Below are 70,303 nucleotides of genomic sequence, written 5' to 3'. Positions count from 1 at the left end.
TCAGCCTGCTGAAGCCAGGTCTCCAAGGGGCCAGTGGCTACAATGGACTGGAAACAGTGGCTGGCAGGAGGAGGAGAGCCCCGCTGGCTGCCAGGCAGGACAAAGCAGGTGACGAGCTGTATTAAAAGCTGGCTAATTCATCCCATTTAACACACTCCTTCTAATGGAGCAGTTCAGACTCCCACACAAAGCAGCTGAGACCACAAATTAATGGGATTAAAGGAAACAGGTCCAACATGTATCCAATCGATAATATACCCACAAAACAAAAGTAACTGGCTAATAAGACAATTCACATTTGCTGTTTGTGCCCAGTTTTTCCAATCTCCTGCAGTGCATCTTGCACAATTAATGGGAATTAACATGTGGATGTGGTGCTTAGGGACATGGGTTAGTGGTGGGCTTTACAGTGCTGGGTTAATGGTTGGACTTGGTGATTGCAGAGGTCTTTTCCAAGCTTAATGATTCTGTAATTCTATGAAAAAGACCGTGGCAAAAGCCATCTGCATTACCAGGTAAGTCCCAGGCATCTGCTGGAGCAGTGTGGTTGTCACTTACATTTTCAAAGTGCTGGGACAGAGGCTGTGTGTAATTCTTAAGACAGTAAGGGAAAATCCAGCTCTGTCCTGAACCAGCCAGAGCACTGCAGGGTTCCTGCCGCTGGTGTGATCCCCAAAGACTGCAAGGCTTTCACTCAGCCAGGGAAGATGCCAGACAGGATCAGTAGAGCTTCCAGCATCAATGAATCAGGATGTGCCCCATACATCCCCAAGAGCACCCCCCTATGGATTGGCTTTCTTGCCTCTGCAAGGAGGTTCCTAAGCCCTGCAATGGAGGAAAAAATTCCAGCAGGAGAAAGAAGGGAGAAGGAGCAAAGTCATCTAATCTCTTCCCTTTTTTGCCCATCACATTCCCAAAGAAAAGCAGGGCAAGGAGACAAAAACACATCCCTTGCCTCTGGCATAGATTTAGCACTGAAAATAAAAGGTTATTGGTAACAACCCCAGAGCCAGATCTGCTCTCTCAGACTGGGTTACGCTGGGGGGAGTTGACAAGCTTCACGCATGGCAAACACTTCTCTTTGAACAGGTTCTAGAGGTACCTGGCATCCAAAAACCAGGAGCTCCCAACTCTTCAAGTAACACCAAGCCACACACAACCATTTTTGTCTTGGACCCAATCCCAAACCCTGTCAAATTAGCACTAACCTTTGCCTCAGCTGTTTAAAAAAAGGCACGGTGCCAAGCAGAGCAGGCTCATGCCATCCAAGTGAAACAGACAAATGCCAAACCCACAGATTATAAACTGTTTGGAAAAGTCACTCAGTATTTTCTAAGGAGCACAGAAATGCCCTGGGGAGCACTGGCATCCCCAAGTCCACATCTGTAGGAATATAGAAAGGTAAAAGACACTTTCTAAAGCTTAGAAAGGCTGGGAAATTTATAAACCTTCTCATGAGAAAGCTAGGAAGTTAAGAACCAAGTGAATACATTGATATTTATCATGAGGAACAAGAAAGAACAAGAACTAATTGATAGCTCAAGATGTGAGAAGTCCTAGATATATGCCTTGCAAAGATAGAAAAAGTTTCCATCTTAAAGAGTGAATAATTGTGTATTGTTTGTGGTTCATAGAAGTCCTTTTGTTAATGTTAAACCCACGTGGGTCCTTTTGTAATTGGTTAGAGTATAATGCCTTTACACCTTTTCTTTTATGCTATTGGTTCAAAGAATATGTAGAAAAAGGCTTTGCATGGGCTGCCATCTTGCCTCTGATCTGTGTTTGCATGGAGGTTGTTATTTTCCTGTGTCTCTTACTTTTTGCTTGTATGATACAGACAGATAATAAATCCTAAGTCTGCAAGCAGCCAGGGTCCCATTCCGTTTGTGAGACACGGACTGATCCGGCACAAAGAGGCAGTGAGCAGCTTCTATTGGTAGAGGGCCTGGGGCTGCACCTCTGAACCTTCATCTGGAAACGCACTTGGGGGAATACGAGCTAGAGCTGGAGTGCCTGTCCTGAAAGGACCTGAACTCCTTCAGCCTTGCCAGTGTTTCTTAAGGGTGTGTTGGTGTTCCCCGGAAAAGCTGCACATTTAGGGAAACGCCTTTGGAGGAAAGGGGCATGCTTCTCAAGGAAAGTGCTTCCCCAGGGAGCTCCCAGTGAGGCAGCTGCAAGTGTCCCCCTTTGGCTCTCTGTGCTCCTTTCAGTCCTTGAAGGCCCATTGCACTTGGCAGAGGGGCAGGAAGAAGGCTGTGAAGAGCAGCTTTGGCATCCACCTGGAGCTGCAGAGAACAACCCAAGCACCTGCAGCAGGATGTGTTACCCCCCTTTGGACAGAGCAGAACCATCTCTGTCCCGCTGTGAGCCCCAAAGCTCTCTCTGGGAGCTGTGAATTCAAAGGCCTTTACACACTCACATTTCACATCTTCCCTGGCTGCTGTTGTCCCAGACTGGAAAAAGCAAGATGTATTCTATTTGCCATCTGTAAGGCAAATTGTCTTGTGTTGTCTTGTGTTAAGTGGGACTTGTTCCTTATCTCTTTCCACAATCAATCCTTCCTTATGGGGAGACATCTGCTGATAAGGGGCCATTGAGTGTCACTGCATGACTGATAAGAACTCTAACTTCCCATTGGGAGAGGCTCTGGCCAGAGGGAGGAGCCAAGCATTCCTACCTGCAAATATAGGCTTGAAATTCTGGCCCAGGAGCACAGCTTTTTTGCGCTGGATTTTCCCAGAGGAACAGCTGCCTCTTCCACTGCCTCTTCAGAGGAAGACTGCACCCTTTTCTACAAGATCACTACTCCAACAGAACCACACCTGACACTCCAGGAGGACTGCAGCCACAATTCCAATTGCACTGCTACCAACAACCTGACCAACAGGTGTCAGGTTGTATTCTGACTCTGTCCGTGTTGTTTTAGTTCACTGCATTGTTTATTTTATCTTTTAATTTCTTCCCTAATAAAGAACTGTTATTCCTGCTCCCATATTTTTGCCCAAGAGCCCCCCTTAATTTCAAACTTCTAACAATTCAGAGGGAAGAGGTCTACATTTTTCCATTTCAGGGGAGGCTCCCGCCTTCCTTAGCAGACACCTGTCTTTCCAAACCAAGACAGCTGTGTTTCGACTCTCGGCAATATGCATTTGCCTCCTGCTTGGTGGGAGCTGCTGTGGCCCAGGGCCAGCCCAGAGCTGGGCTGGGTGGGCCAGGCAGCGTGGAGAGTCTTGGCTGATCTTGGTGTGTCCCTGGCCTCAGAAAGGCTTGGAAGGTTTGCCTCCCCAAGTGTCCTGCTCATTGGCTCTCCCTGTGCATCTTGGAGAGCACAAGGTAGGCATTTCTGGCAGCTGGGCATCAGCAGGCCTTAAAATGGGGGCGTGTTGTGAAGTGAGCCCAGCTGAGATACCCTGAGAGGAGCCCAGTGCTCCTTGCTCCTCTCTGCTGACACGGGAGCGTCTGTCTGCTTTCGGGACGGCCCTGGCTGTGTCAGGGGTGCTACGTGGACACGAGACAGCCGGTCCTGTCCCGCTGGGTCCCAGCAGTGCCTGGCAGCAGTCCTGCATCCACGTCAGGATGCTGGCCAAGAGAGGCCCTGGAAGCTGAGGCAGCTGACTTTAAGCTTTTGCAGATACACGCAGGGGATGGCCAACAGTGCTCCCTCAGGATACTGCAGTCCTGAGGGGCCTCCCCAGAGCTGCCTGATGCCGCCCACTCCTTGCGGCACCAGTTGCTTTCCTCTGGAATGTTCTACCTCCCCCGAGAGTGAAGGGGGAGCTGGAGAAAGAGCTTGCCAGGCTTGCTCTCCATCCTTTCCCAGCAGCCCTGGCTGAGTGGAGAAGTCCGAGCTGAGCGCAGATGTGCCAATGGAACAGCCGTGCACAGGAAGGCTCGGTGGGAAGGATGAGCCAGGATCCATAGGTCTGGCAGCCTGAGCTTGCTGCCAGGGAAGGCCTTGGAGCGGATGCTCCCGAGTGCCATCCCAAAGCACGTGCAGGGAACCAGGGGGTCTGCTGGAGGGTGGGAAAGCTCTGCGGAGGGACGGGGACAGCTGGGGCTCCTGGCGGGCTGTTGAGGGCTTCTCTGCGGGTGTTTGCAGGGGGTTGGTGTTGGGGAGCGTGTTGGGGAAGGAGTTGTCTGCAAGGTGAGAGGTCTAGGCTGGAATTTGAGTCAGCTTGAAGGCAGCATCTGTGGTTTGGCACAGCTTTGCTTATGGAGGCCAGAAGGAATATCTGTGACTATTTCTCTTCATGGCCCTGATTCTCCTGCAGGGAACAAGATGGGAGAGATGTACTTTATTGGCCACTTAGATATCTGTACTGGGGGAGGACGAGCCCTTTGTCCATCTACTCATTTGTCTGGGCTACTTTTGTAAGACTGAGTGGACTTTCATTCCTTGAGAGCTTTTATTCCTTAAGAGAATTACGATGTTATCATCCCTTCATCGAAAACCATTTGCACACCAAAGAATGGTCTTCTTTTTGCCTCTGTATAGTGCTATGTTTCAAAAGTGACTTCCAATGGAATGTGTTAAGGCAAATGAGTTGCTGCTTTTAGGTGGGAACAAACTTCCAAATCATTCACATTCTCCGGCAATCGCTATTAATTTGAGAAGTTTGCAAATTTTGGAACGACTTGATTTGCGCAATGAGATGTAAAGCCTTCCGGAATTGAGGAGTCTTAAATGCCGGGCAGGGTTTGCTGATGGTTTGAGTTGGTCCTAAAGATCCTGTTGGGCTGCTTTAGACACTTGGGGCCCGGGATTCCTTCCAGCCTGGGCCACTTTGGGTGGGGCTGGGGGTGGCCCCAGGGCAGGTGGCAGTGTGTGCAAGGGCCCTTTGTGACATGCTGCAGCACGGTCACCGTGTCATGGAACAGGCCAGGGTGTCCAAGAACCCTCCCTTTGTGACACGTGGTGACATAGGAGCTGGCGGTGACAAGAGCACGCCACAGTGCTCGGAGCAGGCGACGGGACAGGACAGGACAGAGCGGTGCCGTGAGGAGTCCTCGCACAGCGCGCTCGTTCGTGTCTGACCCGGAGCTTTTCTGAGGCGTTATTCCTGCAGGTGACCTCGTGGCAGGACTGTGGGACTTGGTGACCAGAATAATTTATGAGGGGTCTCCTGTCATTGTGGCAGGAGCCCTCAAGACCAGAGTGCAGGACTTGCTGTCCTGCAGCCTTCCTGAGGCTCCTCTGTCTCAGGTGCTTTAAAGGCACAACTGCAATTGTTGACTTGCATATATCCTGAAGCATCTCTCTGGAAGGTGCCTTCAAGGCTAGCTGGTGGAATGGCAGGCAGATTTCTCAGCCTGTTCAAAGTGTTCAGGGGGGAAAAAAAGAAAGGCCCTGGAGCTGCCCCAGCACAACAGCCTGAAGAGCCAGGCAGATCCAGACACTGCAGGATGGTGAGTGGCAGAGCTGGGCCACAGGGCTGATGGCTGCAGCCAGCTTGGCTCCATCCCATCCCATCCCATCCCATCCCATCCCATCCCATCCCATCCCATCCCATCCCATCCCATCCCCTGGGGACAGGCCCATGGACAGGATGGAGGAGGGGCCGGGCAGACACCCCGCCGTGGCCCTGCTCCATCCCCTGGGGCATCCCGGGGCCCTCCCTGCCTGGGGAGCGCAGGGCTGGGCTGTGTTCTCCGGCCTCTCCCGCAGCCCCTCAGCTCTGGCTGCGCTTGCTCTTTGCCAGATGCAGCCCTGGACCGGACACAAGAGCAGGAACCCGCCCGTGGCCGCTTCCGCAAAAGCCTGAAGGTACCAGCAGCCATCCCCACCTGGGCTGGGCCTGCTGTCACTGCTCAGCCCAGCACCACGCTTGGAGCACTCCATGGAACATCCCGGGCTTCCCTGGCCTTTCTTCTCCTGCAGATGTTCCGGCAGTTCCTGCGCATTCAGCGTAGAAAGACCGGCAGCACAGCAGCTGCGGGTGCAGCCGAGCCTGACTTGGGGCTGACCGAGCTCCAGGCAGAGCCTGATGGCAGCCCAGATTCAGCTGAGCGCTCAGAAGAATCTGCCACCTCAGAGACTGAAACCTGGGCAAAGGCTCATCTCATGTCTATGACTGAGGACGTGGCCATCACAAACACCAAAACCAGAGAGACTCAGGGCCTTACAAATACTGACACCATGCCTGCTCCAACTATGATTCATGCTCCCACTATGGATTTTTTCGAGGAGAGTGCTGTTCCTTCTCACCAGCAGGAGCAGGTAAGCAGCCTGGGTCCACACCTGGAGGCCTCCCAGGATGGTGTGTCCCCTCAAGCCATGGTCTCTGGACCCCTCAGCCTTTGAGGCCAGCACAGTGTGGTGGGAACAGAAGCACTTCTTGGGGGAAGCTGGGGAAGTGGTTCCTTTGGACAGCGCTCCAAGTCTCCCCCATGCCTCCCCCAGGTGCCAGCCAAGGTGAAGAACATCCACCAGAGTCTCATGTCCCACGTCTCTGTGGATGCCAGGCTGCAAACGGACATTGTGAGGCTGGCAGAAGAACACCCTGCTGACGTGGTGCTGACCCTCCTGCGCTGTGCCCCAACGTGTGACAGGTACGGGGCCCACGAGCCTTGAGAGCTCAGGGCTCAGCAGCCTTTAGGGCCCGTGGCCCTGCACAGCCTGTCCAATGGTCTCTGCCAGACAGGCAGAGAGGCCCAGGACCCTCGGGCCCCTCTGTTTCCTGAGCCTGCTGCCAATGCTCCCCCCCTGCCCTTCAGGGCACCAGGTCTCTGTCACCTGGGCCCCCACAGCTGCACAGGGCATGGTGCTGTGACTGAGATGCCCCTGACACAGAGCTGCCATCCCACAGAGCTGCTGCAAAGATGTGGAGAGCCATAGGCTCATCGGGACCAGCACTGGAGAAAGCGCTGCCAACACTGCTCTGTGTGATGGAGGACTGGCCTCTGCACACAATGTGCACCTCCGATGGGGACAACAAGGACCTTTTTGCCCTGGCTGTGAGTTTCTGGGCCTTTGCTCAGCCCCAGGTCACCTCTCCAGCAGCTCTCCATCCTCTCCATGCCTCAGGCGCTGGGCTGAAACTGGCCTAGGGGCAGGCTCAGGGGGCACCAGGCCCGCTGCTCCCCCTGCCTCTGCCCTTGGGCCCTGCCCCATGGACACCTCGGCACTGAGCGCTGCCTTGGGCTGCTTCTTTTGCAGGCAACTCTGGTGATCTGGCTGATTGTGCCTGAGTGCAACAAGGCCATGATCCCTTATTCTGGGCGACTGTTTGTGGCTCTGCTCTTCCATGTTGTCATCACCACACAGCAGATGCCACCAGAGGAAGTTGATAACTTCTGGAGTGCATGCCAGGAGAAACACCGCCTTCCCAGCAAGCCCAACAGGTCCCGGTCCTCCTGTCCTTCCTGTGCCCTTGTGGCCAGCGGCAGTGCTCCCAGTGTGACCTGGGCTTTGCTCTGCACACAGGTTTGCAGTGCAGGCCATGAAGGATCTGCTCTGCCGACTGCAGTGTGACCATGTGGTGGTGGCTATGGAGCGCAAGGGGTGCTGGGACATGATGCTGTGTGCTCACACCCAGCACTATGCCGTGGGTCTGCTGGCCAGGTGAGATCCCCTTCTGCCCACTGCCCCCAGCATTTGTGCCCTGTGCCCCACACAGTCCCTGTGGTCATGGGCCAGAGGGCCTCGTCAGCAAGGGACGGCCAAGAAGACTGGAAGAGGCTGGGAGAGGAGGGTGCCCAGAAGGGGCTGCCTGTCCAAGCGCTCACATCCCCTCCAGGGATGCTGGGGAAAGACCAGAGCTCTGTGAGTCAGTGCTGGGAGAGGTTTGGTCTCCCCACCTCAGGGCTTTGGTGTCTTTTTCCCCCTGCCAGGGAGATGCTCCGTGTTTTGATCCCTTTGTGTTCTTGCATCACACTCCACTTGCTCCGGCAGCTCAGCAGGGAGGAGCCGTGCTGGGATCTGCCCTTCCTGGCATTCCTTGTGGAGGTGAGCCTGTTGGCCAGCGCTGCCTCGCTGAGCTGCCTCCCAGCTCTCTGCCCTCTCGTAGCCACAGCTGCCAGGACAGTGCCCACGCCCTGTGCTGCTGCCTGGGCCCAGCCCTATGCGCTTCTGGGCTCCTGCCGGCCGGGTCCCCTGTCACTGCCCTGTGCCTTTCAGGTCCTCGAGCGCCTGAACTTGAGTAAATATGGTGGCAGCGTCATGAAGATCATGTCAAGGTACCTCCAGAGTGAATGCAGTCAGAGGCGTCGCCTGGCACTCAGAGGCCTCGTGGTGCCCAGCAAGGATCTCTTGATGGTGAGAAGAGGGCAGCGGCTGAAGCTGCGCCAGGCAAAGCAGCCCCTTGGGCTGGCAGGGCTTCAAGAGCTGAGGCAGCTGCTCCCAGCTCTCCTGCCTCACCTGCCCCAGTGCTTTGGGACAGGCCTTTGGCCTGTGGGCCCTGCAGCAGCAGGGTGGGGTTGCAGTGCCAGGGCGCTGCTGGCCGTGCAGCCGTCCATGGCTTCCCAGCACAGCCTTGTGTTCCACCCAGGCCAGAAGAATGTGCAGCGTGTCTCAAAGCCTTCTGGAGCTGCTGGGGGATGAAGATAGAGAGGTGGTCAGCATGAGCCTCCATGTGTTCACCAATGTGCTCCAGCACAAAGACATCCTGGTATCCAGCACCACCGCCCCAAAGCTGGCTGAGGCACTCCTGCTGCTCTTTGACCACGTAAGGTTCTGCATCCTGAGCCACAGGCATCGGGTGCTTCCCAGAAACTTTGTGCCCTGTGGATTTTCAGGCCTTTGCCCAGGTGGGCCTGGAGTAGCTGGTGTAGGTCTTTTCCTTTCCTCTAGGACAACAGCCATGTGCAGTTGCTCTCCATTCAACTCTTCTGTAAGGTGATGGACTTGGTAGTGGATGAGGGAAAAAAGCCCCTGGAGACAATTGTGAACAAGAGCCTGGACACACTTTTCATCTACTGTCATGATGAGAACTGGCACGTGGCAAAGGTGAGCATTTCTATGATGCTGGGAGGGGGCTCGGCTGCCTCCTGCCCTGGCGCCTGGCGGGCTGCAGCCTCCTCCAGGCCTTGGCACAGGGACACAGGTCTTGTGGCCTGGGCTGTGGGGCCATCTCGGGGTCTCTGCTGCTCTCCAGGCCTCTCGGGAAACGCTGCATTGTGCAGCCAAGTTTCTGAAGAGGAGAAAGCTCAAGCAGCTGCTGGAGAAGGAGCATCTGTGGAAGTTTGCTGAGGTCCTGGTAAGGACGGCCTGGAAGGCCCAGGCTCAGGCTGGAGAAGCCCCCTGAGCGCGGTGCTCAGTGTGTGGGCTGGCAGCTGTGCCCCTGCCCGCTGCTGCAGCCAGAGGCCGTGTGGGCCCTTCTCCAGGATCCCGTGGGTCCCAGCCGGGTGCCGATGGAGCCCCGGCCCGGCGGGGCTGCGGGGCGGCACCGCGGCTCCCCGGGCAGCAGCCGGCCCTCTGCCCCCTCCAGAGCCCGGCGCCAGCGGCTGCTGGCCGGGCCTCAGGGCTGTGCAGGCAGGGGAGGCCGGGGCTGGGCGCAGGGAGCGCCCGGCCCAGGGGCTGAGCCCACGCCAACCCTTCCCTCCTGCCGCTCTCTCCAGCTGGCAGAGGACAGGAGCCGAGCGGCCGAGCACCTGCGCCGGGCCCGGCCCTACCTGCAGAGCCCACAGGAGCCCCTGCGAGAGGTGGCCGTCAGGTTCATGGGTGAGCCACGAGCCCGGGCTCCCTCCCCGCCCCGCCGCAGCTCGGCCCCAGCCCCGCCTGCTGCCCCGGCGGCGCCATCCGGGCCCGGCGCCGTGGAGCCCCGCCTGGCCTGGGCGCTGCTGTCGCCCTCCGGCAGCCGTGCCCTTGGGCGGCAGCGTGCGGCAAGGGCCCGGGCTGAGCCCTGCCAGGCCACGAGGCCGTGTGGCCACAGGGCTGGCAGCGCCGCTGGCAGGGAGCTGTGCCGCTGGGCTGTGACAGGCTCTGTGTTCGCAGGGATGGCCGAGCGGAGCTTGAGGGGGCAGCAGGGAAAGCTCCACGCCCTCAGTCAGGGTGAGTGACGGCAGCGGACTGACAGCAGGCACTGGTGAGGGGAGCTGGAAACCCTGCCCTGCCTGGGGCAGGCTTCACTCCTTGTGTGGATGAGGGGTGACGTGGGCAGAGCACACAGAGATTGCAGGGACATGGGCCGGGGTGATTCATGGCCAGCCCCTTGTGGCCGATCCTGTTGGCCCCTCCTCTCTTGTGGCTAGTGCAAGACCTGAGTGGGACACCCTTGGCAGGAGGGTCTCCTAGGAATCCCGCAGATCTGGCCCCTGACTGTGGCTGTTTTCCTCTCTGTTCCAGCCATTCAAGCCCAGAGGAAAGGCACTATATCCCACTGGAGCAGGACTATTCATGCCCAGTTTACCAGCAGAGCTGAAGAATTAAGTTCATCTTCAGGATCCAGTGAATCAGTGTCCTAAGAACAGCACCAGAAGACACTGAGGAGGACACCATCTCCCGCTGCCACTGGAGCTCCAGGCACAACTGATGTTTGGCACAGCTGAGCCTGTAGGACGCTGGTGTGGCTTCAGCCCTCGCCCTGCCTGTAGATAGCTCCCTCCCTCCAGCTCTCAGACCATGTCCATCCCCTTTTTTTCTCTTCCAGTTCAAACCTTTGTTTCCCCTTTCATTAATAAATGGTTTGTCTTTTTCACTTTGCCTGCATCTCTGTGGAGATGAAGCGACGCAAATCCTGAGCCCAGGGACACACAGGCCCCTGCTGCCGTTCTCTTCCACGCCGTGTTTTGTGCACACGCACAGAGCAACGAGGGCAGATCAGGCTGGAAAGGTGCCTGTGCTGAAGGTACAGTTCCACAACACTGTGGAGTTGCAGATCTTGCTGAGCACCCTGAAGGCCGGCAGTGGGACAAGGAGCCTGTGTGTCAGGGACTGAAATCGTGTCTAAGGCCCTGCCATATTTGGTCTGCTGTTGTGCACATCAGGCAGGTAATGAAGAACAGACAATGAAGGAAACCTTATTGTGAAATTGCTGTGAATTTGACCCTTAAAAGAAGCAATGGGTTGGTCAATCGATGGGAAGTTAACCTGTGAAAGAGGAACAATAGACAATGGAGCTGTGCTTGGCATGCAAGTGGTATCACAAGCCATTGCGGCTCATCTCAGGCGCTGGCCAAGCGTGAGATGACATCAGAACTGGAAAGACTCCACTCCAGAGGAGGAGATGTCAGGCCTGCTTCTGGGGTGGAGGGACAAAAAGGCCAAAATGCATGTCCTTTTGATGCAGGGGATGCCCTGATTGTGGGTGGCCTGTCTGCCCCTCCCACTGGAGCACAGTGGTGAGCCCAGCTGAGAGGAGCCCAGTGCTCCTTGCTCCTCTCTGCTGACACGGGAGCGTCTGCTTTCGGGACAGCCCTGGCTGTGTCAGGGGTGCTACGTGGACATGAGACAGCCGGTCCTGTTCCGCTGGGTCCCAGCAGTGCCTGGCAGCATTCCTGCATCCACGTCAGGATGCTGGCCCAGAGAGGCTCTGAAAGCTGAGGCAGCTGACTTTTAGCTTTTGCAGGTGCCTACAGGTCAAGGCCATTGGTGTTCCCTCAGGATACTGCAGTCCTGAGGGGCCTCCCTAATTCAAAGTAATCGGCAGACAAATGCATTGTCAGCCAAAAGCCCTTTTATTGATCCGGGGGGAGGGCATGGGGCTGCACCCCACTAACATGCTTCTCTGCCATGTATCAATTTCAGTGCGTTTATGTAGGAATTGTATCAAAAATACCATCCATCTTTACCCTGCTGCAGTGATTCGATAGGCAGGGGGTTAGAAATACATTCTGTCAGATTCCTGTCCTCGAAGCTAATGCCCAGGCGCTGTCCAGGAGCAGTGTCCATGCCCTAAAGCAGCACTTCCTCCTCATGGTTTCCCTGCACAGGGCTGATTCCGTACTTGCCCTTAGTTCTTCTGGTAGACTATGTCTAAAGCTTTTTGTCAAGTCACTCTCCTGTCAGGTTTGGCCCTCCAGCTTTTCCTTATGCTAACTGGTGCTAAGTAGTTATGTATATCTGTGCTAAGTACTCGTTTACTTCTGTGAATTGCTTGTGCTTATGTCAAGCAAAGGCCTTGTTTCATTCTCCCCTTCTCTTTACCCTGATGCAAATTCTTTTGCAAGATCCTCTCCATAGTCCACAGTACATGTTGCAAACAGGCTTAGAAAGAAACTTTAAACTAACAAAAAGGAGGCATGTTGATTAAAAAAGTAAGCTTGTTTATTACAAAATGAACAACTGGAAGCAAAAACCTCGGGCTGGTCCAGATACTGTTTCAACAGCTTAGTAATTGTAACCTAGGGGTGTTTCCAGGGAAAGCGGCTCCCAGGAAAGACGCGGGAGTTAGACACCCCAGGCCTTTTCAAGTCTCTCTCTTGTCTCCTGATTGGGGCGCTCAGGATCCGTGCTGTGACAGGTCTATTTCTCCGTTGCTGATTGACTTATAAGTTGGTGCAGTCTTGGCCAATCATTTTGGAATTCTCACCTCCCATTGGTTGGTCTCTCTTCCAATCTTGATTTAACTTGTGGTTGTGTTCTATGACGGAATACTACTGAAAGTTTCTCTGCCCCTGCACAAAGATTGGCACCCCATCTCCTCCCTGGTTCCACTCCCCCTTTATACATGAACCACACCACTGGGTTTTCATAGAACTAATCACACTTTGTTACTGGTATTAACAACATTTAACTTGTATTAACAACATTTAACTTTGTAACAACATTTAACCATTGTTAACTACGTTCCCCAAAGGTTTAAATTTTATTTTTGTTCATAACAATCCTCCCTCTAATTCTTTGATCGGGCTTGGCCCGCATCAGCCTTAACTTATCAAACTGGACTTTCATACTTTCGGTAAAATTCTCTTAACTTCTGGTATTTCTCATACATCTCTTTTGCGCTCTCTGTTCCTTTTCTGTCTTGGTTTTCTTTCATCATCATAATTTTCTCATCTGTTGACCTTTCAAGAGAAGTCTGGAGAATGTTATTAATCATTCTGATATGACAAGGTATTAAACAAGGAAGGAAAATTAAATTTATGAGTGCCCCCCCAACCCCCCCCCCCCCCACTATAAGCAGTATCTTTTTCCACCATTCTCCATTCCAGATGTTATCCCACCAATTAGCTTTTATCAATGGGGTCCATCGTTGTACTGGTACATGTGTGAGTTTTCTAATCCTGGTGGTTATATTTTTAATTAGGTCCCCATGATCGTCAATTTCTAGACAACATTCAGATGAATTAAACTTTCCACATACCCCTTCTTCTTCGGCCAGCAGGTAGTCCAAGGCTAGCCGGTTCTGATATATGGCAGTCCTCATCTGGCGGCTCTGTACTGGTAACAAGTCTAAAACTAAAGCTGTCTCATTAGAAACTATTCCTAGAAGTGCTTGTAACCTTATAATTCTGTTCAACATATAAATGGGGGTTCTATACCCCCATGAACCGTCCTGGGCCCAGGTGGCAGGGCCATAGGTTTCAATAATTCTCTCTGGGGGCCACTCTTCGTCTCCCCAGCTCTGGGTTCCTCCAATTAGATATCTCTTTTGACGTTTTAATTCATCATAGAGGGGTACCCCTAAATCTGGATGGTCATCTTTTGGAAGTAAAAAGAATGACACTCTTATTACACCTAATGTACAACTGCCCTTCCAGTCTTTTGGTAGCATCACATATGCCATCTTTCCACAAATCCAAAACAATCCTTTCGGGCCTTTCCAGAATTTTAGTGATCTGGTATTTCTAACTTCATTTTTGTTCCAAAATTTAGACAGCCAGGGTTCGTCTTGAAATAGATTCGGTTCTTTAGCTAGACACTCCTACAATTGTTCTCTTTGTATATATGAACAGTTTGAGCCTGGCTTTTGTTTTTGTGCCCAATACAGATGTTTACTCTGGGGAATCCACCACTCATGGGTATCATTAGTAGTTAGATACCTTTTACAAGACAGTTCACCTACACAGGAAAGAAATTTCAGTCCTTTTCTCCATATACATTCTTCCCCGATTACCTCGGACTTTAAGTTCCAAACTTCTTCTGCATTCCAGATGTCTGGTTTTCGATCTCTATCTAGGTTTTTCATCGCTTTTAGAGTTTCTTGAGGGCTGAGTGCGATTCCTTCCCAGGGCCATATTTCTGACCTCCTGCTATCCCCACATATCCAGCGTATATTCGATACGTTGAACTCATGGCTGATTCTTTCTACTAGATCTGAAAACAAATTCTTTCCATTCGGTAATTTTGTTTCTACCCCTGGTTTATTCACCCTTTTTATTTCTTTTTCTTTTATTAAGTCCAATCCTTTAATGACCTTATTCCCTGGTTTCTTGTCAGTGCATAACCATTTCTCCCTTGTAGGGCATTCCCCCACTAGTTTCTGTTTAGGGGTCCCTCCATTTTCAAATAGCCAATAGGTTTTTCCATCTTCTACACAGGTTTGTAATTGTGACAAGTCAACACACTCAGGGTTAAGATTAGTGTGGAATCTGAGAACTGCGCTTCGCGCATTTCCGGTATAGACAGCATGATAGCACTTATCACAGGAGTTTGGTGAGCTCTCCTGGAGACTCACAGTCATTATTGCTATCAACCCCCACAGGGGTCCAGTACAGGTTACTCTCTTGATTCTCATGGTGCTTAGTCAGCTTCGGATGGTAAGAGTGCTGTCACCTGATCTGGGCTTGCCCCCTGTGCTTACGTTCTTACCGGTGTCCACGTCTCACTCCACTCTTTCCCTGTGTCGACTTGTTATTTTTTCCATTTTAGGGTCAGATCACTACTATGGTCGGCGAATGCTCTATCTTATGGAGACTTCTTGTCACTGATTCTGTAATGAGAAATACCAGAAATTGTAATTAGTTGCCATTAGTTGAATGTTTTACTTTTACTTCTTAAAATCAAAGAGATGCTTTTCTAACTTCAACAAATATTTTCAATAGCAACACTTTAATAAATATGACAATAAATATTCATATAACTCTTTATCTTAACTTTTACACTAATACTGGATTTAAATAGGATATTAAACAACAGGTTGATAAACAATATCTTTAAATAACAGTTCACAAATTACAACATTAGAACAACACTTATAAAAACAAGAGGTGCTGCTTGATGTTAGTCGAATTTCCCATAGTCTATTCTGTGGGAGCCGGAACTGGACCTTTGACCCTGGTAACATGGGTCCACCCTTTCTCTTGTGTTCTTTTTGCAGTTTTGGTAGTCAATGAAACTTGGTACAGGCCTTCCCATCTGGGGGTTAACGGCTGTTCTTTCCACGATCTATTTAATACCCAATCTCCTGCTTGATATTTATGGATTTTAAAATCAATAGGAGTACTTTGCGGGAGATAGCCATTTCTTCTTAACTCTTCTAATGTTTTTGCAATTGTTTTTAGGTGAATTTTCACACCTTTATCTCCTTCGGATGTCCCCATGCAATGTGAGGTGGTCAAAAATGGGAGTCCAAACATCAATTCATAAGGGGAAATACCCACATCAGATCTAGGCTTTGTTCTCACTCTCATCAGGGCTAATAGGAGGCATTTGATCCAATTAATTTTTGTTTCATCTACTAGCTTGGCAAGTGTAATTTTCAGGGTCTGGTTAGCTCGCTCTACTCTTCCTGAGCTTTGGGGCCTCCAAGGAGTATGCAACTTCCAAGTCATACCAAGGGTTTTGATTACATTTTGTAAAATTCTAGCAGTAAAATGAGGCCCTCTGTCTGAATCTATTGTATTCACTATACCATAACGTGGGATAATTTGTTCAAGTAGAATTTTACTAACAGTTTCCGCAGTTGCTTTTACTGTTGGAAAAGCCTCTATCCAATGGGTAAGGTGATCGATGATAACTAATAAATATTTAAACCTCTGTACTTGAGGAAATTCAGTGAAGTCAATTTGTATATTCTGAAAAGGCCTTTTAGCTAATTCTCTTCCCCCTACAGGTACTTTCTTCATTATTTTATTATTTCTTTTCTGACAAGTCATACAATCCTTTGTTATAGCTTTTGCTAGCCCAAATAACCCAATCCACACATATGTTCTTAAGAAGTGATCACACAGTGCTTGAGTTCCCCAATGCGTAGAGGCATGCAGAATTTCTAGGATTTTCCGAGATAGATTTTTATTCAATACTTGCCTCCCATCAGGCATTGTCCATTTCCCAAATTCATCCTTAACGCCCCCTTGTTTTTGCAATTCTTCTTGCTCTTGTTCTGTGAATATTGGAATCTCTTCCCCATCTATTACTCTTAGGTTTTCTATTTTAAATAGCCGCTCTTCTTTTCCTAAAGCTGCCTCTTTAGCTGTCTGATCCGCTAAATTATTTCCGAGTATTTCTATTGATGTCCCCCTTTGATGTCCTTTAACATGTACTACTGCGACTTCTAATGGATCTTTTAGTGCTTTTAATATGTCTTTTATCAATTCTTCATGAATTAACATTTTACCTTTAGAGTTTATGAACCCTCTTTCCCCTCAAATCTTACTGAATGTGTGAACAACTCCATAAGCATACTTAGAATCAGTATCGATAGTTCCTTTATTGTATTTCAACCAAATTAGACCTCTTACTAGGGCATACAATTCACAGCACTGAGCTGACCATTTCGTTGGCAATTTTCCTTTCTCTATTACTTTCATCGTTTCCCCATCTATGACTGCGTAACCTGACATCCTTTTCCCTTCGACAATTCGAGAAGAGCCATCTACAAATAACACTTCCCCTTCTAATAAAGGGAATTCTTGTAGATCTTTTCTTACTTTAGTTTGCAGATCAATTAATTCTTCACAACAATGTTCAAGGTGGCCTTCTGATTTCCCATATAAAAATTGTGCAGGGTTTTGCACTTTTGTAGTTGTAAGTTCTATGTTATCAATATTAGTGAGTACTTCATTTCATATTTCAGTAATCGACTGTCCGTAATCCATTGACTACCTTTCTTGCTTAATATTAATTTTATATCATGGGGGATATGTACCTTAATTTTACCTCCACAAGTTAGTTGATAACTTTCCTCAATTCGAGTCACAGTAGCGGCCGCTGACTGTAGGCAGGTGGGCCAGCCTCTCACCACAGGGTCTAACAATTTAGATAGATACGCAACTGGTTTCCTTTCTCCGCACCACTCTTGCACTAATACACCATTAAGCAATTCCTTCATCTACATTTACAAACAGTTCAAAAAGTTTTTCCAAATTAGGCAAACTTAAAACCGGAGCTTTCATCAGTCTTTCCTTCAATTCCATTAATTTCCCCTCATCTGCTTCAGTCCATTCAAAAGTCCTGGTCTCAACCAATTGATGGTATGAAAATTTAACTAACTTGGTGTGTCCATCAATCCAGGATTTACAGTACCCAACCAAACCTAATAATTTTCTTACATCCCCTTTTGTCTTTGGGGAGGGCAGGGATAGGATTCCCTCAATTCTACTCATTGCTAATTTCTTATAACCTTTCCCTATTAAATGTCCTAAATATTTTACTTCTTGCTCTACAAATTGGAGCTTTTTTCCTTGACGCTTTTAACCCCTTTTTTTCCCCAGAAAATTTAAAAGTTCTACAGTAGTTTCTCATATTAGTTCCTTTTGCTCCCCTGAAATTAATAGATCATCCACGTATTGTAAAATCTGGGTATTCTGTTTTGGCTCAAATTGCTCTAATAACCCTTCCAGTGCTTGTCCAAACAAATTTGGTGATTCAGTAAACCCTTGGGACAATCTCATCCATTGATATTGTTGTTTTCTCCCTGCGTTCTCACCATACCATTCAAAAGCAAACCACCCCCTACTTTCCTCTGCTAATGGGCACGCCCAAAACGCATCTTTAAGAGCTATCACACTAAACCAGGAATGTTCTGGTAGTTTTTTATTCAACAGAGTGTAAGGGTCGGGCACTACTGGATATCTGGCTACAGTTTGCTTATTGACCTCTCTTAGATCCTGTACTAATCGCTATCTTCCATCCGGTTTCTTAACTGGTAAAATTGGTGTATTGTGGGGTGACATGCACAGCTCTAATATCCCATCTTGAATCAATCCTTTTATTACGGGACTTAACCCCTGTTTTCCTTCAGCTGAGATGGGATATTGATGGACTTGAATGGCTGTAGTTCCGGGTTTCATTTTTATCTCTATCAGTGGTATGTCTAATAAACCTCAACCACCCTCTTCTGCCCACACCTGGGAATCTATTTCTTTCTCGTCTTCTCTATATAATCTCATAATTGTTGCTACCATCTTCCCTTCTTTCGGAACTACCCCATCCCCATCTTTATTTGTAAATCACGGCCGAGTAAGTTACAGTTCAACTTAGGCATAAATAGTAAATCAACACATCCTTCCCTTGAATTTCCTCTCACTATTACTTGTTTAATTACAGGTACTTCAAATGGACTGTTGCTTGCCCCTCTTACTTTACAAGTTGCTCTACTAAGTTTGCTCCTTCTGGTATCTTAAAAACACATGACCTATCAGCTCCTGTATCTACTAAAAATTCAAATTCTTCTCTCTGAGGGCCTACTTCTCAATTTATCAAGGGCTCCGCTTTTAAATCTTTTACTGCCCTCAGAGAATAGAGCCCCTGACATCTCTAATCTTCTCCTTCTCCAACTCCTGTCTCAGTTTCTCTGTATAATTTCTGGTCCTTTATGAGCTGCTTACAATATTTCTTAACATGACCCCCTTTACCGCAGTAAAAGCACTCTGGTTTTTCAAATTCTCCTCTTTGGTCTGGTTTTCTCTCCCTCTTATACCATTCTACCTCCTTTTGGGTATCTTCCTGTTTTCCCTGACTTTCCCTTGCTACTGCTATCATGATCTTTGCCTTCATTTTCGCCTTTTCCTCCTCCCTCTTTAGATACACCTTTTGTGCTTCCTTTAGTAACTCATTTAAACTCCTTTCCTGACAATCTTTAAGCTTTTCTAATTTTTTCCTGATATCATCCCAAGCCCTTGTCACAAAGTGTACCCTAATGAGTACCTTTCCCTCCTGGCTCTCTGGGTCCACACTGGAGTAAAGTTGAAAATTTCTTTTGAACCGGGCTAACCACGCACTTGGAGCCTCGTCCTTTTCCCGATGGCTATCAAATGCTAGCTTTGCATTGTTTGCTCTGGGAACTGCGCCCCTGATTCCTTCTATGATCAGAGATCTATATTCCCTCATACTTTTCCGCCCTGCTTCATTATTCGGGTTCCAATCCAGTGGTGTTAGAGGCATTTTAACATTCCCCGGGGGGAACATCTGCGGGGTTGCCCCTTCTATTTTCTTTCTCCCATGCTTTTACTCCTGCAATTCGTATCAGCTGTATCTCCTCAGGAGAAAATAAAATCCCCATTATTGAATTTAATTCTTCCTAGGTGTAGATATTAGGACCTAGGAATTGATCTAGCTGGTTTGCGATTCCAAGGGGATCCTCTACTAAGGTCTTTATTTCTTTCTTAAAATTCCTCCCCTCGGAAGCTCTTAATGGGGCATTCACAAATCCTATTCCCTCATTGGCTCCTCCCATGGGAACTTCCCTTAGGGGAAATAGTCTTTCTGCCCTTTCTCCTCCTGAGCAGCACTCTTTTGTTTTCAATCAAGTGTTATAATGGTGGGATATTGGACTATATGTTTCAGCTTTACCACAATTACAACCTTGAACTTTATTACCTTGCACACTATTCTGCCAATCACTGTTTGTTACTGATCCCGCTCTCTCTTCAATCTTTGTCTCACTTATGTGTCTTGGAGGGGTTAAGACAACATTCTGTGGAGGAGGTTGATTAGCACCCGATATTAGGAGGTTTGGAGGGTAAGACAAAACATTAATACTGGAGTCAGGGCTTATAACCAGCTGACTTGAGGTTGTTAATGTACTTCCTACTGATGGTGTGCAGAGAATATGGGGAGGAGTTTGAGAGGTTGGACAGGTGGAGGTGTTGGAGGAACAGCAGGGGGAGAGGGTGGAAGATAATCTAAAGGGTCTCACCTTCTTATGGGCTCTTCCCTTGCATCTTCCACGTCCTTAATGTCCTTGGACACTTTGTACGCTTTAGCTTTTTCCTCCAGGGTATTACTTTCTAACCAACAACTTGCATACTTAGTTTCTTCTTTACTCACACTTTCCCTCGAATTCACATGTTTGTTTACAGCTAAACACAACCATCTGTCCTTTGAACCATACCAAGGCCAGTAAACTGACCCTTCTTGAAGAGCTTCCTTTGGCCATATCTCGACCCAATACGGTCTCATCTTTATTTTATCTAATTTCTTAAACTTCTCATCACTTTCCCATTTTTCAATTATTTCTCCTAAAGGGCTACTGGGTGGAATTTCTTTCAGCTTACCCTTCTCAGTCCTTCCCCTATGGGAGTTCTTACTAGTACACTGCCCCATTTGATAAATGAACTGGACAACTAACTAACCTAGCAACCAGTAACTCAAATGAGCTCATGAAAGGATCTACACTTATATGAAATAGGACAACTGAAATTACTCTTTACAAAATAAACTGATAAAACAATTGGAACCTTGATTGGTCAAAAATAAATTCTATCCAAAATATTGAAGACAACAATCTAAAATAACGTAATTAACACCAGATTGAATAATCAAGTGATTGAAATCAAACAAAAAATTAAAGTATTGGCATTTAATTAAGACAATTGAAATAAATAATTAAAATAAAATAATTTAATTAAAATAAAAATGATCAGAATTAAATTAATTGGAAATACAAAATGAGAACTCTGCAATTGCAACAAAGAAACAATTGCAATAAAACAATTAAATTTCAATAAAATGATTGGAAATAAGTCCCAGTCCTCCTGTCCTTCCTGTGCCCTTGCGGCCAGCGGCAGTGCTCCCAGTGTGACCTGGGCTTTGCTCTGCACACAGGTTTGCAGTGCAGGCCATGAAGGATCTGCTCTACCGACTGCAGTGTGACCATGTGGTGGTGGCTATGGAGCGCAAGGGTGGCTGGGACACGCTGCTGTGTGCTCACACCCAGCACTATGCCGTGGGTCTGCTGGCCAGGTGAGACCCCCTTCTGCCCACTGCCCCCAGCATTTGTGCCCTGTGCCCCACACAGTCCCTGTGGTCATGGGCCAGAGGGCCTCGTCAGCAAGGGATGGCCAAGAAGACTGGAAGAGGCTGGGAGAGGAGGGTGCCCAGAAGGGGCTGCCTGTCCAAGCGCTCACATCCCCTCCAGGGATGCTGGGGAAAGACCAGAGCTCTGTGAGTCAGTGCTGGGAGAGGTTTGGTCTCCCCACCTCAGGGCTTTGGTGTCTTTTTCCCCCCTGCCAGGAAGATGCTCCGTGTTTTGATCCCTTTGTGTTCTCACATCACACTCCACTTGCTCCGGCAGCTCAGCAGGGAGGAGCCGTGCTGGGATCTGCCCTTCCTGGCATTCCTTGTGGAGGTGAGCCTGTTGGCCAGCGCTGCCTCGCTGAGCTGCCTCCCAGCTCTCTGCCCTCTCGTAGCCACAGCTGCCAGGACAGTGCCCACGCCCTGTGCTGCTGCCTGGGCCCAGCCCTGTGCGCTTCTGGGCTCCTGCCGGCTGGGTCCCCTGTCACTGCCCTGTGCCTTTCAGGTCCTCGAGCGCCTGGACATGAGTAAATGTGGTGGCAGCGTCCTGAAGATCATGTCAAGGTACCTGCAGAGTGAATGCAGGGAGCGGTGTCGCCTGGCACTCCAAGGCCTTGTGGTGCTCTATTGTAAAATGCATGCAAACCCAGTTGAACAATTCTCCAAACACATTCCACATAGGAAAAACAAGGAGCAGACATAGAATTTGTTTTCTCTTTCTTTATCTCTGTGCACCTCTATGAAAAATCCTGAGAGAGAGAGAGAAATATGCTTGCCACATATCACCCTTTTCAGTATAAATAAATTTAAAAAAATTAAAAAGCTGCATTTGCAATTCTTCTGCAGGGCCCTTGCAAAAGAGAGAGCAAACACATCTCAAGAGGTTCCCTTATCAATTTGCTAGTTATCAATCAGAAGCCGAATCAGATGCCGATGTGGAATGTTCAAAGAGATCCTTTACCTGCCAAGCACCTACTTCTATCAAATCTCTAAAACAAAGCTTACAATATAAAAACCCAAATAACAATGAAAAGAATGCTCAAGTTTCAAAGTCCAAACAGCTGAGTGTCAGGAGAAGGTGTCCATTGACTGGAGATGTTGATCTTGACATCCTTAAAAGTCCTTCTCAATCCTGAAACAGAGAACTGAAGAAAGTCCTGAAACAATTAAAAAACCATAGAAAACCACTAAATGTGACATCATATAATTATCAAACACCAGAACACTGAATGTTGTCTCAGAGACTGCAACAGCTGATAAAACTCAAATGAGCAGAGCTGGAAATCATCTCCGGATCATGATTTTCCAAACTCCCCTGATTTTGATGCAAATACATCTGGGTGATCGTCAACCATGCAAACATACCTTTCCCGTGCAAAAAAAAAACATCACCAAATTCAAAAGAACTGAGAAAATTCCTGGAATGCTATGGCCAAAGCTCTTAAATCAACCACTTTTTCATGTTTTGTCTTTTCAACCATCTCTATTTAATTAATCTTAAAACTAATTTTAATGATTTTTTTTTTTCAGAATCAGAATGCCCATCAGCAGCAGGTTTTAGGACCCTGCGGTGCTGGGCGGGACGGTGGACGCGGTCCGGGTGGGCGGAACAAGGATCCCAAACCCGGCCGTGGGGGGTACGGGGGCCCCAGGCCGGGAGGCTGGACCAAGGAGCCCAGACCCGGCCGGCAGGGCAGTGGCCCGAGCCCCGGCGGGCGGCCCAAGCCCGGCCAGTGGGACGGGCTCTTCATCTTCACAGCCCCCATCATGCGGCCAGCGTCACGGCAACTCCTCCAGCATTTTGCCTTCCCCCCACGCCACCCGGGCGCTGCTGAAGCCACAGCCTCTTGGGACGCCGCTGTTCCCGCCCCCCCGAACGGGAGCGGGACGCACGGGCTGCCCCAGGACACAGCAGGGAAGGTGTGTTCCCCAGAGGAACCTTCAGATTCCACAGCATGATCAGGCTGGTGCTCAGCCACGGGGGTGCACACCCCTGCGAGGAGCCAGGCTGTTGGTGCTCGCTGCTGTCGCTGTTCGCAGCGCCTGGTGACCCGGTAGAATCAGCGGGGAGGGGGGCGAGGCGGGCGTCACGGCCGATGCCGGTGACGGAGCTGGTGGGGGGAGGTCCTTGGCCGGCGCCGCGGGCATTGCCGCTGATGGATCGATTGCCGGCTGCGGCGCAGGGGGGCTGCTTTCCAAAGGCGGCGGGGGCAGAGCGAAGCCGCTGCAGAGGCAGGTTGCGGAGCGGAGATTGCAGCCGCCGCAGGTAGCAGGCGTTCGCCCTCCGCGGCGTGGTGCGCGAAGAGAACAGTCGCTTCCGGCGCGGCGGGGCCGGCCGCCGGGGAGGGAACGGCCGCCGGGGCAGGGGGCGCGGCCGCCGCCGCCGGAGCAATGACGGGCGGTGCCGGAGGCGCCGCTGTCACTGCCGGAGGCGCGGCCGCCGACTCCGAGGCAGGGGCTGACGCGGCGAGCGGGGCCGGCGCGGGCGCGGCCAGGGCGGCGCGAAGCGGCGGGGGAGGCGGTGTCTCAGCTTTCGCTGGAGCGGTTTCAGGCTGGCTCTCAGTGGCGAGTGTTTCTCTCAGCTCCGAATGGGGCAGAGGAGGAGGCGGCACGGCTGCGGGCGGGCGGACCGGCAAGGGAGGCGGTGCCTCCGCCGGGGCCGGCAGTGGTTCCGCAGCCTCCGAGGGGAGGAGGAGGGGCTCGCACGCTTCAGGAGGAGGAGGCGGAGGAGGAGGCGGTGGAGACGGCTCCTCTTGTGCAGAAGCAGAAAAAAAACTTCTGAGCCCTGCACAAAGGCTCTGCCCCGCGCCCTGCGCGGCAGGCACCAGCAGCGAAGACTGTCCTTGAACAAACTCCATCCGGCCGTGACGGGGGGGGCTGAAGGGCCCCCGCTGGGTGCGGGGGACACCCCCGCCCCGTACAGACGTGCTCACTGGGGTCCATCCCAGGACTATCGGAAAAAGCTTTAAAAAAACTATCATGTACCCAGTTACTCGGAAATCTTGCCTGACGCGTTGCCTGACGACGAAATACAGGGACCTCCAAGCCTCTGGATCCAGGGAAAAAGCCAGACTCGTGAAAAAAAACACGACTGTTTGCAAATTCAAGAAACTCCAATAAATCATTGTCGGAGATAGAGACTCCATGGTTCCGAGCCAGATCTCTCCAGACGGCAAACATAAGACCATCTACACAATAAAAACGAGTGCTCAGGTCTGCAGACATCTCTTCCCAAAGTTAAAGTCCACCCCAGGTCAGGGCAGTACTATTATCAGAAAATCAGTACCTTCCAAAGGAAGGCAGAGGCGTCCGGCTACGGCAAACTGCTCGGGGCTGCACCTGGTCCTAGAGAGGATCCCAACGGTGTCTTGTCTTCCCGATCCCTCGCAGGGACTCCGGACACGCCTTTTCAAGAGGGCTCACCACCTCTCTCGTGTTAAATCACGGCTGTGGACCGATCAGATTGATCCAGGTCCTGGTTCCCCAGCTGAGGGGGAAGCTATTAATAGACATACTGGGATAGCACAGACAAGCACCAGTCACTCATCTCCTCTCTCCCCTCCTGTGCAAAGTGAAGCCAAGGGCAAGGTTGTTGCTGAGCTGGAGTGACCACAGGGAAAGCTGGTGGTTTTGCCCATAAATGGGACCTTCCCCAGAGAATCTGCCCTGGGAAAGCAGGCAGAGCCAAGCACAGGACAGGACAGGCAAGAGGCAAACCCCAGGCAATGGGAATTTGGAGTAAGAGGACAGACTGCAGATGGGTTTCATACATGCCCCTACGCAGAAGCATGGAGAGGATTTGAGCTGTATTATTTTTCCCTATACAACTAAGAACTGGAGATAGATTCATCCAACTGGCACAGCATAGCCTCCAAAACCCAAATCTCTACACCTGGTTTGCTAAGAGATTTTTCTTGAGGTGTTGGAGTGGGAAGGAGGGAAGAGAAAAGCTAGTGCTCCTTCCTACAGCAAAGGGAGATAAAGTTATTTCCTTCACAGATTTAGCTTATAAACAGTTTTAAAGCAGAGTTAAAGCCTGAACAAAAGTTTTTGAAAGTGCTTGAGATGCATGTTGTCATACCACAGGGCTCACCAGCCTTACTTTTCCTGAGTGGAATTAAAGTCTTTTATATCCAAAGCTCAGCCTTCCGTGCTGCTGGAGTGGGTGGGGAAGGCTCCTAAAGCTGCTCTGCACCCCAGTGAACCCCCCACAGTGTCCCACAGCAGCTTCTCCAGCTCTACCCACAGCACAAAACACCTCTCCAGACCTGGCATTGGGCTGCACACACTGCCAAGTGAATTCCAGCACCCAGAGAAGTTGGCGACACCAGGATGGAGGAGACATGTACAAACAGAGCTGCACTCTCCAGAGGAATCTTAAAACCACAGCGGGTGCTCCTTTCATCCCCACACCCCTCAGAGCTGGGACATGGTGCTCTGGGCAGGTGGAGGGAGGCTCACACTGCTCAGGATCTCACTGCACTGGCTGGGAGTCCTGAAGGGTTCAGGCATCCCTTCCCAGAGGACAGATGGATGAGACATGAAACACGGAAGCAAAGCCCTACAGGATCAGCAAAAAGAGCCACAGTTCTTCCCACTGCTCCTTCATCCAGTAGCTCACCAGGCCCCCAAGGCTCTCATTAAGGGACTCTTCATACTGGTTTCGATACAGGAAGGGGCACAAGCGAGACTTGGCTGCTTAACTCCAAGGCACTGCCCTAAATTCTGGAATGCCTGGCAGCCCTTTTCCTCAGTGGCTGAAGCAGTGAGCCCCATGCTGGAAATGCAAAATTAACTGCAGCCTAAATCTGGACAGTGGTGCTTGAACCAATGCCAAGGTACCTCATTTCTGTGACTAATACTAAATTGAATGATTTCTTTTAAAAGAACCTTTCCAACTTGGACTTTCAGGAACTTGCAAAAATAATAATTTCACTTGTCTTTTATAGCCAACAAACATCTCACTCTATAGTAGAATCAAAGCAAGAAGCTGTAAGTACAACTGCTGGCAATTATTTTGACTGTTTTTTAGAATTTTAAGCAGAGATTTTTGCTGTATTAATTGAGATAACTCATTTCCATCTCTCAAAGAACTTCTTATGCTTTGCTGAGGTCCAGTCAGTGCCTTTCAGAACACATTGTTGCTTCTAATGAACCTCATAGAACACCACGCACAACAGAACAAGATACTAACTTTGTGAGAGCCAGGAGGGTACAGCTTTAATTCCTCTTGAATCAGCAGAACAAGACTAATCCTGGATAATAATGTGCCACAGTCTCGAGGAAGAGAAAATTCAGCTCTGATGTTCAGCCTGCCCCAGCTCACTTGGCTATCCCACACTGACTATCCAACATCCCTGAGTTCCTCAGGGAAAAACAAACCAGAATGAAGTGGTTTTCCTTCTGGGAGTCTACTCCTTTCTGCTGGGGATGGGAAATGATTTCAGCAGTGTTTCCTTGGTGCTACACAAGTGATGTGCAGCAGGTGCACTGAACGTGGCTCCTCTTCCCTCAGGTCCTGTGGTCCATCCTGGCCAGGGCTCCAGCAGGAACAGATTTCATTTCAGCCAGATCCACTTGTCCCCAACATCAGCGTTGTAGCCTGGCTTGTACTTGTGCCCAGGGAGCTAAAGAAAGCAGAAAGCTCAGTCAGAACTCTGGTCACTCCCCTCAAAGTTCTGAAGTGCCTCGTGAGATCTACAGAACATGAAATACTGTTTCTACATTGTAATGATAAAACTTACAGAAAAACCAGTCTCTCAGAAAAGACTGAGCTGTGCAGCTGAAGGAGGGACTGCAAAAGCCAAAATATATATATACGAAAACGAGGCCAGTGATCTCAGCACCACATTCCACCTGGATTCATCCAGCTCCTCCCAGCCTGAGATGGCTCCCCTAACTGTATCATGGAGAAGAGGAACTGAATCTCATTCCAAAATAGGCACACACATTATTAAATATATGAAATACTTCATGCGTGAGATATTGAGTTAAATACCACGTTAAATTAAACTGTTCAAATGAAATTGCAGCTTTAGCCTTCAAGAGCTGAACTTTTCTTCATTAAAGCAAAAACAGTATCTGCCTGCCTTCATCAACAAAGTCAGGAACCACTTTTTGATGGAAAAACCCAAAGATTTTTGAAGCCTTTACCCGAATTTCAAGGACCCTGGGACCTAAGCAGCAGCCTGTGAGTCTCAGTGCTGAAGTAGCGCCCTTTGGAAGGTACTGACCACGACCTGGAATGCCAGAGATGGTGAGATCCTGGTTCTAAAAGCAGAACCCATCTCCAGAACATCTATTCCTACCTCCAGGAACCAAAAAGAAAGAACAGAACACCTCTGAGCTCAAATAGTGGAAAAAAGCCCATGAGTTTGGTGAGAAAGGCTGAAGCCAGCAAAGATGCTGTAATAAAACTCTTCCTTTAGAAATAAGCTATCTGCTGGCAGCCTCTCCAAATAATTAAGCACAGATCATCTGCTCTGTCTCCAAACAAACACTGGTTTCACACAAGACCCCAGACTTGTCCTGAGGATTTTCCCTTTCCAAACAAACATGTAAGAGGATCCAGTTGGGGAGAGCTGCCCCTGCAGAGAGAAGCAAGATGCAGTCTTGATAAAGTCTGTAGTCAGGCCACAAAAATGAACTATTTATTAAAAGATGAAGCCTGTTGTTTTGAGGAAGGGGACTTGTGTTTCTATTCACTTGAATATTAAAAACCAAGACACTTCTTTCCCTAAAAATCAAGCTGACAGAAGACCTGACCTCCTCCACGAGACACTTCCCACCCTACCTTGTCACAAACCAGTTGTGATCAGTTTTTCTGAGGTTTTTCAATTAATGTCTTGTCTAAACATCAGCAGAAACCACACAGTCCTGTTGAGAGGTTCCCCCCACTGAGCAAAGAGGAGATGGGAGATGAAGAGAAATGATTACTATCTCTGCCCCACGGATTCCCAGCAGTGAGCCAGGGAGGACATGAGACCTCCTGTGACCAGCCTGTGACACAAAAACAGCCCTCCCTGGTCCTCTCCAGGCAGCACATAATTGGCCCTTTGATACTTGAAGAGATTCCCAGAGAAGTAGATTATTAAAGCAACAGGAGATCTCTGGGAAAATACAGCAGTTTACAGTTTTGTTTCTGGGTACATCTGCCCTCTTTAAAAAGCTACAATATCAACCCCAACAGAATTCACGTTCATTGTCCAAAACAAATTCCCTGTGTGCCTTTGGTTAAAGACATGCAAGACATCAAAGCAAGTGTTATAAGTATTCATCCATAACTCCATCATTCACAGTGGGCCTTGGCAAAGGCAGGAGAGTTTGGGGATTTGTTACAGCTAAACTTTCAAAATAATCAAAAAGAAAAAAGAAAAAAGGGAAAAAAAGGGAAGAGGGAAGCAGAGTAAACAATTCCCATATTACCTAGGAAGCAGGATGATGGGAATTGATGCTCTGTGCACAAGATGCACAAGTGACACCGGCCACTTTGCCAAACTTTGCTCTTCAAATCCCACATTTTCCAGCTGTGACTGCAGTAAAGGAGCTGCATGGCTGGAACAGGGTAGGATTCTGCAGAGAGGTGTGGTAGGAGCACCAGGGAAGATGTGGGGATGCAGGGCAAGGGGTAAGATGGGCTGGTTCTGGTTAGGCTGGTGCTCCAAAGTGCATCCAGCTGAAATTCCCAGGCTGCTCTTGGCCAGTACAAGGGCAGGGATGGAAATCAGGGACCAGCCCTGAGGCTGCTGGGTTTGTCTAGGCTGGGCAGCCCAGCTGCAAGAGATGATGGAAAGGAGACAGGAGAAAGCTCTATGGGACTTGCCAGCAGCTGAGACAACAGAGAGGGACTGAATATTCACTTTCTCTTGCAGTACAAGTTCCCTGGAAGTGTCCCAGGCCAGGCTGGAGCACCACGGGGTGGTGATGGAAAGTGTCCCTGCCCATGGCAGCGGGGCTGAGATGAGATTTAAAGTCCCTTCCAACCCAACCCATTCCACAATTTTATGATCACAGAGATTCCACCAGGCAGCCCCAAGAGCTCCCCCACATGCCTGCAACTCCTGCCAGGTCACCAAGGAACAAATTTTTCCACTCCATAGAAATTGAGTGAGAATGAAGCCTTGGCCTGCTGCATTACGCTCCACAGAGCCCAAAAGTTGGCAGTGAGGATTATTTCCAGAGGGATGGGATAAAATCCACCACACAGAGCACAAAACTCCTGAAATGAGCTGAACCCAAAGGCAGAGCCAGCTCAAAGGCATCAAACTGCTCAACTTTAAAAGAGCATTAGGAAAAGAGATGAAAACAAGACTGTCTCATCAGTTAAATTAAGAACCTGCCACAGAAGTGCCTGTCAAAACTATAAACATGATGAAAAGCCCTATAAAGTAGCAGAGGCTGTGGAAGAGCAACAAGCAGCTCCAGCCAGCTGCTTGCTCCAGATCATTCCACACCAGGCACGTGCAGCTAGAGCTCTGGAGAGCTCCAACCACCTGGAAAGGTTGTTGAGGAGGAGCCTGCCTTGTTTTCCAGCCTTTGGGGAACAAACAGAATTGCCATTACTGCCTTCTATTCCTGCTCTGCTCTGTGCTGATGGCTGGGCTCCACAGCTCCAAGAGCTCTATAAACAGCCTGCTCAGAGCAGCACTGATCAAAGAGCACTTAAAAGCAGAGTCATTGCTCTGGGAGCTCAGGCTCATTCATCAATACCCCGAGGCTGTTTAGAACAGCCCAGTAATAGCCCCTTCCACCACTGCTGGGAGCAGATGACTGCTTCCTACAGGAGAAATCCTTGCTTCCAAAGGGTTGTCAGTGTTGTAGGCACACAGCTAAAAGCTGAGAGAATCTAGGAACATGGAGCTGCAGATATTGGCTGGATTCTGGGAGGGTTTGGTTCCTGATCGCTCCATATGATTCCTCCTCTGGTTCCTCTCTACAGCTACACCAAAGGAGGATGTAGCCAGGGTCAAGTCTCTCCTCCCAAGCGACAAGAGGAAACAGCCTCAAAATGCATCAAGGGATGTTGAAATCGGGTATTAGGGAAAAAATTCTTCATGGAAAGGGCTGTCACCCTTGGCAAAGGCTGCCCAGGACTCCCCATCCCTAGAGGGATTTAAAAGCCACGTGGATGTGGCACCTAGGGACATGGGCTGGTGGTGGCCTTGGCACTGCTGGGTTTAAGTTGGACTCAATGATCTTCTCCAGCACCACTGATCTTGTGCTCCAGAGCAGTTAAAGCAAGGAAGGGGAACAATTTCCCTCCACACGCACATCTGAGGTGCGCGTGGCTTGGTTCCCAAAGGCCTGGCACAGACAGATGTTTGTTACAGCCTTACTCCTGCCATCCCTTACTCAAATAAAGCCCTCAATGCTGTTAACATCCATCGCAGCCCAAAAAACAAGAGCACCCAGAAGTTTTGCTGAACTGAGGCTAAAATAATTCCAGTTTGCTAGAACTGTTCAATGACTGCTGTCCTGCCCAAAAAAAACAAGACAAAAATCCTTTGGAAAGAGAAGTGCCCATAAGAGGATCAGTTATCCACTAGAGAGTGCAGGGAAAAGCCAAGGAACTAATCCAAGCCACACAGCACAGTTAAACACCTCAAACTGACTCTACTTCACAGTGTAAGATCCATGGAGATGCTACCCCTCTATTAAATTCGATTCCAATTAATTTTAATTTAACAGAGATCTACCCTGGGGATCACATCCCTCCACAGGTATGGGATTAAGAGGGGTTTGGGAAAGGGGGATGTGCTCCCACACAAAAAAGCGTTTCCTTTCACAGGGACAGACTATCAAGATGAAAATGGATTACTTTAATGCCAGTGAGATTTGACTATCTTTTTGATTCACAGAGGCACCCAGTGCCTGGGACAGCAGGGGCCATCACCTAAAATAAAACAGACACAACCACCAAACCCAAGATTTGAGACAGTTACAAGGTCTGTCAGGCTCCTTCCCTACTGTTTCTGGGATAGATATCCCTGCCAACTGTCCATGATACTTTTCAGGGTGAGCAGGGTGGAAAAGCTGCCTGTTCCTAAAGAGGGCATGCTCTCACACTCTCCCCATATGGACAGGATTAGTGAGAGCAGAGGAGAAGTGGGCAGGTGGGAAGAGGAGCAAATCCAGGTATCCTTGAGCAACAGCTCTGTCATTCCCAGGTTTTTGTTATTCCTCAGGTTCTTTTGGTCTTACTGATACCTAGCTAGGCAACATCTTGTTACTTTAGAAAGGGCTAAAAATACTTTTGCAGAGATAAAACAGAAAAAAAAAAAAAAAACCTTAAATGAAGCCTCTTCTAATTTATTGTGCGTCTGTTTTCATTCCTTCTTGGATTCAAGAGCAGATAGGGCTGGGCATTACAGCTGTCAAATACCTCCTTTAAAACAGAGTTCGGAAAGGAGATCTTGATCCGAAAAAGAATGAAGCTTCATCTAGCCAAGAAAAAATGGCAGGAGAGAGAAAACAGAAGGTTCTGTCAAAGGCAGCAGCTATGGCAACAATCGCAAACATGGAGAAGGAAAGACATCCTAAGCTCCTTGCTCTTGCAAAGGCAAGAGTTGATCCTGTTGTTGATCCAGACTCTGGCTTTCTGAAAGCTCAAGTATTCCTTTTGTAGCTCTTCCAGGAGATTTTTATGTGAAGAGGTCCCTGCACTCTCAGCAGAGCTAAGGGCCCTGCTAACCCTCTGCTTGCCAGCAGCCACCTTCAGCCCCACAGCTGCCAAAGAGGGGCCAGAGCAGCTCTTGGGCCCCTCAGACCTGCAGAGCCTTCCCTTAACACCCTCTCTTTGGGGCTGGCTGTGATTTCCCATTGCAAACACAAGCTCTTCCAGCACTCTCAGTGTTGGGTGGTGGGACAGAGCTGACCCATGCTGCAGGCTCACCTTCCACCACTCAAAGCTACTGTCCTGCAACCACCTCCAACCTGGAGGCATGGCAGACATTGGAGGATCTTCCCTCCTAAGGCTGCATCCTTATGGAAAAGAGTGATGAAAAGCCTGGGGAAAGAGTGTGGGATTCCTCACCCTCCATCCTCTTCCCTCTTCTCTGCTTGCTGCTAGCTAGGACTGCAGGGCCCTGCCAGCCACACATTCCCAAGCCCTGGGGCAGGAGGGAGGAGGATGAGGAGCAGGGCACAAAGATGAAGTTAGGCAAGGCAGCCGAGCTGTGCAGCTGCTGTGGAAGGAGCTGAATTGCACCTCACAGCAGTAGCCAGGACTTTGATCTGCTCAAGCTTTCCTTGCTTCATGCTCAGCATCCCTATATTCCAAAAGCAGTCTTCCAGCAAGGAAAACAGGGAGGGAAATAAAATGAGTGCCTTGTCTCACCTTTCCATGGCACAGGACAAGAAGGAATCACCTCACACTGCCAGAGGGCAGGATTAGATGGGATATTGGGAAGAACTCCTCCTCTGTGAGGGTGCTGAGGCCCTGGCACAGGGTGCCCAGAGCAGCTGTGGCTGCCCTGGATCCCTGGAAGTGTCCAAGGCCAGGTTGGACAGGGCTTGGAGCAACCTGGGACACTGGAAGGTGTCCCTGCCCATGGCAGGGGGTTGGGAATGAGATGAGTTTTAAGGTCCCTTTCAACTCAAAGCATTCTGTGATTCTTTGCTTCTCCAAATTCCAGCAAACAACTGCACTTTTATGTACACAGAAAAGCACACGCACGTCAAAGACGCCGTTTTTCCCCACTCCAGGAGATGCAGCAGGAGCATGAAGTACATCAGCACATTATTTAAGTACACTGATTCCATTAAACAGAGCCATTTGTTTTCATCTTCGCTGCAAACACATCTGCCTAAGTGCCCCAGCTCTCCAGCTTCACAGGGCGCACACGGAGTTTGAAGCATTATCCCTGGGGATTGTGTGCACTTGGAAGAAAGGCAGAGAGATACAGCAGTTGTTAAGGGAAAAAAAAGGGTAGTCAAGCCTTTACTAGTCTGACAGTTCCTAAAATAATGTTGCTTCCCTGAAGAATGAACGTGCTTCTCTCTGATCTACAGAACCTGACTGAAAGGTTGCTTTTCCCTTGCCAGAAGAGCATCCTTAGAAGTTCCTGAATGCCTGAGCAGAACTGCTGGACCCTGCCAGAGGACTTCATGGTATAAGAAGGCTGCAGAAAGCCACCTCCTCACACATGACAAGACCCCTTACATAATTTAGAGGATATACATTAAAAAAAAAAGTGAGTTTCGAGTATTCAGCACTGTATGTGGCCATCTCATTATTTCATGGAAAAGCACACACACTAAAATCTTGAACTCTGAAGAGTGTTCCTTCCTCCTCCTTCTTGGTTGCTTCTAATGAATATTTTGAACAAAACCCAGCTTCTACCTGGAATTTGTAACTCCCTGAAAACCACCATTGTTAGGCAGCATGAATTGTGTGCATGGAGCTCTGAAAAGCACAGCAGTTTGCTGCCTATTGGAGAGCTCAAGGATTTATGAGTAGTTACAGAGGGAAAAAATCCCCTATGCAAATCATTGTATTTATGTGGTAAACATTATTACACCAACTTTAAAAGCACACATTTCCCACAAGGCAAAGTTAAACTTCTGTAATTATCTCATAATTAAGCCTTTACTTACAAGTCAGCCTAAACTTTTACTTACAAGTGAACCTAAACCCTTTATCTTCAAATGCCAAAGCGGCAGCACAGCTGTGACCATCCCTGCACAGCCACGGGCAAGGCAGGGGCTGTGATTCCCTCTTTACAGACCCAACAACCTCCCAGCCCAAATCTGGGTGTCTGGAAGCTCATCTGCTCTCTGTGCCTGTGCTGGCTGGCTTCTTGCTGGATCACCTCTGCACAGGAGCCTTGCCTGAGAAAAAAATTCAGCCCTTCATTTGCTAAATAAAGTTGTAAGGTAAAAAAAAAACCCCAGATCTTCGAAGTTTCAGCACAAAGAATGCAATTCTCAGAACATAAAACAACAGGTGGGGCTGGCTTTGTGTTTCCCCTTCCAGTAGCTGATGGAAAACAGGAAAACTCAGCATCTTTTGCATTGTGCACCATCCCTGTACAGCCCCCACACTATTGAAGGATTACAAGTATGCAAGCATTTAGAAGAGAGAAAATTAGTATTAATGTAGCCTAATTTTAACAGAGTACTTCCTGAAACAAGCAACTCCTCCTGATTCCAAAGGACATTATCACTTTCCACAGCACTTTCCTGAATCAGGGCCTACAAACAAGGCTGCAGAAGGGAGATTATATTTTGGCAATGGTTTGTTTTGTTCCGCTTCAGCTGTCAACTAACTGGCATGGAGCAGAGCAATCCGAGAGCACAGCTTTCCTTCCCAGGTAACCATATTCCCTCTCCTAAGCATCCCTTTGCTACATCTGCAAGGCAAGTCACAAATTTCTCCTGGCAGCCAGTCACTGGATGAGCCAGGACATTCTCCGTTTCCTGCCAGCACAAAGAGGCACGTGCTGCTGTACAGCCAGAGGAAAAAAGGCTTTCAGAAGTCTCACCCCAGGCTCTCAGCACACAGCACTGAGGTCACATCTAGCTGTGTGTCAGGCAGCCTCAGTAATTCCCAGCTCTACTGCAAAGGGACATCTCAGCCCCAAGAAAGCCCTCTCATCTTGGGGAAGAAAGGCACAGGCAGTGCAGATGGATGCTGTGTGCTGGAGACGAGTCATGCAGCAGATCCTCCTCAAGTCTGTGCTGCACAACACAGGCAGCTCTTGGAGGGAAGGGCTCCAAAAATCCTGAGCCCAAGCTTGAAGTTTTGTATTTCAGAATGTGACAGCAAGGAAGAGGAAATTCTGAGAGCAATTTCTCAGCTGGACCAGGGAGTTTTCAAATCCATTAGACAACCTCAGATGCTTTCTGCTGCTTTAACCTTTAGCCTCTTTTACAAGCTGGAAAGGTCACATCTCAAATGAGGCAGAACAGTGTGAATCCAGGAGCCTCTCCACTACACAGCCGGCCGAGGAGGAACAAATTATTGGAATACTCTGTCTATTCCAGAAGAAAACACTGGTAGATCAGCTTCCAAACATGTCCGTAAATCTGTAGCTTACATTTTAATCTCAGTAAAAGACTCTATACTACCAGGAAAAGAAAAATGATAGGCTTTGGATTATGCAAATCGTGGCTTCTAACCATTTATATTGTATATTCCTCCCTTTTTCTTCAGGATTGCCTGGAAAATCATAAGATGCAGTGGCAGAGAAGATTTCAGCCCAACTGGAAAACAGAGGCTCACCTGTAACTTTGGCCACTCAGTATTAATTATCAGCTCCACAACTTCTCCAAGGAGCTTTTCCAATACCTGGGCCTTAGGCAAGCCTCGTGTGGGGTGAGGACACCATGCCAGGGAACCACTGAGCAGCACAAGGGCAGAGCTCCAGGGGGATTGGAAGCTGCTGTCTCCAGAAGCAGCAAGGCAGGAGCTAATTAAAACCCTGTGTGGGAGCCTGCATGAGGTGTATGAGAGCACTGGGCACAACAGGCTTTGGATGTGTGCCCACGTGCAGAAACACTCTATTTAAAGCAGCAGCACTTTGGGGAAGTGAGGCAGCATTCAATTCCTCCTCTAAAAAAACCCTCCCTCCCTCAGCATTCGATAAGGAATGGCCATGGGTTTCCAGTGTTCTTGTCTGACTTAAAGGACTCTTAGATTTCAGAGGTCACAGACCCATCAGGGCACAAGAAACAGAAACAAATAAAACCCATTTATCCTTTAGTCCACATCTAAAGACAAAAAGAAAAAAAAAAACAGATTATAAAAAAAACATTTGCTTCCTTATTCCTCTTGGGGGGGAAGCTAGACTTCAAAAAAGGTGGGGATTCGGGCAGAATGCACGAGTTCCCAGTAGCAATGGGCAAGGTATCCCCAGCAGTGAGGAGCCTCCAGCCATGTCCCCATGCCATGTCCCCAGCAGTGAGGAGCCCCCCGGCCATGTCCCCAGCAGCGAGGGGTTCCCTAGCCGTGTCCCCTGGCCGTGTCCCCAGCAGTGAGGAGCCCCCGGGCCATGTCCTCAGATGTGTCCTCGATGGTGAGGAGCCCCCAGCCGTGTCCCCAGCGGTGAGGAGCCCCCTGGCCGTGTCCCCAGCAGTGAGGAGCCCCCTGGCCGTGTCCCCTGGCTGTCCCCAGCAGCACTCACCTCCCGGTACTCATAATAGATCTTGTCGTACTCAGAGCCACCAATGGTGATCTCGGGGACGAAGCGCGGGATGGACACGGAATCCAGCACTCCAGCCTTGTCCTGCACGCTGAAGGGAAAAGGAGCACTCAGTTCACACCCTGCCCCAGCAACAGCCAAGTATTGTACCCAGAGAAGCTGTGGCTGCCCCATCACTGGAAATATTCTGAGCCAAGCTAGATGGAGCTGGGATGGAGCAACCTGATCCAGTGGAAGGTGTCCCTGCCCATGGCAGGGGGTGAACTGCCAGGGCTTTAAGGACCCTGCCAACCCAAACCACTCTAGGACTCATTATCATCATTCTATGATTAAAGAACTACTTTTCTGTTAAATACAGCTTCCAAAGACTTGAGCTATTTTCCAAACACTTATCCTTCTCTTTACAAATCTATGATGTATTGCCCCTCATCCTTGCCTCCACTTTGTTCCTGCTCCAATTTCCTGCTTCTCCATTTCCCCTCCCAGGTTCATCCTCCTTGGAGATGCTCCATCATTCCTGGGACCCTTCTCCATGAATCCCCTCTGGCTTTTTTGCTTTCTATAAAAGCAGTGTAAAAAACAGTGGTTTTACTGAATGCCACACACTACCTTGCCAAATTCCCATCCTAAATGGACCAGTACTGAGACAGTGAGAGGGTCTGGAAGGAGGCAGAACCTCCAGCACCCTGCCTTGGAATACCTGGAGGAAGCTGCAGCAGCTCTGGTGATGGATCTCAGGATCCACCACTCTGCACAGCACCAGCACTTCAGATATCCCAAATTTAAAATGCCTGAGAAACTGCTAGAAAGCCTCCTGCTGCCTGTGGTTATCCACAGGCTGACAGTGCCACCTGCACGTGGCTGGCAAAAACACATCCCTTTCCAGGCAGCACTGACCAAACCCTAAATCCAGCACCAGAAACTCTGCAAATTGGGTTGTTTTCAGTGAATTGCATTTCTCAGCAAATACTGACGTGCACATCAAGCACGTGCCCTGAGCAAAGCAAAGTTCATCATCTTCAAGCAATTATTTTTACCCCCAAATCATAAATTTTGGGACCTTTCCTCCCAGCAGTGAAGAGCTCCAAAAAGTGAACCAGTAACATACCCTGATATTCACTCTTTAAATTATCCCACTACAGACAGATTTGTAAGGAAATACAATAATCCAGTCGAAGTTCAGATGGAAGAAGGTGAGGATAAATGCTCTTTTCCAAGATGAGGATCAACAGCAAAGATGCTTCCTATAAACTACAACAATGTTTAACTTCAACAACATTAAAGGTGCATTTTACGTACTGGAAGGCACAAAAGGGAGTCCAGGCAGATATAAAGCATAACATCACACATGGAAATAAGGTTTTGGGGTCACCCATGCTGCAGTGAATCCACTCCTTCCTGAATCTCGGCCAAGTGGCCATTTGGAAAGGACAATTCCCAGGCACAATTCATTTTAGTTAAGGGCCAAATGACAAACTTGCTGCTTCTAAAAGCTATTTGCACAAGAAAATAATGAAAGCTACTGATGGCTTCTCCGTGTTCTCTGCACCTTCAGAAATAATTTGGAATACTAAGCAAAAGCACACCCATTGCCACAACAATGTCTAACCACAAACCCACAGCCACTTGCCAGGACTAATTCCTTGCTCAGCAGGAAGCATTTACAGACCCCTTTTATCTTTCTTTCGTTTTCTTTCTCTCCCCCAGCAGAAAACTGTCACTGTTTATTCTTTTCTGACCCTTTACCAGACTTTCCTGAAGGAGCTCTCAGCATGCAGCACCTTGCTAAAGGTGCAAGGTGGGGTAAGGGAAGGAAACAGGTTAGAAAAAAACAAATTAATGAAGCAACCCAACAAAAACCACCTGAGTTTGCATAGTCTGGGCTGGGATTTCTCAACACCTGATGTTGGCATACTCACAAAACCTCAAGTGACAAGAGAGACCTAAAAGCCAACGCCACAAAACCATTCCAGATAAGTTCTATGTTGATAAAGGAAATTAATATTCTTCCTTCTGCCAAAGGGACTCCAGTTCCCTCATTTAGCCAGGCAGAACAGGTACGGCATGGCCAAGGTGAGGCACAGCCACTGCCTTGGTGAGCAAACACTCAACATCAGCATCAAGAACAAAAAAAAAAAAAAAATTCCAAAAAAAAGCAGGTCTGCAAGAAAAGGGAAGAAGGTGCAACAACAGCTCTTCAAACCTAGAAAAGCCACTGCAAAGAAGAAATCACAAAAGAAGTGTTTCAACTGCAGCAAAAAGACAGGGTGGACAGGGCTTGGAGCAACCTGGGATAGTGGAAGATGTCCCTGCCCACGGCAAGGGGAGGGATGAAATGGGCTTTTAAGGTCCCTTTCAACCCAAACCATTCTGGGATTCTATTATTTTATGATGAAGAGAGAACCAAGGTGCTAAAGAAAATAGCTTCTAGTGCCAGAAGTTTTACAGTTAATAGTTCATGAGATTTTTGGAGTCTCCATGACAGAAGTTTCAAAGCCAGGTCCAACCCATCTCTTGCCAGCCCTTCTAGTCCTGCTGTTTGCAATCAGACATTTAAACAGGGACACTTCTTCCCCTTGCTAGGCAAAGCTACACTGGGAAGCAGAGCTGCAGGGTCTCTGTCCCTCTCTGCCAGGTTCTGAAGGAGCTGCAGGGACAGATCAGATTTAGTTGTGCAGTTGTCTGATGCAACAAGCGCAGCAAGTTCCCCGAGCTGATAAATAACACAGGCAAGGCTACACAGCCTGCAGCTCCTCCTCACAAATGCAATTTATTTTGCAATACATGTAGACAGACAAATGGCACTGGGAAGGGCCCAGATAAAAACATGCCTGAACCAGTGCAGTGGCAGCAGAGGAGCTCCCCGAGACATTTAAAAAGCCATAACGGTTTCTGTTGGAGAGGAAGGGAAGATGTGAAGAACATCCTTTGGAAGACACCTCCAGCTTCCAAGCCACAAATGCAGCCCTTTTTAATCTTTTACCAAGACCCCACAACCAAGCTGTCAGGGCAAGGGAGAGCACTTAAGGGCAGGCAGGGAGAGAAAAGAGATCATTATGCAACTGATTGCCCATGGGTTGGGCTCAGCGGTTTGATGAGCTGCATTAAGCACTCAGAGGCCCTGCTGGGGTTTCCATGCATTAGATCCTATCCATGTGCAATAAAAAGTTCTCCTCGGTCCTGCTCACCCATCCCGGTCCCCCAGACACAGTGGTACAAGCTGAGGGTGGAAGAAAACAGCAGGGCTGACAGCCCCAAGAGCTGGGAGGTCAACAAAGGAAGCAACTGCAGATGGAAAACCCAACAGGGCAGAACTTCGATTAGATGTGAGGGGAAATTTCCTCACTGGAAGGGTGGTCAGGCATTGGAACAGGCAGTGCTGGAATCACTGTCCTTGGAAGCATTCCAGAGCCATGAGGGTGTGGCACTTGGGGACATGGGCTCTCGGTGGGATCGGCAGTGCTGGGAGAATGGTGAACTCCATGATCTCAGAGGGCTTTTCCAACCTAAACGATCCTAAATAGCTGCTGGAGCCTGCCAGGAACACCCAGGAGAGGGCAGCAGGTGCCTGCACACGAGGCAGGCACTGGGAACCTGTGCCAGGAAAGCAGGAAAACCACTTTCCAAAGGAAAAATTCCCATAGGCACGGGACACCTGCACAACTGTGGGGACCACAGGCTCTTTGCTATTCGGGCATTGGAAAAAGGGAGAAAAGCATCAACTTTAGGCTTCATGGACTCACACCTGGGCTGGGCATTGAATCCAGCATGCAATTCCAACATGGCCAACCTGCAGCGGGCTCCCTGCCTTTCTGGAGTTACCATGGGGAAAAATCATGTCCAAACACACACTTTTACAAAGAGTCTCTTCCCATGCTGCCCGAGACATTGCCCAGGATTCCCTCACTCTGCTGAGCAAAACATGAGCTCAAGGCTGGCGCAGGATGTGTTGTCACCCCTTTATCGATGCTCTGACAACCCAGCACAAAAAAAAAAAAAAAAATCAAAAGCAAACCCCAGGAGCTGGGCTCAATGCTCAATGCGGGTCCCTTCCACACAGGATATTTTATGATTCTGTGGTTTAAATAAGCAGCTTATCGCATTCTAGGATCTTCAAACAACCCCGTGTTTTTGCCAAAAGAAAAATTTCTTATTACCTACGGTGACAAGAGCCTTGTGCAGTAGACTCACCCCCCTCCAAGGTTCAATGAAAAATTCAGTCCTTAAAGCAATTTGTTCCCTTCTAAAACTGTGAAATAGAATTTTCATACAGTATCTTCACACACTTCTGTAATTGTAAGGTTTCCTTCAACTCCCTCCTACTCATCACAATTAATAATCCTTTCCTAATACTGCATTAGTAGTGTGGGGCTATAGGAAAACAAGCAACTTACTTCCTCTTTCAAAGGAAGTCTGACTGTGATCATTTTTTAGGGCCTAAGTCACCAGATTTTATCCTCCAATCACTACACAAAGAAACCTCATCTTTGACACATAAAATGCACCCAAATCATGACTTGATCCTCTCAGACACCACCCAGCACTGCTCTTCTGCAATTTATCTTCACTCCTTGATAGAAAAACCATACAATTAGGAGCATTATCTCTAGCTTTAGGAGGTATTTAAAGTAACAGCACAGAAAAGTAAAATGCAAGAAATGTCACAATTCTGCAAAAAAAGTTTAACTGGCTTCTCCAATGCCTGTCACAAAGACAAACTTAGGGACACATACTCAGTTTAAAAATCTGTGTTTCTATTAACCTGTGAGATGACCAGGAAATAATGAAAATAATATAAGTCTTACATTTTGTTTTAAAAATGTAACTATACTGAAATTTCCAGCTGCACATTCAATATGAAGATGAAGTTGCAGCAAAATGGGGAGCCTGTCTCACTTCTGGTATTAACAGCCTTACAAGTGCAGCTATATTCTTTATATACATCTTTGTATTTTATATAAAGAAACTGACAAATTAAACATGATGCATTTGCAAAGAATTATTAAAATCAAATTAAATTCTATTCCAACAAGTTATTTTCCAGTGTCTGAGTCTGATCTCTTCCAACTGGGCAGACAAGGATCTTCGACAAAAACCACTCTTAAACTTGTCTGGAGCCTCTTGTCTCAACAATCAGCAGCAAAAATGCTACACCACGTTCCAGTGCCAAGCATCAATATCACAAAATATAACCCCACCTTCAAAAACTCATGGCTTTGACCATTTTCCCTGGGATTTAATGCCAAGAATTGCTCAGTGGCTGGATGATATCACACTTACTAAAGTCTCAAGTGATGGAAAGAAACATCATCTTGCTCCACCCATGGCCCCTTGTCAAACTTCAGGTACTCAATGTCTTCAATTACCTGGAATCAGAAAAGAAAGCTCTCTAAGGGTGGTTTGATCCAAAACTCAATGAAAGAATCAAAACAGTTCATTAAACAAATGAGAGAGGCCTCACTGCTAAAGCTGTAGTAATAAGACAAATGTCTAGAGATAACATGATCATCTCCCAGGTCTACTTCTGGAGGCTGTGGCCCTGCCAGGAGTACTGGGCACACACGTGGGGGATCTCCTAACATCCCGTGCTTTCAGCTTTGGACGGCAGGGAATAAACTGGCTGAGAGGTGCCTTGTTGCCAAATTCTTACCAGATCCAAGACATTCTTCTTTAACCTGCCACTGGGGCTGAAAAGCCAAGAAGATACAACCTCACCCCTGAGGGAGAAGGAGGACGAAATGGAGATAAGTCTAAATTTAACTCCTTTGTGTTACAAAAATAAGGTTTGGTCAGTTTTATTCCCAGAGAGGCTCAGTAACACATCCTCAGAGACAGGCAGGGGAGCAGGTGTGGCATCTGCCTCAGTGCTGTGTGCTTCACAGCACAGAAACAAAGGCACATTTCAGGCTGGAAAACTCAGGCCTACAGGAGCTGCAGCGATGAGTCCAAGGGCTCAGGATTTCACCATCCACCACAACCCACCCATGCATGAAAGGAAAGGTAACTCACAGCTCAGAACCCTTCAAATAAGCAATGCCACCTCAGCAATCCATTCCTTCACCATCCCCAAACTTATCAATCCCTGGTTTGAGCTTCACTTACAGCCTGGATCCACCAGAAAACAGACCTTTGCTGCTCCAGGAGGTAATTGCTTATCACACCTGGCTGCCTGGAGCTGAGGGAAACCTGCCCTGGAGTCAGGAAAATGCACTTCAGGTGCCTGATGAGATGGAGACAGCACCTAGGAGCAACCTGGGAAGGAGCAGATTGTTACAGCTCCAAACATCCCTTTCCAGAGACCTTTTCCATAGGGAAAGGATAAAGCTGAGGTCATGACCAAATTCCTGATGGCACACTGTCACCCCATTGACAGGTGAGCCCATGTCAGCGATGAAGTGACAGGATGAGAAAAGAAAAATCCTTGTGTTCTTTAAATACACTGTAATTATTCCCTGCAAACACTAAATCCCAGATATTACCACTTAAAAAATTATAACCAAGTGCTATTACAAAGTAGCCTTAACTATAAAGATCCACTCCTACCAGAATTGGTAAGAAATAATGATTTGGACATGACTGAATAAACACTTTTGAGGCACAAACTGCTGCAACATAACTCCAAGATAAGAGGAAGAGAGGTGTAAGTTAAGTTAGTTCAAACAGCCATTATTTCTTTGACTTATTTAACTGACAAGCTGAACACAAGCAATTCCTTCTCCACTCCACAGCAAAGCTTTGGAAACTCTCTGAACCTGGTAACAGCACTAATCACAGAGTTGCTACAATGGGCTCAAAATGTGCTACAGGGGGAAAGGAATCTGCATTCAAATTAGTTTTGCTCACTGCTATCATCACATGAGAAGGTCTCTCTCCCAGCAGCTCCTTAACAATGGCATCAGTTTCACAACCAGGACAGAAGAAAACTACTTAATTTATACGGAATGCCCTGGCACCCCCCAGGAATTAGAGCAAATATCCAAGGCTTTAAAAGAAATTAAACATAGAGCTAACTTTGTATTCCCAGTTTTACCCTCAAGCTAAACAAGTGTGAAACATCCTAATGAAGCTCATTTCAGCACTCATTACTCCTTCAGCCACTAGAAGCAAAGTGAATTACAACAGGAAACCCTAACTGACCTTTTTAGGACACTTAAAAAATCGTTTCTAAGCTGTGTATGTGTGCTCTGAACAACCCAAAAGTTATTAAACTGTAAGGCCATAAAAATTCAGCTCCCAAATCCCTAAGCAAACAGATTGGAGTGGGCTAATGAACACTGCTGTCTGTCAAGAGGATACACCTGTGTAAATACACACCTTACAAGCCAAAGCTCTCCTGCCAATCCTTATTTCCAAATTTCTTCTGTGTCATCCCAGAGGGAAACTGAATCTGAACAGAAAAGGGGGAAAAAACAACCAAATTCTTTCAAGTATCAGTATCTACCAGCAATACCCATTGACACTGACAATGACAACATCATGGGCTGGATAATCTTACAGGGTCTTTTCCAACCTTAAGCATTCTGTGGCATTATACTTTAACTTCCAAATAATAATTCTTCCCCTAGTCCAGATTTGTCCAAGCAAATCAAAGACTGCACTGGTGCATCTGATGACCCTATTTAGAGCAATGACAAGACTGCTGAGCTCAGGAGAGTCCCTCCTTGAACACTAAGAGCTTCAGACTGACTTTAAACCCTGATTTAAAGGATTAAAATCAAATCTCTAATAATGGGGTTTCCTACAAAAAAATCTAGGGAGCAAACAACCTGCTTTATTCTGACCACTTGGAGATGTGTCCAGAGAGAAGGAAACGGGAAAAAAATCAGGCATTTAACCCCCATCCCAACTTTCCTTGAATTCACCAAGAACCCATCTTGAAACACCACAGCTCTCAACTCCTATCCTTGCTTCTATATCACTATCCAGAAAAATATATTATTTATATAATTTATTACAATTAAAATACATTAATATTTATTAAAATATATCAATAAACAATATTAAAATATATCATGAAATATTAATTTATTAATATTAATATATTAATAAATTAGAATATTATTTATATATTAATATATAAATTAAATATAATTTATTTAATATATTAATAAAACATATATCGTTATATTAAATATTAATATTGTCGATACTATTAATAAATGGAAATAATAATAATATTAATAATCTATTTTAATATCATTAATATGTTAATATTATTAATATATATTTTATATATTATTTTATTTTGATATGTTAAAAGATATTAATATTATTAATATATTCATATATTATTATAATAATAATATATTCATTAATAAAATATAATAATATTAACAATATCTTCATATTATTCTCTATATTCACATCACAACCTCAGCTTTTTTGTTCATTTCAGCCTGATTTTTTGTGTATTTTTGTATTTATTATCTGCTGTCACACTGAAGCCACCAGCCAATTTATAGGGGTATAAACCCACACCATCCCACAGGTCTACTGGTTATTAATGATAACCTTTATTATCAAGTGCAGGAGCACCCAAAAATCCATCCACAACAGCAGAGGACCCAGAATGTGGCACACAACCCTGTTCTTATAAAGGCAACCCAAAGGCCTAGAGACAAACAGCAGTGCACCTGTGGGGGCAAATGGAGTCTTAATTTTAGGACCAGGGAAGTCCTTATCAATCTTTTCTGCTTCACACAGTCATATAACCAGAACATTGAAGGACACCTCAGGCAAAAATGTAATTTTAGTCTGATTAGGGCAGTGAAATATTAAAATACACGCTCTGAGTATGCTAATAAGCTTAATGAGGTACAGGCTACCACACATATGTATACATTACTCAACTCTCTGCCAAGATCACACTGCACATAACATAGGAGGAGAGGGGGTTTGGGCTGTGTATAAGTAGGGTAAAAATTTCATCTCATCAGGATGAAGACCCAAAAAGCCCTTGGAGACAGCCCATGGGTAATTCTCCTCTCCTTCCTCCCAAGTGGGGATGTCCTAGGGTGGCTGTATGATGCCTTTATCCCCAATCGTCTGCCCTGTTTATGTTGAAGTCTTGTTCCAAGAGTGAAAGGAGGAGGGAAGAAGCTCAGGGTTTGTTTTCAAAAAACTCACTCCCTCCTCCACATTCCGGCTCCGGGACGGTGTTGTCTGCAGACGGACGGACAGCGAAACAGAGCTCTCCTTTGCTTTTTCTAGTTAGTTTTAGCTAGCTGAGGCAGAGAAGTTCCCTGGACTGTGGTTTTTTTTCCCTTTCTCTGGACCTGCTCTGGACTGAACACCAGAAGAGCATCAGCAGCTCACATCTGTGGCCCAGCGGGCCGGGCCTGGGCCGCGGCATTGCCAGCGCCGGAAGGACTGGTCAGAGACTGAGTGAGCTGAGCTGCAGCCCGGGGGGGATTTGCTCTGAATTTGTCTCTCTTGGAGTGGCAAGAAGTCTTATTGTTTAATATTGTCTAAGTTCTCTTGTGTAATAAACAGGTTTTTTCCACTTTTTTCCTCCAGAGGTATTTTCTCCCGAACCGGCTGGGGGGAGGGGCCAATTGACTCTGCTTTCCTAAAGGAACCCTTTTGTGGGGGGGAGGGGAATTCTTTCCCCAGACTTGCCCTGAACCAGGACAAATACATTATTTTGGCGCCCAACTACCGGGGCTCGAGAAAGTGGAAAAAACCTTTATTCCTCTACTGATTGCATGCTGGTTGTGTTTGTTTTGTAGTGGGTTAAAGCACCCGGTAGCCATGTTGCTTACATCCATAATGTCTCTTGGGGTGGAGGCCTTCATGTGGTTCTGGTCACTAGGCCTTTTTGAGGTTTTAGTACTTTTCTGGTCACTAGGATTGTCCCTTACACGCGGTTTTTACAGTAGAAGAGCACAGATTAAAATAGCTATTGTGCTGGCCTTGGCAATAGTGATTTATAAGGCGCTTGTAAAGATACTGGATTCTGTTCGAAATATGTATGCTTTATGGTTTTTTCACCCTACCCTGCATCCTAGTTCCAGTAGGATGTTCTGGGAGTTTATTAGTAATTGCACCTGGTTTGTTAGAGGAGGAGCAGAGGATGAGGTTTTCCAACCCCTCCTTTCCTTCTTCTCTTTTGAATCTGTTATGTCATTTTTTGAGAATGTTCAGTCTCCCCTGAATGTTAAAGAGACCCTCTTTCTGGTATTTATTCTGGGAAACTCCCTGGGAAACTTCCTTTATACAGCCTGCAGTTTCTCTAGAGTGAAGGCTGAAAAATCCAGAGGGACTGATGAAACCCCTCATCCAGATGTGGAAAATCCTAAGTGGTGTGGAGAATGGGAGAAAATAGGCCAGACCCTGAAGGAATTTTCTGACCCTGTAGAGTGGGATTTTCCAAGTGAACAAATTCAGAACCCAGATGAGGTAGGGAAATACCTGAAAGAGAAGTGCCATGATGACTCTAAGGAGAAAAGGATCATTGCAATAAGCTGGGCTCTGGCTTATGCTTATCGCACACTGCTAGATACTGTAGGCCAGCAGACAGAGGCAGGGGGGCAGGGAGATAAACCAGCAGCAATCCCAGTCACTCAGTCCGCAGCCAACCCCCCAGTTACTCAGGCTGTAGCTAAACCACTGGCAGTTGCTGCGGGAAAGAAGAGAAGCAAAACTGACCGGCCAGGGACTGATGATGATGATCCAGGAGAAGGACCCTCAAAGCTAATTACTGACACAAAAGCCGAAGTTAAGGCAACTGATGCAGGATCAGAAGCCACTACTGAGTCCTATTCCCTGAAGGACCTTCGTGGCCTAAGGAAGGATTACACTCGACGACCTGATGAGTCTATAATTAGTTGGTTGGTCCGTCTTTGGGATGCTGCAGGGGAGGCTACAATTCTGGATGGTAGCGAAGCGAGACATTTGGGATCCCTGTCACATGATCCTGCCATTGATCAAGGAATGATGAGGGGGGCTAATCCTCGCAGCCTCTGGGCACGGGTTCTGGACAGTGTAGCACAAAGATACTTGTGTGCAGATGATCTTTATATGCAGCAAACCCAGTGGAAGACTATAGAGCAAGGAATTCAACGCTTGAGGGAAATGGCAGTGGCAGAGATTGTCTTCTCGGACGATCTAGATACTGTAAATCCAGACTTGGTACCATGTACATCTGTGATGTGGCGAAAACTTGTAAGACTTGGGCCAGATGAATATGCTTCTGCTGTAGCAATAATGAAGCAAGATGACGGTGAGGAGACTGTGCTTGATATGACAAAGAAGCTCCGAGCATATGCAGATGCTGTACATGGCCCAACACACATGAGAATTGCAGCAGTAGAAACACAAGTGCAGAAACTAGAAAAAAAGATAGAGAACAAGATAGAGGAGAATCTTAAGAGATTCAGGGAGGAGATTAAAGAGGACCTTCTTAAAATTTCTGCAGTACAGATCAGAGGTCCTGGTACCCAACGCAGACGTCCCTCAGATAGGGAGAGAAGGTACACCTCACGAGCTGAGCTGTGGTTCTTCCTGCGCGATTGTGGAGAAAATATGAGGAAATGGGATGCGAAACCTACTGCTGATCTGGCACAGCGGGTGCGTGAATTGAAGGGAAGCAAGACTCCGAGAGGAATTTTCACCAAAAGGGAAGCAGCTCCAGTGACCCATAACCAAACTGCCATATATGATGATGATGACGATATTTTCGATCCCCTTGAAGGAACCTCCAAGACATATGCCCCAGGAAAGAAGGATAACCAGGCTTAGAGGGGCCCTGCCTCTAGCCAGGTAGAGGCTAGGGAAAACCGTATTTTCTGGACGGTGTGGATTCGTTGGCCTGGCACATCAGAACCACAAGAATATAAAGCTTTGGTCGACACTGGTGCGCAGTGCACATTAATCCCATCAAACTATGTGGGGACAGAACCTGTTTCTATTGCTGGTGTGACAGGGGGATCACAGGACTTTACGTCAGTGGAAGCTGAGATCAGCCTGACTGGAAATGAGTGGAAGAAACAGTCTATTGTAACTGGCCCAGAGGCCCCATGTATTTTAGGCATAGACTTCCTCCGAAGTGGGTATTTCAAAGACCCAAAGGGACTCAGGTGGGCATTTGGAATAGCAGCTGTAGAGACAGGGGGCATCAAGCAATTGAACAGCTTACCTGGACTATCGGAAAACCCATCTGCAGTAGGACTTTTGAAGGTAGAAGAGCAACGAGTGCCAATTGCGACCTCGACAGTGCATCGCCGGCAGTACCGAACGAATCGAGATGCCGTGATCCCCATCCACAAAATGATCCGTGAGCTGGAGAGCCAAGGGGTGGTTAGCAAAACCCATTCACCCTTCAACAGTCCCATCTGGCCTGTGCGTAAATCCGAAGGAGAATGGAGATTGACAGTGGACTACCGTGCCCTAAATGAGGTGACTCCACCGCTGAGCGCTGCTGTGCCGGACATGCTGGAACTCCAGTACGAGCTGGAGTCCAAGGCAGCAAAGTGGTATGCCACTATTGATATTGCCAATGCGTTTTTCTCCATTCCTCTGGCAGCAGAATGCAGGCCTCAGTTTGCTTTCACCTGGAGGGGCGTGCAGTACACCTGGAACCGACTGCCCCAGGGGTGGAAACACAGCCCCACCATCTGCCATGGACTGATCCAGGCTGCACTGGAAAAGGGTGAGGCTCCAGAACACCTGCAGTACATTGATGACATCATTGTGTGGGGGAAAACAGCAGCAGAGGTATTTGAGAAAGGAGAGAAAATCATCCAGATTCTCCTGAAAGCTGGTTTTGCCATCAAGAAGAGCAAGGTCAAGGGACCTGCTCGAGAGATCCAGTTCCTGGGAGTGAAGTGGCAAGATGGACGGCGTCAGATTCCTACAGATATCATTAACAAGATCACAGCGATGTCTCCACCAACCAGCAAGAAGGAAACACAAGCTTTCTTAGGCGCCATAGGTTTTTGGAGAATGCACATTCCTGAGTATAGCCAGATCGTGAGCCCTCTCTACCTGGTCACTCGCAAGAAGAATGATTTCCACTGGGGCCCTGAGCAGCAACAAGCCTTCACCCAGATCAAGCAGGAGATTGCCCATGCAGTAGCCCTTGGCCCAGTCAGGACAGGACCAGATGTGAAGAATGTGCTTTACTCTGCAGCCGGGAACCATGGTTTGTCCTGGAGCCTTTGGCAGAAAGTGCCTGGTGAGACTCGAGGCCGACCACTGGGATTTTGGAGTCGAAGCTATAGGGGGTCTGAAGCCAACTATACTCCAACAGAGAAGGAAATTTTAGCAGCCTATGAAGGAGTTCAGGCCGCCTCGGAGGTGATCGGTACAGAAGCGCAACTCCTCCTGGCACCCCGACTGCCAGTGCTGGGGTGGATGTTCAAAGCAAAGATTCCCTCCACCCACCATGCCACCAGTGCCACATGGAGCAAGTGGATTGCCCTTATTACGCAGCGCGCCCGGATTGGAAAATTGAATCGCCCTGGGATTTTGGAGATAATTACAAACTGGCCTGAAGGTGAAAACTTTAGTCTTGCAGATGAAGAGGAGGAAGTGGCACATGCTGAAGAAGCGCCACCATATAACCAACTGCCAGCAGAAGAAACACACTATGCTCTTTTCACTGATGGCTCTTGCCGCATTGTAGGAATGAAACGGAAGTGGAAAGCAGCCGTATGGAGTCCCACACGACGAGTTGCGGAAGCTACTGAAGGGGAAGGTGGATCGAGTCAATTTGCTGAACTCAAAGCGGTTCAACTGGCCCTGGACATTGCTGAAAGGGAGAAGTGGCCAAAACTCTACCTCTACACTGATTCATGGATGGTAGCCAATGCTCTGTGGGGGTGGCTGGAGAGGTGGAAGAAAGCTAATTGGCAGCGTAGAGGAAAACCAATTTGGGCTGCTGATGAGTGGAAAAACATTGCCACCAGGGTAGAGAAGCTACCGGTGAAAGTTCGTCATGTAGATGCCCATGTCCCCAAGAGCAGAGCCAATGAGGAACACCAAAACAACCAGCAAGTAGATCGGGCTGCAAAGATAGGGGTATCAAAGATAGACTTGGATTGGCAACACAAAGGGGAATTGTTCTTGGCACGATGGGCCCATGATGCCTCAGGCCATCAGGGTAGAGATGCCACTTTTAAGTGGGCACGAGATCGAGGGGTGGATCTAACCATGGACAGTATATCTCAGGTAATCCACGACTGTGAGACATGTGCTACCATCAAACAGGCCAAGCGGGTAAAGCCCCTGTGGTACGGTGGGCGGTGGTCCAAGTACAGATATGGGGAGGCCTGGCAGATTGACTACATCACACTGCCCCAGACACGCCACGGCAAGCGTTATGTGCTCACAATGGTAGAAGCCACCACAGGATGGTTGGAAACCTATCCTGTGCCTCATGCTACGGCCCGTAACACCATCCTAGGCCTTGAAAAGCAAATTCTTTGGAGGCATGGTACCCCTGAGAGGATTGAGTCCGACAATGGAACTCATTTCAAGAACAGCCTTATCAACACTTGGGCTAGGGAACATGGCATTGAGTGGGTGTACCATATTCCCTACCATGCACCAGCTGCAGGAAAAGTAGAGAGGTACAATGGATTGTTGAAAACCACACTGAAAGCATTGGGTGGGGGATCTCTCAAGAATTGGGAACAGAATCTGGCAAAAGCCACCTGGTTAGTTAACACCCGAGGCTCTACCAGTCGATGGGGCCCTGCCCAGTCTCAGCTTTTGAATATAGTAGATGGAGACAAAGTCCCAGTAGTGCATGTTAGAGGCTTGTTAGGAAAGACAGTGTGGATCAATTCTGCTTCAAGTACGGACAAACCCATTCGTGGGATTGTCTTTGCTCAGGGACCAGGTTGTACATGGTGGGTAATGCAGAGAGATGGAAGAACACGATGTGTACCTCAGGGAGATCTGATTGTTGGGTGAGAACTATGTATAAATATCACTGTTTGCTGAATACTGCTGCCATTGTCTGTGTATAGTTGTATATTAGATGTATAATGTATCTATTTATAGGGTTTGACTATATATATTAGTTTTAGTAGTAAGCTGACGATATGGGATAAGGGGTGGAATGTCCTAGGGTGGCTGTATGATGCCTTTATCCCCAATCGTCTGCCCTGTTTATGTTGAAGTCTTGTTCCAAGAGTGAAAGGAGGAGGGAAGAAGCTCAGGGTTTGTTTTCAAAAAACTCACTCCCTCCTCCACATTCCGGCTCCGGGACGGTGTTGTCTGCAGACGGACGGACAGCGAAACAGAGCTCTCCTTTGCTTTTTCTAGTTAGTTTTAGCTAGCTGAGGCAGAGAAGTTCCCTGGACTGTGGTTTTTTTTCCCTTTCTCTGGACCTGCTCTGGACTGAACACCAGAAGAGCATCAGCAGCTCACATCTGTGGCCCAGCGGGCCGGGCCTGGGCCGCGGCATTGCCAGCGCCGGAAGGACTGGTCAGAGACTGAGTGAGCTGAGCTGCAGCCCGGGGGGGATTTGCTCTGAATTTGTCTCTCTTGGAGTGGCAAGAAGTCTTATTGTTTAATATTGTCTAAGTTCTCTTGTGTAATAAACAGGTTTTTTCCACTTTTTTCCTCCAGAGGTATTTTCTCCCGAACCGGCTGGGGGGAGGGGCCAATTGACTCTGCTTTCCTAAAGGAACCCTTTTGTGGGGGGGGAGGGGAATTCTTTCCCCAGACTTGCCCTGAACCAGGACACTTGCCAAGCTTCCACGTAGGATTATTATTATTATCCAGTTAACATCATATTACTGTTATTAACAGACATCTATCCCTAGAACCAAAATGGGCCCAAAACCTGTTCAGAGTCTCAAAAACCTTGGTGCTCTTTCCCTCAGGGAATAGCAGCTAGACAGGACAGTTAACAATGGTGAAGCAAAAGGCTTCTCTTACCCTGCTAATAACCCTCCTTGAGGGGGAAAGTTCACTGAACTAAGGGAAATCGATTAAACTTACTCCCAGAAAAGCAAAACTTACCTTCTCCACATCCTCAGCTGCAGTCGCTGTGTACTGCAGAACTTCACTGCTCTCACTGCAAAGAACACAGAAATTGAATTCCCCTGATAAAACTGCTGTACCCATCCTCCCCTGCTGCTCCAAAAGGAACAGAAATGAAGTTAAAAGGCATAAACACCAAACCAGAATCATTGCCATTTTTTAGACTGCTCCTAGAATTCCTGTTGCACCTGTCAGCTGCTTCTTGGCTGGTGGAAAGTTGCTTTTAAAGGGCAAATGGCCTGGATATCTACGTAACTTCAGCTGGAAAATTTTTTTTTAAACCACACATGTGATTTTATTTTCATTTACTTCGTGTGGATACTTGCCCCTATTACAACTGCCCAATCTACTTGAAAATAAGTGAAATTTTCAGTCTAACCCAAAACTGTGGTAGATTTTCCTTTTTTCCAAGTGCATGACTAGCTGTGAGTCATTTCAAGACAAGAATGCATTCATTTGTCACTATTTGCTCAGGCTGAGCTAGCTGAATGAGTACAAGTGTAGGCAGCATGATCTGTAAGTGCAAAAACTTTTTTAAAAGGTAATGTTTCCTGGTTAGAAGATTGCTTTTTTTCATCAGCCAGCAGCCTTCAGAGAAAAGGCACTTGCAGAGCAGAGCCACAACAGGAGCTCCTACACGAACCTTTCAAACCACACATGTTCAGCCACATTCAGCAATAGCTGTTTCCAGCTGGAGAAGCTGGAAGGTCCTGGAATAGCTGCTCAATGTGGACGTTATACCAAACATCACACAACAAAGTTTAGGAGTGTGGAGAAAAATTGGTAGAATCCCAGAATGGTTTGGGTGGGACAGGACCTTAAAGCTCACCCTGTTCCATCTCCTGCCATGGGCAGGGACACCTTCCACTACACCAGGTTGCTCCAGGTGCTGTAGGACCTGGCCTTGGACACTTGCAGGCATGGGGCAGGCGCCTGGAATGAGAGATTCTCCTCAATATCAGCCCAAGGGAGAGGTCAGCCTTCAACAGAGCCTGACACCAGCAACTGCATTAAGGACACCGATCAAATCACTTCATCCCATCTCTTGATTTGACTCTGCAGATTATCAGGGCTTCATTAAGAGAAAGCAGCTGCTCAGTGACTCTGCAGATTATCAGAGCTTTCCTTAAGAAAAAACAGCTGCTCAGTGGAAGCAGTGCTGGATATGAAAGAGAACATTACCAATCTTAAGGCTCTGCTCCAGGAAAAGAGAAAAATCAAACAGAACCCAAACACTGTTCCAAATCACCAGGCAGTACCTGCCACAGCACCCAGCTCACAAATCTCACTACCAATAAAAACATTAAAGACATTCGTAACAAGTCAACTAGAAAGAAAGCATCAGTTTTAAGGCAAAAATCCACTATAAACCACTTCAGGCAGCATCAGGCCGCTCCAGTGAAACAGCACAAGATAACAGGAGTTTTGCCCAGTAACAAACTGCTTTTCAAGGAACAAGCAAACAAACGCCAATGTGGAAAGCAGGCAGGAGTTTGCTCAGCCGTCTATAGCAACTCTTGTTAGCCTGTTTGGACCAGATTTTGGGCATTACCAGGAGTCAGGGAATCAAAATAGGCAGACTAAGAGGTAACAGGTAGCATGAACACAGCCCTCTGCGCCACTGACAGCAAACAAACAGCTCAGGCAGCTGTGGCTTCTGCATTTACCCCAGATCGGAGCCACCCTGAGGTGCACAGAGCTGGATTCACACACTCCCAGCTCCCCCACAGCCAGGGGACAGAGACACAGATCAGTGTGACAGGCTGCTGGGAGCCCATCCGCTGCCAGGATGCCGAGCAGAGGGGGTTTGCCCAACAGGGGCACTGACCTTGCACAGAGGGCAAGGAGGTGAAATCACAGCAGGATTTAGGATTTAGCCTCACTGAGCACCACAAGATGCACCTGGGGCTTGATCTGCTCCAGAGAACAAGCAGCAGCTTTCTCCCCACCAGTGACTGCAGCAGTTTGCTCTCAGGGAGATGACATTCCCAAGGCTTCCCATTCCCTTCCAAGAGCCACGTGCTGGCTGTGGGGACACACGGGGAGGCCGCTGACCACACGTGACACCAACAACCCCTGCCTGCACGAGTGACAAGCTCAATATCGAGTTACCCGCTTCAGGAGCTGGCAGAGCCACCACACTGATCCACCTTGGGAGATGCAGCAAGCCCCAGGGGGACACAGGCAGGCTACAAAACACCTGGGAATCTACTCTGATTTCTATCAGCCTCCTGCACGCACCAGAACTTACACAGTTAATTCATCTGATACCCTTTGAGAGTTTCCCTTCCAGAATTATGAGGGACCGTAATTCTGCTTTTAGATTTTTAGGACAATTTTAATTTTCCTAGAGCTCTTTTATAAGAGCTGGGAGAGCTGGCAAGCTCTGTTTCATCCAAGGTTTACAGGGCACACGTTTTTGCTTCCCAGCTAGAGGAAGCCAGGGGAGCCCAGCAAGAGACAGGACACAGGGAATGGCTTCCAACTGCCAGAGGGCAGGGTTAGAGGGGATATTGGGAAGGAACCAGGGAGGAACCATTGAGGCCCTGGCACAGGGTGCCCAGAGCAGCTGTGGCTGCCCCTGGATCCCTGGAAGTGTCCAGGGAAGAGGCCAGGTCCTAGAGGGCTTGGAGCAACCTGGGATAGTGGAAGGTGTCCCTGCCCATGGCAGGGGGTGGTACTGGATGAGCTTTAAGGTCCCTCCAACCCAAACCATTCTGGGATTCTGGGACAACTGAAAGCACTTCTTGAAGAGAGAAAAGCCCTAAAGCCTTCCAAAAAGGCCTGAGAAAAGCTTGTATTGCATCACTCTCTCCTCAGGTCGTGCAAACACACACAGCCATAGCTGTGGCATTCGGCACACCATTCCTGAGCCCATTTTCATCTTGCAACACTGGCATCAGGCTTCTGGGATGGCAGAAGTAACTACACTCACACAGTTCTTATGCTGTGAGTGCAGCACCCCTTCACGAGGCCACAATACTGTACCCTGCAGCACAAAGAGGATTTTTTCACATGATTTGTTGATATTGGCAGAGATTTTAAGGTTTGCACACATTTTTGCTCAAAGATCTAAGAGGTAAAACATTTTGCTTTGCTAACCTGATCTCTGGTAGGAAGGTCTTCTTGTAAGCATCCTCAATGCTCTGGAGATAGGAAGGAGACACCTTTTTCTCATATGGCTACAAACAAATAAACAGAAAAAGCTGTGGAATTAGCTTACTTTCTTTTCCCACCAGCACAGACTCCAAGGTCTGCTCCACCACCTGCCAAGGGCTCACTCTGGGATAAACAGTCAAACATCCAAGTGAACCACATGCACACGAGTGAAAGTTTCAAAGAATTAAGAGTTTTATTTGGAGTGTTTGGAATTCCTTACATGCCGTAAAATATCTAGAGCAGCCCCCAGCTACCCAAGGACCGACTGATCCTTGCTAACTACACGTTCCAGGGAGCTGTAATAGCCAGCCAGAAAACAGGAGAAGACTGTCTGAGTCCACCTTTTCTATAGGGAGGCCAAATTTGCACCTATTTCCACAGTTTCAGACAAGTGCATGGGCAAACACCCACTCCAAACTCCTGAGAAATTTCATGGATCTCATCCCTGCTGTTAACCAGTTTGCTTTCCACACAGTGTACTTTCAATGCCACATTTACAAAACACCAGGAATTTCTCTCATCTACCATGTGTTCCCCAAATAAATCCTACAGAGCTCAGCACTGCCACAGCCCAGCACCCAAAAAGTCACAAGCTACATCAGCAGTTTCTTTCCAAAGGTTTCAAAAATGCCACTGATTTTCATGCTCAGAAGGGCCAAGAACTCACAGGTTCCCCCAGTACATGAAGAACTTCTTAATTGAGAACTTTTTTCTAATAAATCAAAGCCTTCTTTTAATCTATCAGGTCTCCCAGAGTTAAACTGCATTTCCCATAGCCTTTCAACAAGGCAAGACAAACATCCTTGAATCCTCGTAACACATCTGCAAACAGTTACAAGTACACATCTAAGTATCAAAGAAAGAGGGGAAATAAACCCCAAATTACAAACCTTACTTACATTAGTCATTCCCCAAAAGCACCCTACAGCTTTCCTGAGCCAAGACTAGCTCAGTAATGCAGTCATCCAGCAGTGATTTGCTGGAATCCAGGGAGTTAAGTGAACCTGCTGATCCCAGGTGACTCACACATGAACCCCAGCACAGGGCTGAGGCAGCAGTCAACTGGGAAGCAGGAGCCAGGGACCCCAGCTGGCCTCCTGGCACTCAGGAATAAGAAATAGATCATCTCTAAGTGCATTGCAAGCAGCACATCACCTGCCCACAGCTCCTGAAGTGGCAGCTACAAAAATGCACCTGCTCTTAAAACAATTTCTCATTCCACAAATGACAGCATATTGATGCAGTCACACAAAAAGTTGATTTTTGCCTTTTTTTTTTTTTGCCTTTTTAAAGCAAGCATACAAGAATACCCACACAGTCACCACCACCACACAGATCTCACACCTCAAAGGACAAGCAGCTCCTCAGAAGCAGCATTCAGCAGCAAACCCCACAGGACTCCATACAAGGTGTGATTACAACAGACATTAGCAGGCAGCAATTGTGAGAGACAAGTAATAATAAAGATGAGAGAACTAGGCAATAATTAGAGATCAAATTACCTTGCCTTTCTCTTTAATCCTCTTCTGCACTTCTGGGACAGGCACATCTACATAAATGACCAAGTGAGGTGGCAGCAACTCAGAAATGCTGATCTCCTTGACCTCTTTGTAGTGATCAAGGCCTGTGTAAAACACAAACAAATCGCATTCCCCACCTCTGTATTTGGAGTCTCTTCTTCTGGGCTCACAGAGCAAGTTCAGGGTATGCCTTTCCTCTAACAGAATTCAGGAAGTTTACAGAAAATCTTTCTCCAGAAAACTTCCATGCACTGAGATCTAAGAATCTAAACCCAGTTGTAGTAAAGAGGGACTTTATTCCTGGCTCAGGTTTACAGGAATCTCAGCTTTTCCTCCACCATTTAGAGACAATAAGCAGCAGTAGCTGTAATCAAGATTTTTGTTCCCTAAGGATTCCAGTACAATCCAAACTGGGATTTTGTATTAAACTGTGGATTGCTGGGCTTTGCTGCCTCAGCAATGCAGACACAGGTCATCATTATCAGCTCTCAAAGCCATCCAGTAACTTACAGCAGGTGGCAAAAAACAAATATATACACCTCTTAAATCCAACAGCAAAACCAGGAGGCAGTCAAGAAAACAGTTATGTCCACCTCAGGAGCAGCCAAAAGAACAGATTTGCTAAGAACATGCAGCAACAGCTCAGGAGCTCAGCACCCATAACCCCAAACCAAATCACTCAGGTTGGCAGGAACATCCCCAAATCACCCGGTTCAAGCACTCTGCTGAGAACTCCACCCACAGCGTTCCAAGTATCTCCAGGGGGGAGATCCCAGGTGATTTGCTCCAGGGTTTGACTCTCTTCACAGCGAAAAAGGGTTTTTCCTTACAAATGAAACGCTTTGCATTTCAATTCCTGCCCTTTATCTTTTGTCTCAGACTAGCTCCACCCAGCAACATACAACACATGAACACCGAACCTTTAAAGGAATCCCTCCTTCCAAGCAGGAATGTTTTGTTTCTTTTTAAAGTAAAGTTAACTACCAGACTCCTGAGAGATTATGGCCAATCAGCTTCCTTTTGCTGGCAGGAACTCACATCTCTTGTGGACATATCCCTGCTTTAACATGGTATCCAGGAACACGAAGTCACTGTAGGGAGAGCGCTCCAGCACCACGCCTTGACCTGCAAGGGAGAGCAGGCTCCAGGTTGGAACAAAAGGAGCTGCAAGGTCCCTTCCAGCCCAAACCATTCCATGATTCCCCAACCTGTGCTGAGCAGGTGCTCCAAGGCGTCGGCGTACTGCAGGACTCGGCTCCCGAAGATCCAGGACTGCAGGCGGTACGAGTGCCCGTCGGGAGACTCGGGGTCCGCGTAGAACTTCTCCAGGCTACAGAAGGCTGGGTGAAAGGACAATAATCTGCCTGGGAGGCTCTGCTTAGTTGCTTCAAGTTGTCCCTTCCTTCCCAGACCAGATACACAACAACAACAAAACAAGTGTCCCGCCTTTTGCACTAGTGGATCCTTTGTGAATTTCCAAAGACAGTCTGGGTGCCTTTTCAGCTGCAACCCTTCTGTCTAGACAGAAATCCTGTCCGTGACGCCAATTTTAATGTCACGATCCGCTTCTTGCGGGGTGTCGTGATGGCTCTTTTCACCGATCCCAAAAGTGCAAAAAGGCAAACAACAAGGGACTATCAGTTAATCATAACAAATGCACCTTTATTAGGGGCCAAAACAGTAAATGCAATAGTGGGGATCGGAAAGGAGATAAAAGGAGAGAGAGAGAGAGAAGAGGGGTATGGGAATAGCTACCAACACAGGCGAGATCCTCAGTGGTCCGGACGACGGCGTTCCGTCTGTCGTGTCGGGGGAGTCTCCGAAGTTCTGGTCGACTCGGGGCTCCAGTTATAGTCCACAGAGGAAAGAGGGGGGAGCAAGTGTAACAACGAAAGTCCATTGTAATCGCCACGCGGGAACAGGTGAGTCCACAGAAACCACCAAAGCAAGACGAATCCAATGAAGAATAAGTCCATTTGAATCACTGAAGGGAAAGAGGTCATGTCATTAGTGGTCAGACCACCAATTTCCCCTCCTCCCTATAGCAGGGGTCTCAGTCTCAGTCCTTGGGAGGAGGGTTCTCATTCTTTGTTTGTCACACTGGTAACGAGGCAGATGAGGGGTCTTCAATGAAGGACCCCGGGAGTCACCCCAAAAGTTCATTTGGCTTAAGAAAGGAGATTAGAAGCAGGCCGCGCATCAGGCTGTCCCGTGCTGGGTCCACGTCAGGTCTTTGCCAAGTCCTTGCCAACTCCTTGCCAAGTTCTTGCCAGGCCTTGTTCGGAACACCTAGCATGACGGTTCAGTGGTTGCACCTGCACTGTGTCCTGTTCTAAGCCGGAACTGCAGTGGAGGAAGAGATTCTTTCTCATGGCAATCAGAAGGCAGAACGGAAAATGAGGGGCTTCAGACGGGCTCTTACACCACCTTGGAAATTCTTGTTGCTCCCCAGAGCTCCGAGATGCAGAGAACACGGTGGCAGCTGCTGAAAAGAAGGGCAACTGTGAGTTGGTCAAGAAGCAAGAACCTAGGCAGCTGCCTGTGCTTGGCAAGGAGCAGCTGCTGGATTCTTGCAATTGCCTTCACTGCGCACAGAAGCCCGCTGCTCTGCTGCTTCGTGTTTCGCCTTCAGTCAATTGCACACTGCTGAAGCTTAGGCAGGCTGTTCAGCTTTGCTGCTTTTCAGCATCTCAGCTGCCCTTCTGCTCTGTGACAGCTCTCGAGGCTTCTTGCCTTCGCCAGGCTGCAACGTGCCCGCTAGTACCAAGAGCTGGGCAGGAGCAGACAGCGAGCACGCTCCTCTGCCAGCAGTTTGTGGCTTCCCCAGGAAAGTGCAGTGTCTTTCGGATGTGCAGCAAATCCAATTTCTTGGCAAGTCCGGGGGAAGTGAGCAGTACGGGTAAACTTTCTCTTTGAGAGCTGGAGTGGAAAAGCTTTTCGCTAAGATGGAGGCGACTAGAGAGGCAGAATACGGAGCTCCGGCGCTGGCCGAAAGCAAGTGCCGCTTGCCGGCGTGTTTCGGCAGAAGCGGCTCTTCGGAGCGCACCGCTGCCGCCCCAGTCATCTGTGCGCGGAGTAGCCGCTTCTTGTCCTTTGGCAGCCGGAGATCGAGGTAGCTTGCAAGTGGCGAAGAATGAAGCTGCGAAGAAGAGGGCTTGTGTTCGATGCTTGCAGACTGCTGCAGGACGGTGGCTGCCGCTCTCCTGCCTGTTGAATTCACTCTGGGCATGCGAGTGGAAGGTGTTCCAGGACAATTTTTCTGGCTTTTACGTAGTCCTGATGCTTCCCTCCTTGGAAATTCTTGCTGCTCCACAGAGGCTCCGAGGTGCAGAGAACACGATGGCAGCTGCTGAAAAGAAGGGCAACGGTGAGTTGGTCAAGAAGCAAGAACATAGGCAGCTGCCTGTGCTTGGCAAGGAGCAGCTGCTGGATTCTTGCAATTGCCTTCAGTGCGCACAGAAGCCCGCTGCTCTGCTGCTTGCTTTTTCGCCTTCAGTCAATTACACACTGCTGAAGCTGAGGCAGGCTGTTCAGCTTTGCTGCTTTTCAGCATCTCAGCTGCCCTTCTGCTCTGTGACAGCTCTCCAGGCTTCTTGCCTTCGCCAGGCTGCAACGTGCCCGCTAGTACCAAGAACTGGGCAGGAGTGGGCAGAGAGCACGGCCATCTGCCAGCAGGTTGCAGCTTGCCCAGGAAAGTGCAGTGTCCTTGGAAGGTGCAGCAAATCTTATTTCCTGGCAAGGTCGGGCTAAGTGAGCAGTGCTGGGAGACTTTCTCCTTGAGAACTGGAGCGGAAAAGCTTTTCGCTAAGATGTAGGCGACTAGAGAGGCAGAATACGCAGCTCCGGAGCTGGCCGAAAGCAAGTGCCGCTTGCCGGCGTCTTTCGGCAGAAGCGGCTCTTCGGAGCGCACCGCTGCCGCTCCAGTGATCTGTGCGCGAAGTAGCCGCTTCTTGTCCTTTGGCAGCCGGAGATCGAGGTAGCTTGCAAGAGGCGAAGAATAAAGCTGCGAAGAAGAGGGCTTGTGTTCGATGCTTGCAGACAGCTGCAGGACGGTGGCTGCCGCTCTCCTGCCTGTTGAATTCACTCTGGGCATGCGAGTGGAAGGTGTTCCAGGACAATTTTCCTGAGTTTTGACATAGTCGTCATGCATCCCACCTTGGAAATTCTTGTTGCTCCCCAGAGGCTCCGAGATGCAGAGAACACGGTGGCAGCTGCTGAAAAGAAGGGCAACTGGGAGTTGGTCAAGAAGCAAGAACCTAGGCAGCTGCCTGTGCTTGGCAAGGAGCAGCTGCTGGATTCTTGCAACTGCCTTCAGTGCGCCCAGAAGCCCGCTGCTCTGCTGCTTGGTTTTCGCCTTCAGTCAATTACACACTGCTGAAGCTGAGGCAGGCTGTTCAGCTTTGTTGCTTTTCAGCATCTCAGCTGCCCTTCTGCTCTGTGACAGCTCTCGAGGCTTCTTGCCTTCGCCAGGCTGCAACGTGCCCGCTAGTACCAAGAACTGGGCAGGAGTGGGCAGAGAGCACGGCCATCTGCCAGCAGGTTGCAGCTTGCCCAGGAAAGTGCAGTGTCCTTGGAAGGTGCAGCAAATCTTATTTACTGGCAAGATCGGGCTAAGTGAGCAGTGCTGGGAGACTTTCTCCTTGAGAACTGGAGCGGAAAAGCTTTTCGCTAAGATGTAGGCGACTAGAGAGGCAGAATACGCAGCTCCGGAGCTGGCCGAAAGCAAGTGCCGCTTGCCGGCGTCTTTCGGCAGAAGCGGCTCTTCGGAGCGCACCGCTGCCGCTCCAGTGATCTGTGCGCGAAGTAGCCGCTTCTTGGCCTCCGGCAGCCGGAGATCGCGGTAGCTTGCAAGAGGCGAAGAATAAGGCTGCGAAGAAGAGGGCTTATGTGCGATGCCTGCAGACTGCTGCGGGACGGTGGCTGCCGCTCTCCTGCCTCTTGAATTCACTCTTGGCATGCCAATGGAAGGTGTTCCAGGACAACTTTCCTGGGTTTTGACATAGTCGTCATGCATCCCACCTTGTAAATTCTTCTTGCTCCCCAGAGGCTCCGAGATGCAGAGAAGACGGTGGCAGCTGCTGAAAAGAAGGGCAACTGTGAGTTGGTCAAGAAGCAAGAACCTAGGCAGCTGCCTGTGCTTGGCAAGGAGCAGCTGCTGGATTCTTGCAATTGCCTTCAGTGCGCACAGAAGCCCGCTGCTCTGCTGCTTGGTTGTTCGCCTTCAGTCAATTACACACTGCTGAAGCTGAGGCAGGCTGTTCAGCTTTGCTGCTTTTCAGCATCTCATCTGCCCTTCTGCTCTGTGACAGCTCTCCAGGCTTCTTGCCTTCGCCAGGCTGCAACGTGCCCGTTAGTACCAAGAGCTGGGCAGGAGCAGACAGCGAGCACGCTCCTCTGCCAGCAGTTTGTGGCTTCCCCAGGAAAGTGCAGTGTCTTTCGGATGTGCAGCAAATCCAATTTCTTGGCAAGTCCGGGGGAAGTGAGCAGTACGGGTAAACTTTCTCTTTGAGAGCTGGAGTGGAAAAGCTTTTCGCTAAGATGGAGGCGACTAGAGAGGCAGAATACGGAGCTCCGGCGCTGGCCGAAAGCAAGTGCCGCTTGCCGGCGTGTTTCGGCAGAAGCTATGCTCCGGAGCGCACCGCTACCGCCCCAGTGATCTGTGCGCGGAGTAGCCGCTTCTTGTCCTTTGGCAGCCGGAGATCGAGGTAGCTTGCAAGAGGCGAAGAATGAAGCTGCGAAGAAGAGGGCTTGTGTTCGAAGCTCGCAGACAGCTGCGGGACGGTGGCTGCCGCTCTCCTGCCTGTTGAATTCACTCTGGGCATGCAAGTGGAAGGTGTTCCAGGACAACTTTCCTGGCTTTTGACATAGTCGTCATGCATCCCTCCTTGGAAATTCTTGTTGCTCCACAGAGGCTCCGAGGTGCAGAGAACACGGTGGCAGCTGCTGAAAGAAGGGCAACTGTGAGTTGGTCAAGAATCAAGAACATAGGCAGCTGCCTGTGCTTGGCAAGGAGCAGCTGCTGGATTCTTGCAATTGCCTTCAGTGCGCACAGAAGCCCGCTGCTCTGCTGCTTGGTTTTTCGCCTTCAGTCAATTACACACTGCTGAAGCTGAGGCAGGCTGTTCAGCTTTGCTGCTTTTCAGCATCTCAGCTGCCCTTCTGCTCTGTGACAGCTCTCCAGGCTTCTTGCCTTCGCCAGGCTGCAACGTGCCCGCTAGTACCAAGAATTGGGCAGGAGTGGGCAGAGAGCACGGCCATCTGCCAGCAGGTTGCAGCTTGCCCAGGAAAGTGCAGTGCCCTCAGAAGGTGCAGCAAATCTTATTTCCTGGCAAGGTCGGGCTAAGTGAGCAGTGCTGGGAGACTTTCTCCTTGAGAACTGGAGCGGAAAAGCTTTTCGCTAAGATGTAGGCGACTAGAGAGGCAGAATACGCAGCTCCGGAGCTGGCCGAAAGCAAGTGCCGCTTGCCGGCGTCTTTCGGCAGAAGCGGCTCTTCGGAGCGCACCGCTGCCGCTCCAGTGATCTGTGCGCGAAGTAGCCGCTTCTTGTCCTTTGGCAGCCGGAGATCGAGGTAGCTTGCAAGAGGCGAAGAATAAAGCTGCGAAGAAGAGGGCTTGTGTTCGATGCTTGCAGACAGCTGCAGGACGGTGGCTGCCGCTCTCCTGCCTGTTGAATTCACTCTGGGCATGCGAGTGGAAGGTGTTCCAGGACAATTTTCCTGAGTTTTGACATAGTCGTCATGCATCCCACCTTGGAAATTCTTGTTGCTCCCCAGAGGCTCCGAGATGCAGAGAACACGGTGGCAGCTGCTGAAAAGAAGGGCAACTGGGAGTTGGTCAAGAAGCAAGAACCTAGGCAGCTGCCTGTGCTTGGCAAGGAGCAGCTGCTGGATTCTTGCAACTGCCTTCAGTGCGCCCAGAAGCCCGCTGCTCTGCTGCTTGGTTTTCGCCTTCAGTCAATTACACACTGCTGAAGCTGAGGCAGGCTGTTCAGCTTTGTTGCTTTTCAGCATCTCAGCTGCCCTTCTGCTCTGTGACAGCTCTCGAGGCTTCTTGCCTTCGCCAGGCTGCAACGTGCCCGCTAGTACCAAGAACTGGGCAGGAGTGGGCAGAGAGCACGGCCATCTGCCAGCAGGTTGCAGCTTGCCCAGGAAAGTGCAGTGTCCTTGGAAGGTGCAGCAAATCTTATTTACTGGCAAGATCGGGCTAAGTGAGCAGTGCTGGGAGACTTTCTCCTTGAGAACTGGAGCGGAAAAGCTTTTCGCTAAGATGTAGGCGACTAGAGAGGCAGAATACGCAGCTCCGGAGCTGGCCGAAAGCAAGTGCCGCTTGCCGGCGTCTTTCGGCAGAAGCGGCTCTTCGGAGCGCACCGCTGCCGCTCCAGTGATCTGTGCGCGAAGTAGCCGCTTCTTGGCCTCCGGCAGCCGGAGATCGCGGTAGCTTGCAAGAGGCGAAGAATAAGGCTGCGAAGAAGAGGGCTTATGTGCGATGCCTGCAGACTGCTGCGGGACGGTGGCTGCCGCTCTCCTGCCTCTTGAATTCACTCTTGGCATGCCAATGGAAGGTGTTCCAGGACAACTTTCCTGGGTTTTGACATAGTCGTCATGCATCCCACCTTGTAAATTCTTCTTGCTCCCCAGAGGCTCCGAGATGCAGAGAAGACGGTGGCAGCTGCTGAAAAGAAGGGCAACTGTGAGTTGGTCAAGAAGCAAGAACCTAGGCAGCTGCCTGTGCTTGGCAAGGAGCAGCTGCTGGATTCTTGCAATTGCCTTCAGTGCGCACAGAAGCCCGCTGCTCTGCTGCTTGGTTGTTCGCCTTCAGTCAATTACACACTGCTGAAGCTGAGGCAGGCTGTTCAGCTTTGCTGCTTTTCAGCATCTCATCTGCCCTTCTGCTCTGTGACAGCTCTCCAGGCTTCTTGCCTTCGCCAGGCTGCAACGTGCCCGTTAGTACCAAGAGCTGGGCAGGAGTGGACAGAGAGCACGCTCATCTGCCAGCAGTTTGTGGCTTGCCCAGGAAAGTGCAGTGTCTTCGGAATGTGCAGCAAATCCAATTTCCTGGCAAGGTCGGGGGAAGTGAGCAGTGCGGGTAAACTTTCTCCTTGAGAGCTGGAGTGGAAAAGCTTTTCGCTAAGATGGAGGCGACTAGAGAGGCAGAATACGCAGCTCCGGAGCTGGCCGAAAGCAAGTGCCGCTTGCCGGCGTCTTTCGGCAGAAGCTGCTCTTCGGAGCGCACCGCTGCCGCTCCAGTGGTCTGTGCGCGAAGTAGCCGCTTCTTGTCCTCCGGCAGCCGGAGATCGCGGTAGCTTGCAAGAGGCGAAGAACGAAGCCGCCAAGAAGCCGGCTTGTGTGCGAAGCTGCCAGGCTGCTGCAGGACGGTGGCTGCTGCTCTCCTGCCTCTTGAATTCACTCTTGGCATGCCAATGGAAGGTGTTCCAGGACAACTTTCCTGGGTTTTGACATAGTCGTCATGCATCCCACCTTGGAAATTCTTGTTGCTCCCCAGAGGCTCCGAGATGCAGAGAACACGGTGGCAGCTGCTGAAAAGAAGGGCAATTGTGAGTAGGTCAAGAAGCAAGAAAATAGGCAGCTGACTGTGCTTGGCAAGGAGCAGCTGCTGGATTCTTGCAATTGCCTTCAGTGCGCCCAGAAGCCCGCTGCTCTGCTGCTTGCTTTTTCGCCTTCAGTCAATTACACACTGCTGAAGCTGAGGCAGGCTGTTCAGCTTTGCTGCTTTTCAGCATCTCAGCTGCCCTTCTGCTCTGTGACAGCTCTCCAGGCTTCTTGCCTTCGCCAGGCTGCAACGTGCCCGCTAGTACCAAGAACTGGGCAGGAGTGGGCAGAGAGCACGGCCATCTGCCAGCAGGTTGCAGCTTGCCCAGGAAAGTGCAGTGCCCTCAGAAGGTGCAGCAAATCTTATTTCCTGGCAAGGTCGGGCTAAGTGAGCAGTGCTGGGAGACTTTCTCCTTGAGAACTGGAGCGGAAAAGCTTTTCGCTAAGATGTAGGCGACTAGAGAGGCAGAATACGCAGCTCCGGAGCTGGCCGAAAGCAAGTGCCGCTTGCCGGCGTCTTTCGGCAGAAGCGGCTCTTCGGAGCGCACCGCTGCCGCTCCAGTGATCTGTGCGCGAAGTAGCCGCTTCTTGTCCTTTGGCAGCCGGAGATCGAGGTAGCTTGCAAGAGGCGAAGAATAAAGCTGCGAAGAAGAGGGCTTTTGTTCGATGCTTGCAGACTGCTGCAGGACGGTGGCTGCCGCTCTCCTGCCTGTTGAATTCACTCTGGGCATGCGAGTGGAAGGTGTTCCAAGACAATTTTCCTGAGTTTTGACATAGTCGTCATGCATCCCACCTTGGAAATTCTTGTTGCTCCCCAGAGGCTCCGAGATGCAGAGAACACGGTGGCAGCTGCTGAAAAGAAGGGCAACTGTGAGTTGGTCAAGAAGCAAGAACCTAGGCAGCTGCCTGTGCTTGGCAAGGAGCAGCTGCTGGATTCTTGCAATTGCCTTCAGTGCGCCCAGAAGCCCGCTGCTCTGCTGCTTGGTTTTCGCCTTCAGTCAATTACACACTGCTGAAGCTGAGGCAGGCTGTTCAGCTTTGTTGCTTTTCAGCATCTCAGCTGCCCTTCTGCTCTGTGACAGCTCTCGAGGCTTCTTGCCTTCGCCAGGCTGCAACGTGCCCGCTAGTACCAAGAACTGGGCAGGAGTGGGCAGAGAGCACGGCCATCTGCCAGCAGGTTGCAGCTTGCCCAGGAAAGTGCAGTGTCCTTGGAAGGTGCAGCAAATCTTATTTACTGGCAAGATCGGGCTAAGTGAGCAGTGCTGGGAGACTTTCTCCTTGAGAACTGGAGCGGAAAAGCTTTTCGCTAAGATGTAGGCGACTAGAGAGGCAGAATACGCAGCTCCGGAGCTGGCCGAAAGCAAGTGCCGCTTGCCGGCGTCTTTCGGCAGAAGCGGCTCTTCGGAGCGCACCGCTGCCGCTCCAGTGATCTGTGCGCGAAGTAGCCGCTTCTTGGCCTCCGGCAGCCGGAGATCGCGGTAGCTTGCAAGAGGCGAAGAATAAGGCTGCGAAGAAGAGGGCTTATGTGCGATGCCTGCAGACTGCTGCGGGACGGTGGCTGCCGCTCTCCTGCCTCTTGAATTCACTCTTGGCATGCCAATGGAAGGTGTTCCAGGACAACTTTCCTGGGTTTTGACATAGTCGTCATGCATCCCACCTTGTAAATTCTTCTTGCTCCCCAGAGGCTCCGAGATGCAGAGAAGACGGTGGCAGCTGCTGAAAAGAAGGGCAACTGTGAGTTGGTCAAGAAGCAAGAACCTAGGCAGCTGCCTGTGCTTGGCAAGGAGCAGCTGCTGGATTCTTGCAATTGCCTTCAGTGCGCACAGAAGCCCGCTGCTCTGCTGCTTGGTTGTTCGCCTTCAGTCAATTACACACTGCTGAAGCTGAGGCAGGCTGTTCAGCTTTGCTGCTTTTCAGCATCTCAGCTGCCCTTCTGCTCTGTGACAGCTCTCCAGGCTTCTTGCCTTCGCCAGGTTGCAACGTGCCCGCTAGTACCAAGAACTGGGCAGGAGTGGGCAGAGAGCACGGCCATCTGCCAGCAGGTTGCAGCTTGCCCAGGAAAGTGCTGTGCCCTTAGAAGTGCAGCAAATCTTATTTCCTGGCAAGGTCGGGCTAAGTGAGCAGTGCTGGGAGACTTTCTCCTTGAGAATTGGAGCGGAAAAGCTTTTCGCTAAGATGTAGGCGACTAGAGAGGCAGAATACGCAGCTCCGGAGCTGGCCGAAAGCAAGTGCCGCTTGCCGGCGTCTTTCGGCAGAAGCGGCTTTTCGGAGCGCACCGCTGCCGCTCCAGTGATCTGTGCGCGAAGTAGCCGCTTCTTGTCCTCCGGCAGCCGGAGATCGCGGTAGCTTGCAAGAGGCGAAGAACGAAGCCGCCAAGAAGCCGGCTTGTGTGCGAAGCTGCCAGGCTGCTGCAGGACGGTGGCTGCTGCTCTCCTGCCTCTTGAATTCACTCTTGGCATGCCAATGGAAGGTGTTCCAGGACAACTTTCCTGGGTTTTGACATAGTCGTCATGCATCCCACCTTGGAAATTCTTGTTGCTCCCCAGAGGCTCCGAGATGCAGAGAACACGGTGGCAGCTGCTGAAAAGAAGGGCAACTGTGAGTTGGTCAAGAAGCACGAACCTAGGCAGCTGCTTGTGCTTGGCAAGGAGCAGCTGCTGGATTCTTGCAATTGCCTTCAGTGCGCACAGAAGCCCGCTGCTCTGCTGCTTGGTTTTTCGCCTTCAGTCAATTACACACTGCTGAAGCTGAGGCAGGCTGTTCAGCTTTTCTGCTTTTCAGCATCTCAGCTGCCCTTCTGCTCTGTGACAGCTCTCCAGGCTTCTTGCCTTCGCCAGGCTGCAACGTGCCCGTTAGTACCAAGAGCTGGGCAGGAGCAGACAGCGAGCACGCTCCTCTGCCAGCAGTTTGTGGCTTCCCCAGGAAAGTGCAGTGTCTTTCGGATGTGCAGCAAATCCAATTTCTTGGCAAGTCCGGGGGAAGTGAGCAGTACGGGTAAACTTTCTCTTTGAGAGCTGGAGTGGAAAAGCTTTTCGCTAAGATGGAGGCGACTAGAGAGGCCGAATACGGAGCTCCGGCGCTGGCCGAAAGCAAGTGCCGCTTGCCGGCGTCTTTCGGCAGAAGCTATGCTCCGGAGCGCACGGCTACCGCCCCAGTCATCTGTGCGCGGAGTAGCCGCTTCTTGTCCTTTGGCAGCCGGAGATCGAGGTAGCTTGCAAGTGGCGAAGAATGAAGCTGCGAAGAAGAGGGCTTGTGTTCGAAGCTCGCAGACAGCTGCGGGACGGTGGCTGCCGCTCTCCTGCCTGTTGAATTCACTCTGGGCATGCGAGTGGAACGTGTTCCAGGACAATTTTTCTGGCTTTTACGTAGTCCTGATGCTTCCCTCCTTGGAAATTCTTGCTGCTCCACAGAGGCTCCGAGGTGCAGAGAACACGATGGCAGCTGCTGAAAAGAAGGGCAACGGTGAGTTGGTCAAGAAGCAAGAACATAGGCAGCTGCCTGTGCTTGGCAAGGAGCAGCTGCTGGATTCTTGCAATTGCCTTCAGTGCGCACAGAAGCCCGCTGCTCTGCTGCTTGGTTGTTCGCCTTCAGTCAATTACACACTGCTGAAGCTGAGGCAGGCTGTTCAGCTTTGCTGCTTTTCAGCATCTCAGCTGCCCTTCTGCTCTGTGACAGCTCTCCAGGCTTCTTGCCTTCGCCATGCTGCAACGTGCCCGCTAGTACCAAGAATTGGGCAGGAGTGGGCAGAGAGCACGGCCATCTGCCAGCAGGTTGCAGCTTGCCCAGGAAAGTGCAGTGCCCTTGGAAGGTGCAGCAAATCTTATTTCCTGGCAAGGTCGGGCTAAGTGAGCAGTGCTGGGAGACTTTCTCCTTGAGAACTGGAGCGGAAAAGCTTTTCGCTAAGATGTAGGCGACTAGAGAGGCAGAATACGCAGCTCCGGAGCTGGCCGAAAGCAAGTGCCGCTTGCCGGCGTCTTTCGGCAGAAGCGGCTCTTCGGAGCGCACCGCTGCCGCTCCAGTGATCTGTGCACGAAGTAGCCGCTTCTTGTCCTTCGGCAGCCGGAGATCGCGGTAGCTTGCAAGAGGCGAAGAATAAAGCTGCGAAGAAGAGGGCTTGTGTTCGATGCTTGCAGACTGCTGCAGGACGGTGGCTGCCGCTCTCCTGCCTGTTGAATTCACTCTGGGCATGCCAGTGGAAGGTGTTCCAGGACAATTTTCCTGAGTTTTGACATAGTCGTCATGCATCCCACCTTGGAAATTCTTGTTGCTCCCCAGAGGCTCCGAGATGCAGAGAACACGGTGGCAGCTGCTGAAAAGAAGGGCAACTGGGAGTTGGTCAAAAAGCAAGAACCTAGGCAGCTGCCTGTGCTTGGCAAGGAGCAGCTGCTGGATTCTTGCAACTGCCTTCAGTGCGCCCAGAAGCCCGCTGCTCTGCTGCTTGGTTTTCGCCTTCAGTCAATTACACACTGCTGAAGCTGAGGCAGGCTGTTCAGCTTTGTTGCTTTTCAGCATCTCAGCTGCCCTTCTGCTCTGTGACAGCTCTCCAGGCTTCTTGCCTTCGCCAGGCTGCAACGTGCCCGCTAGTACCAAGAACTGGGCAGGAGTGGGCAGAGAGCACGGCCATCTGCCAGCAGGTTGCAGCTTGCCCAGGAAAGTGCAGTGTCCTTGGAAGGTGCAGCAAATCTTATTTACTGGCAAGATCGGGCTAAGTGAGCAGTGCTGGGAGACTTTCTCCTTGAGAACTGGAGCGGAAAAGCTTTTCGCTAAGATGTAGGCGACTAGAGAGGCAGAATACGCAGCTCCGGAGCTGGCCGAAAGCAAGTGCCGCTTGCCGGCGTCTTTCGGCAGAAGCGGCTCTTCGGAGCGCACCGCTGCCGCTCCAGTGAT

General features: G+C 49.2%; 2 protein-coding genes across 5 annotated transcripts in view; one reads left to right on the top strand and one right to left on the bottom strand.

The window, feature by feature from the left end:
* Nucleotides 1-10,634, top strand: part of LOC128790483 (maestro heat-like repeat family member 5) — a 47,888-nt gene extending 37,254 nt beyond the window's left edge. Inside the window, exons 1-15 of one of the 4 annotated variants that reach the window (XM_053947261.1) lie at nt 4,934-5,406; nt 5,700-5,764; nt 5,879-6,217; nt 6,401-6,549; nt 6,807-6,954; nt 7,157-7,341; nt 7,424-7,561; nt 7,831-7,945; nt 8,117-8,254; nt 8,487-8,663; nt 8,789-8,944; nt 9,093-9,194; nt 9,556-9,658; nt 9,932-10,022; nt 10,283-10,371. In XM_053947261.1, the coding sequence (XP_053803236.1) occupies nt 5,879-6,217; nt 6,401-6,549; nt 6,807-6,954; nt 7,157-7,341; nt 7,424-7,561; nt 7,831-7,945; nt 8,117-8,254; nt 8,487-8,663; nt 8,789-8,944; nt 9,093-9,194; nt 9,556-9,658; nt 9,932-9,996 (1,815 nt within the window). In that variant the 5' untranslated portion in view covers nt 4,934-5,406; nt 5,700-5,764 and the 3' untranslated portion in view covers nt 9,997-10,022; nt 10,283-10,371. Of the gene's footprint in view, nt 1-4,933; nt 5,407-5,699; nt 5,765-5,878; nt 6,218-6,400; nt 6,550-6,806; nt 6,955-7,156; nt 7,342-7,423; nt 7,562-7,830; nt 7,946-8,116; nt 8,255-8,486; nt 8,664-8,788; nt 8,945-9,092; nt 9,195-9,555; nt 9,659-9,931; nt 10,023-10,282 lie in introns of those variants that run through there. The other 3 variants (XM_053947260.1, XM_053947258.1, XM_053947259.1) reach the window with 3 other exon arrangements.
* A 15,348-nt stretch (nt 10,635-25,982) lies between these two features.
* LOC128790625 (NADH dehydrogenase [ubiquinone] 1 alpha subcomplex subunit 10, mitochondrial-like) lies at nt 25,983-58,207 on the bottom strand (the record flags this gene model as incomplete). The annotated part of the gene is made up of 9 exons (XM_053947546.1): nt 25,983-26,682; nt 36,178-36,286; nt 41,476-41,561; nt 42,298-42,447; nt 52,168-52,222; nt 55,291-55,370; nt 56,850-56,971; nt 57,906-57,992; nt 58,076-58,207. Coding segments are annotated over 9 exons (890 nt in total), but the record flags the coding sequence as incomplete, so codon positions are not given.
* Nucleotides 58,208-70,303: the final 12,096 nt, after the last annotated feature.

Source organism: Vidua chalybeata, chromosome 7, assembly GCF_026979565.1.
Source record: "Vidua chalybeata isolate OUT-0048 chromosome 7, bVidCha1 merged haplotype, whole genome shotgun sequence".
NCBI classification, from domain to species: Eukaryota; Metazoa; Chordata; class Aves; order Passeriformes; family Viduidae; genus Vidua; species Vidua chalybeata.
Note: the sequence above shows the minus strand (reverse complement) of the source record. Positions and strands in the feature narration are given on the sequence as shown.